This window comes from Malaya genurostris, chromosome 3, assembly GCF_030247185.1.
Source record: "Malaya genurostris strain Urasoe2022 chromosome 3, Malgen_1.1, whole genome shotgun sequence".
Classification (NCBI taxonomy): Eukaryota; Metazoa; Arthropoda; class Insecta; order Diptera; family Culicidae; genus Malaya; species Malaya genurostris.
In genome coordinates, this window is record NC_080572.1 from 11176679 (window position 1) to 11248767 (window position 72089).

The window sequence follows — 72089 nt, forward strand, 5'->3', positions numbered from 1 at the left end:
AAATTCAATTGAAAAAATGCAAAATTTTTTAAAACGAATATAAAACAAAAACTTGAAATAACTAAATTCAAGGAAATTTAATTCAACTGAAAGAATTGTGAATTTAAAGCGCTACAATCATTAACTTCATCAAAGGCTCGTTAATTTAAAACTAATTTTTCAAATTGAATTTACTGTGAAATTGTTTGTCAAGAAATTGACAGAAACGTTCAAGTCAAATATTTGTTATTTTTATCAAAATGTTGCTTGAAACAAACTAATCTGCTGAAAAAAAAATAATTATCATGTTTTGTAGTTTCTGGAATAAATAATTGCTATATCAAACGAGATTTTTATTTTCACTATTTCAACAAAAAAATTCGTTGTGTGAAACTCGAAATAAGTTATTTTTACAATTTTTTTCTCTGCGTGTATTTGGATCTGCTGATGTTGCTGCTCAGCTAGTGATCTCTTTCGCACCCATGCAATTTAATCACTCTAATGAGCAAGAGGTGAACAAAACATGCCAGCGATGAGAGATTTGTCCGTAAGTAGCAGCAGGTTGTTTACCAAAATTTCACGTATCGTACGAGCCTACTGATTTAATTTTTCGTTGTTCAAATAAATGGAGTTTTCATACAACTACTACAAAATGACAACATTTAAAAGTGTTTCGCCGTTTTGAAACTGCAATTTACGCTTGTGATTTATTGAATTAGCCGAATCAGTGATTATTTCACTAGCTGTAATTAAGTGAAAAATTCTATGTGATTTGGTAGCTTCTACGCTAGAAGTTGCTTTATGTCGTTTTCGTTTTTTAATTGCACTACACCAGTGCTACACTTTTTCTGCACCGATACCACTGGTGTAGCACTCATCAAAAGTTTGATGTAGCTCTGTGCAATGCAATCGTTTATTGTAGTCAATGGTTACTGTTTATGTTTTCGTCATTTTTGTTCGTTTATTCATGCCTCAGTGTAGCACTGCACGAAAACGCCATTAGAAAACTTTAAATTCAATCAACTGTGCTGGTGGTGTCAAATAGTGAATCAACTATTAATGCGAAATTTACCTAATAGAATAAATTATGTACATCAAGTACAAAAAGTATAGCAAAATTTTTGCTGGTGGTGGTTTGATGTCTTTGTGAGTTTTTCTATCGAATACATCCACGGACGGTGAATAACTTTGCGATTTCAATTTCAGCATTGGCTTTGTCGGCTACGAAGTTTTCCGTACATATTCCGCACTAAGTAACTTGGTTGACACCCGGGTGTTAGACATCGACCGGAAGCGTCCCGATTACATCTACATTAAGCATCACATCTACCGACAATCGCTCCAGGAACAACTGGAACAGCAACAACAGAACAGCAAGCTGGTAAATGTCGTTGTTCAACCGTTCGGAAAATGGTGGAAAGTTTTTAAACACTCGGTTGCCTGGAGGTTACTCCGAATCGCCCAGGAAGGCGATCAAAACGATCGTCTGAAGGCAGTCAAGCAGCTGGCTCTGATTGATCATTTGAAGGGTGAGTTTGTTGTTTTTACACATAGATAAGCAAGGCAAGGTTTGTGTGAATCTATCAGCAGTATTAAAGAGCTTGTTTCCATTTTCCACATGCTTGCAATCGGTGCTAAAGGGAATTCCATTAGAGGTACACATTACTATCGCACTTTCCATCGAATCGATTATCTTAAGTTTAGTATGCAAATTTCTCAAATGGTTTTGTTTTTCAGATTGGGACTATCAGCATTTGGCCCAGCTGTGCGATGCGCAGACGGCAGTTTCTCTAGCGCGGTCGAATTGCGATTCTCGTTGGTTTCTTCCACCCCGGCAGTACGGGGTAGAGAAGGAATTACGAGATGTTCTTTCTGACCTGAAAGCCTTGATCGAAAAGCTAATACCGGATCGATGTGCAGCATACGTTTTGGAGCATACTTTTACCGCAAATCAAATCAAGGAACCTATTGGAGATGATGGTATTGATTACCGTCTCAGTTTGTCCCGTTTAGAGCACGAACTACTAAAACAGGCGCTCAGTGCCTTAGTCCATTTGACTATGAGGGCAGAGAACTGTCGGAAGATTATAAGTGCCGGAGGTTTACTGGCACTGATAGAAGCGGAAAAACTGTTTAAAGATAATATCGACATAAAACTGATCATTTCGAGAATCGTAGCAAATTTATCCGTCTGTGGAGATTGTGTTTACGATTTTTTCGCGAGCGGTTGGATTAGCATTTTGTCCCGCTGGCAGAAGGATGTTGATATGCGTATGCAGGTTACTACCGATTTAACCCTGTCAAATTTGGATCGTGATGATCCGAACTGTTTCCACTATGAATCGAATGTATATCCTCTTTATCCAAAGGGGCGCAGGAAACGGAAGCCAGATGTGGATGTAGTTTTTATTCACGGTTTATTGGGTATAATCTCCTCAATTTATGATACAACAAAGCCTAACAAGTGTCCATTTTTAGGAGGTGTATTCGTAACATGGCGACAGAAGGATCTAAAACCGCAGGTGGCCAGTCTCCTAGGTAAGAAACATTCATCCATAAATCTAGTCTCGTCAAGTGCTAAATCCACTGATGGGGATCACCAAGGAAAGGGCAATTCGATGCAACTCAAAATTGCGTCATTCAGCGCGATTGCTCAGCCCAGCGGTGACGGTGTGTATGGTGGGCCACAAAAATCAGCTCGGCTTATACGACTGTTTAACTGGTCTGCGAAAAAGTCTTCCTTCGATGAAGATCAGCCTCGGGCGGATCACGCAGAAGGTAAGCCGGCTGATAATGTGCTTCTTGCCAGAAAAAAAAACTACCTTCCATCGGTAAGATGGAATATTATAATATGCGCGGACGGAACTTTTGCTTTTGTTTTACGCTATTCAAAAATTGTCACTAGATTTTGCGATATTCATTTGCGATAATTCTAGAAAACTTTTTCGTACTGGAATGGAATTCAATTAGAACATGACCTCATCCAATAATCGTAGTTTGTATCTTATCTAAGACATCTCTTTAAAATGTGTCAAAAAGTCGACAACAAATCTTACGCTACTGTGGGATATTTCACTTATTGGATTAATCTTTTTTTTTATTGCTCAACAATTAGTTTCACTTTCGCCATAACACCAGCCGACTTTTACCGCTTTGCTTCCTTTTCCACAGAAGGCATCGCTCCCTACAAGGACGAACTTTTGACGCTACAGCCGACGCCACCGAAGCGACATGCCTTGATCAGTGACACCGCCACCAAAGAGCTCATCCAGGCACTGCAAGAAGACGAACCACTCAGTTCGGAATGGTCGGTTGTTTTTCCGGATCTTCCACTGGTGGCAGACGAAAAGAATGCCAGTTTTATACCGCGGAACATCGAGAGTCGTTACAGTGTTTCCGGCGAGCAGTGGAACAAGGAACCGCTGGGTGATGAAGCCGATTGTCGTTCATTCTGTTGGCCAATGGAGTGGTTGCCGAAAGATTTTCCAAACATTCGCGTCATTGGGCTGAATTATGACTCATCGCTTTCACAATGGTCCGCAAGTGGATGTCCATGTGAAAAGTACGATGGAAAATTGGAAAAGCGTGCCACAGAATTCTTGCGTAAACTGTCTAAATCTAACATTGGTCAGGATCGTCCTGTGGTTTGGGTTGGTCATTCAATGGGCGGCTTGCTCATAAAGAGCATCATCGTACAAGCTGCTGAAAATGATGATCCGGCCGTTCGCCGAATCGCACACAACTCACGGGCCATCATGTTCCTAGGGACACCCCATCGTGGGAGCGCCGTAGCCAAATTGAAGCAACACACGTCGGCACTAGTCTGGCCATCGGTGGAAGTTCGCGAACTTGAACAAAACTCCAAGCAACTGCTTCACCTGAACAATTCATTTTTAAAAGCTATCGGTAGTTTTGGTAGAAAGCCGGAGATTGTTAGTGTTTGCGAAGGTCGTCCAACGATACTGACTTCGTTCAAACTTACGTTTCACATTGTACCGGAGACGTCTGCTCGGATCGATGAGGGTGACTTTTATTTGACCAAAGAGGATCACCTGAATCTTAGCAAACCGGTCTGCCGGCAGTCGTTCCTCTACCAGCGATTGATCAGTGCCATCTGGTGTGCTATGCAACCGGCCAAAGATGATGACCGGAATGACGAAACAGAGGAAGACAGTGAGACGCTGTCCAGTGGAAAAGCACTCGAAAGTGGTAAAAAATCCAATTCTGTGTTCAATGATGTGTACCGACCGTTGCGGCAGATGGACAAGTTGTTCAATATATTTTTATAACTCACACTATTCCACTATTAATTTCAATGCCGCTGCTTCATGACAAAAATGATGGTATTATATTTTATGTTATGTTATCCACCGAGGAAAATCATTCTGTTTTATATTTATTACTTTTCATATATGCGATATTTTTGCAAAAGAAAATAAATCAATCAGTGACGTTTACTTGTGCCGTTGTTTAGCTGAAACATCCTGAAATTCATCAATGGAAGTATTTTTTTTTCAAATTGGAATCAAATTCTGGTTTTGCATTAGCCAGTTCATAACTCATGCCTCCACGTGGTTTTATGATGACCGACATTCTTTCCGTAGACTATTGGTGTCAGATAGCGAACAGCAAATAATAAAAGATATAACAAAACCCGCAAACTTACCCAAATCTAAGGAAATTGTGCTACCATTTGAACTTCTCTGACCGTGATGAAATGTAACTTAGACAGTAACCCAATCGGGCAGAGCTCCGAACAAGTTCAGGTTTTGCACGGTCAGTGCCTGTTTTATTCTCCAGCTTCACCACCATGTCATTTCGCAAGAGAATAGTCCGCTCGCAATTCGCTAGCTTTTTTGTTTTTTTGTCAGATGAGTTGGCTAAGACCATTGTTTGTTACATCTCGCCAATCAGCTTGCTTAAAAATATCTAAGATTTTGATGGTGACAATTTTTGTCTTTTGGGTTCATGTTATTCAATAAACAAGCTACCATGAGCCAGATGCCACAAGCTCGAACGCAGTACTAAATATAGTCTGAAATCGTGTTCCGCAGAAAAATTCGTTTCGCACCGGATAAAATTTCGAAGTCTCACGCATTGATTCAAACGTGATTATAAATAGTACGAGAATACAAAAAAAAAAGAGAAAATATATTTGAAAACTAATATTTTGATCGTCCATGTTATTTAAACTTGACAAATAGAGAGCTTTTGAATGTAAATTCAAAGTAAACACAAACACGTTTACAACATTGAACAGAAAGAAAAAATCTATGATACCTCAAAAAAAAAAAAAAATTCGAGAATTCTCGGAAAGGTAAACAATCAAAACTGTTTATTATGTAAAAATGCCCAAAGAATTCAATGAAATGAATAATAATGGCCCCAAGAATAGAGATCCGTTTTACGGAAGATGGGCGATTTTCTATGTAGGGTAAAGTGTTATAATATGCCCCCCTTAAGAAAACATTGAGATATTTCCAAGTGTATTGATATATTTTCCTCGAGAATGTAAGTATTTCATTGCAATAAGGATTAGGAACATAATTTTCAATGACTACAATTGAAAAGATGAGAATTGATTGATATAAACACATTTTCCAAAACGGCCACATTCTTAGTTTTTTTCGCTCGCCTCAGACATAATGCCCCAGCAGCCGTAAAATATGTCTCACAACAAATCAGTGGCATGACACACAACAAAAGACATTTTATCCCACAACAATGATGCATTATGCTTCTTAAAATGTCCATAAAGTTACTGTTTTGAGATAATCAGTATGTCAAAGAAATGGCGGATAAAACATCTATTTAGTCGAAGCAAAACTTTACATCGAAAAGCTGCCAAATGATTTTTTTTGTTTTTTCATACTTTCCTGCAAACGACAACCACCAAACTTGCATAGCAGAAAGATCCTACGAAAAGATAGTGTTAGTGATAAAACTTTGCTTCAGAAAAGTCTTCAATGCTTAAGAAAGGAAAGGGGGCATTTTGGCTAGCAGGGGCGCTTTATAAGACTTTCCCCTACTATTCAAATAAAACTGTTCGACGACATCGTCTCACTGTTCAAAGTTTACATTGAACTGTAACTTTTCATTATATTTAAATATTGCTAAGCGAAACTTACATCGTTTTCTCTGGTTCAACCCAGGTTTTACTTTAACTGCTGTCAAATCGTTTGTTTGAAACTAGTTTCAACGTGATTGAACTGAAATTGGAGTCAGCTCCGAATCCGGTTCTTGTATCGGGTTTGCTTCCACTCCTTTTTGCCAAGTGCGAACCTAACTCTCGATAAATTTGCTGGTGTGATGAAACTAACCTGGGTCAGTTTTTTAGTTTTCTCAAGCAAAAACTGCAAAAGTTGATTTTTGGTTTAAAGTAGAAGTAGAAAACTAAATCTATACATTTGACAGTAGTTAGGGTCGAAACTGGGTTCGGTTTTATTTCAAGTTTTTATATCTATTGAATAATCTCTCTCCTCCCTTACACGGAGTCATTATGGTTTTCGAATAAAATCACAAGTTTTTCGGAAAACTACTTTAAAATAGTGTATTTCCAACAGCTTCACTTTGCACTCCAAACGCTAATATCTATTTATCACATTGTTTAGATGGTTTTGAATTATTCTGCTCTCTACAACTAATGACTATTTGCTTTGCGATTTGTATGTCAAATTACTATTTACCGGTTGAAATCGATTTTGAAAATTTTGGTTCGACTTTTCTTTGCAAAACTCACTTTCGGGATTAAGTAGAAAGACAGCTTTCACTTATCGACATACGTATGCTATTTGGCTCTCAATTCCCATATTCCTACTCGGTGGTCGGTGGTACTTCCAAGTTATAATTACAAACATCTGGTATAGCTATTAAAAATGAAAATCTAAAATATACAGAATATTCAACACAACAAATTACTTCTGAAGCGGTATTGAGTTGATAAATGGTTTAATAAACTTTTAATATGTAATTATTACTTAAAGCTTATCTCGAAATCCTACTAATATCTGTTTTCATATTACATATGACTAATTTCATCAAATGATCGACATTTCAAGCCTAACCTAATTTCATTTTAGATAACTTTTGAGTACTTGGTGCCTCATACAAAGAAAATAGCTATCGATTTTCAACTCTCTGAAATTTAAGAATGATGAATTCTACTCATACATTGTAAGTTTCATTTTATCAAAATATATCTATAGTCAAACGAAATATAATCCAACAATTAAGGAAAACTATTTTAAAACAAATAAATCCGTTCTTTTTTCTTGGGTTGCGGTGGTAACTCTTTCGGCCTACTGCGATGTTCTGTTGCGTTGGTGGTGATATCGTCCGTTGATTGTTCAGCTAACCTTGTTGATCATCTTGACCAACTCGGTGTAGAGAATGCAGTTGCGACTGCGGGGCTTACAAATTTCTCGATGGTCAAGGCGTACGCCACACACATCGCCAATTCCAGGATCTAGTGCAGATAGCGGTGAGTGCGTGTCGATGGTAGAAAAATCGAGAAACGAAAAAAAACAACATTTTTGTTATTGCGTTAATCTACTCACGAACCAACAATTATTTCGTTTACCGGCTGAATCGATACCGACGATGCGCAAGTACAGAACGGACATCAATGTTAAGGCCGTTTCAACGAAGCTAAATACATCGATTTTGAGATGACCTCCCCGATACAGGGCAACAAAGCGACGGTGAAGCTCCAAAATGCTGGCACAATCTTGCGAGATAGAAGTTTATTAATTTAACAATTTCACCAGAATGTGTTTACCAGACCGTACTTTTCTGAATCTCGGTGAGCTCGATCGATTGTCGTAGAAGAGGTAGGTTGAAGTCCGCCAGCGGAGATCCTCTGTGTGGCACGGAGTAGAAAAAGGTGGCACGTGACGAACGCCACAGAGGCTCAGCTGCTGGTCTGCCACTTTCCCACGAATCCACAATTATCTGTTTGATAAAAATACCTCCTTTCGAATGGCCGACCCAGACGATCGGATGACCTTTACCGACGCCCTTGGCTATGAGCATATCAGCCATCTCCCGGGAACGATCCACCAAGTTGGACCTGTTTCAAAGAGAAGAAATTGTGATTATTGAGTACAAAGTTTTCTTCTTCGACTCTGTGTCTACCGATGCCTTTTGGTGATCCACACTGGTCTCCACAGGTACGGATCGGTCGTATAGTTTAGAGCGATAACACGAACTCCAGGACAATCCAATGGCAACCAGTCACCTGGCCAGCAGGGTGACCACGATTCGTCCTTTTTCACTCGTGATTTTCTTTTACCATGGTATCGTTTCTCCGTGAAACCTTGAGAAATCCTATTGCTTTGCTCTTCTTCTATCCTTAGCCTAAATGTCGGGAAACTGTATTCCATCTCGTCGGCAAAATGAACTTTATTCGGTTCACCACACTCATAGGTGAAACGACGTTTTGCAAAACTATACGATGTAGTCTCGATTCCATCATTACATCGGCTGTCGTCGTCACTCCATTCTTCCTCAAACTTTGGCTTCTTCGATACGTGCGGTGGAGCAAACAGATTCGCTCGGGAATGCCTTTGCCGCTTCGGAGGTCTTATCGGAGGTTTCGGAGGTCGCTCAAAATGTTCCAGTTTACCCTCGCTGTTCCACAATCCTTGCTTCCAGGTATTCACCAAAGAACCGTGCAACCCGTGGATCAATACCACGTCTGCCCGAATCGGTTGACCAGTGGGAGGTTCTGCCAGCACAACCAACTCGACGCACTTGTCCGGAACTTCCTGAGAGGCTGCATCTGTATGCCGTCGACCGCGTCCAGTCGCTAGTGATTGCTTACCATCTGCTTCCAGCGCATTCCGTCCTGCAACGGATGTGTTCTTACGTAGCTTGATAACGCGCAATAAAGGGTCTATCCGATGGGCCACTACAAAAATTAAAAGGACCCATGTTAGATACGACAGCTGAGGAAAGAACTCATTGCCACTGTTCCAAATGGCATCCAGTAGATCGAAATCGCGTTCCACTAGCGTTTCAGAATACGTCCGAAACATTCCGTCTGTAGGAAAGTAATGTTCAAATGGGTAGACCAAGTTATACCAACCTCTCCGATTACGACATCGAACGGTTGCTAAATCGCAAACAGAAGCGCCTAACGTAATTGTTGCATAGGGACTGTAATAGGATTATTCCAGCTGACGTTTAAAGTGCATTTATTTTTATCACCAAATGATAGTAGGCCTACTTAGATTTTACTCTTCAAGTTAAATTGCCCAACCGCGTCACCGGCGGGCAAGTTTTAAAGGTCAATGATATTTTAGTAGGCTAGGTAGTTTGTTATTGATCGAAGCACGCTGTGTATTTAATCGCCACCACACCTCGAAAACAGTCGAAACGGTTGAAGCGATTAAAAATATTTTCATACCTGAGAATTTTTTTAAATTTTTACTATCAATATAAATGTAACGAGTTTTAAATTTATGTTGAAGGCTGTTGAGATTTCGATCGAAAAAATAAGCAGTTGGCTAGTGTGTATTATAATATTTTCTTTACAGATTTAGGACAAGATAAGTGCAGATTGAAATCAATTGTAGTGTAAGTAAATGAAATCGTACGTTGTGATCCAAGTTGATTTTTAACGAGTTCGCGAAAAAGTTTCAGAGGATTAATTTATATAGGATCGCAAAATATTTGTATATATTACAATTTTCTTCTTTGAACATAAATTGTGAAAATATTTACATATAATTTTGTGAAGATCTTTTTGTTTTGGATTTAAATGATCATTGAAAATAATTCAAAATAATAATACTGTTTTGTCACAGATAACATATATACAGGCACAAACAAAACTTTTCAAAATCTTGTGTAAATTTCAAATTTGCTATACGTTGGAAACACTACTGCCACCTACTCGACTATTCGCCGCGATTTTTCAAAACGTTCCACTACGTTCCGGAACGACAAAAAAATCCTCCTGTCTGTTATATGAATATTCCAACTACAACAATTTTAACACTTATCACACGATTTCCCTAAGTGTTAAAGGTGACTTTATTTCCATATTGCATAAATCACAATAGCAAAACAAAAATCTAGCGTGAAGTGAATGTTGTACCCAAAATTGTGGCTGATGCGAAAGCGGCACCCGAATCGTGGTGGCACCTCGTGCCGATCGTGGTGACATCTGCAAGTGTTCGCCACGCTGATTGAGCAAATGTAACACACAGTTAATAAGTGAGCCTGTATATCTGTTATCTGTGGTTATATTATCACAATAGATTTACACACTTAATGCTGAATCTCGGCACAAAAATATGCCAGTGATCAATCGCTACTGTAAGTTTGTTGAAACACTCCCATATTATTTTTAATATTATTCAACACTATTCACGCGTTCATGTCTGAAATTTGAACTCAATACATCTAAGTTTTAAATTATGATTTATTATGGTTCTGTATGAAATGTTCAAAACGACGAATGTAACATTGAGAGATTCTGTTTGTTTACTTTCTCTTTCGATTATTACGGTACTTTTAGCAATCCTTCACTCCAATTATTTACCTATAATAATAACTAAATCATATCATCATCATCATGAATCTGCACTTAAAAAATTACCGAAAAAAGCAGGAATGTTTCGCAATCATCGAAAGAGAAAGTAAACAAAGAGAATCTCTCATTGTTACATTCGTCGTTTTGAATATTTTATACAGATTTGGTCATTTTACAGGTTTTCGCATTTTTCGAAAAAAGCGGCAACGACACTGGTCTATCTGGAGACTCAATAGTCGCTCGAATTTTAATGGCGTTCGAGAAAAAGTTATTTGGAATACAGTGTGAAACAAATCTGTTTCATTGAAACGGCTTGAATTTCAATTTAATTTAAAAATGTGATTTTTCCATTCAAAACTAACTATTCAACGTCGCAAAAGGGTTAATTTGAAGCACCAAATTTCAAATATCGACAGTTCAATTGACTGCGCATGTTTAACCACCGGAAACCGTTTATTTTTTCATATACGAACATTTGAAAATTTTCGAATCATTAAATTAGTTTAATTTAAAACACATCAAACGATTGGTTAGGTCGTTATCAGGTAAGCAAAACTAAGACAAAGCACTAATTTATTGTTTAAGAAGGCTGATCAGCGCTCTTTATCATAGCGTATGTTCATTTCTCTTCCAAGCCTAGTAACTGTAGCTGCGAAAATATAGCAAAAATCATTACATAATAAATACAAATACGTTCCAAGTTAAGTTAGCCCCAGTTGACGGTTCTATGCATACGGCGCTGGTCTTACAAGCCAGTTGTATGATCGAGTCCTGACCAGGAAGCATTTTAATGGTGAAGCCAGAATGGATGCGACACGCGACGCGACGCGATACGGTGCGATCATTAAAGTTCTGTATTTCGTTGATTTGTTTCGGCAAGATATTAACATGTATTTCAGAGTAAACACGTGGCGTTGCGTAGTGACAAGCGATTATTGGTGCGACAAACAACAAAGCAGTGCGTGCACAGTTTTTCATGCGATGAACGAGCGAACAAAGGTTTCCTAAATTATTTTTGGTTATGGCGGAAGGAAATAATTTTCCTGATATCGAAGCTCTAATCAGCTCTAATGCGCAAAGGTTTCGAATACATTAGAAATTACTGCAAGTACATTCAATGAAACTGCATTAAATGAGTTTTGAGAATATTTCGAGTTATCTCGACAAAACTCTATACATTTTCTATAAATTTTTAGACTAAAATGCGCCAACAAACATATCCCCAAAAATTTTTCGGGAAATATAAAGTCTTCTTTACATTACAAAAACAACGACTACTTCTGGAAATAGAGCTTCGAAATTACTGGAGAAAAAACATCGCCGCGTGAGAAAGATTTGCTTTCTTCAAAAAAAAATCTACAACTTCGGATAGAGCAGCGGCAATTGACACTACAGCATATGCATAGATGGATGAAATAAGAATGGATTCGGTCAAGATGATTTCGTTTGATTTTGATCGGTATTTTCTTTTCAATAAATATGAATATAAAAAAAATATATTGTTTTGTTACTACTACCTTTTTGACAATCGCTACTATCTTTCATTAGAAAACTTTCGCGTTACGCATCACGTCGCGCGTCGCGCCCACTATGGCTTCACCCTAAGTGTATGTAGCATAGCCATTCAATGATTCTGTACGCTAAGAATCTGCTAAGCCTGTTGTTGCAATGCCATGACTTTGCTTTACGTGCCAAGTCGATTACATTTATCGATATAAGTTATCATCGGAAGTATACATATTAGTATACATGAAATAATTCTAAATATGCAGTTGGGAATAAGTAAGTAAGTTGATATCAGAAATACAAAATAGTTGTGGTGGATCTTGAATGATCACTGTTGAAAGTCTTAGCCTGTACTATAGTAGTCTGTCTTGTGTCGTGAATTTCTCTGTGTTTTCTGTTGTGCTGAAATTAAAAATGGATAAAACATTTAATTCAAAGTGAATTTGTTATAGTACTGTTGCCTGATTTTCACTTCAAGGAAATGGTATAAAAAGAAGACAAAACAAAACGATAAAACATCAACAATCGTTGAAAAAATGAAAGCAGTTGAAGAAATTCGAACATAAAAAGGAGTTTGAACATGTTTAAAAAGCATTCAATAGAAAATTCAAACAATGTCAACGGAAGTGTGATCGACACGAGAAAAAGCATTCCATCATCTGAGACATCTTAACAGTACGTAAAACCACAAATCATAACTAGCTGATGTGCGTAGCAACCTTATCTACGGCACTAACGAACCACACAAAGTGCAAGTTGATTCGATACTGATTTTTGTTTTGTGAAGGGCCTCAGTTTTAATGCTAGGTAGGACACACATTGGAATTCCTATGAAAACCGTGAACTTGTGTATACCAACCTGTCGTCTCTGTCAGAGGAAATCATGATAACAGCTAGGAAAACAAAAAAACATTGACATTGTTTGTCATTAATTAAAGTTTCTACCACCAATTATCCAAAATATAAAGTTTTATCTTTACGTATTTACGTTTAAAATCGGCTGAACTGTGTACGATCAAAACCTGCTTGCATGGTTTTAGTTTCCGTATTTTGAATTCACAAATATATAGGAAACGAAGAAGTAGTCTTACGTCAAAAATTGTTAGAAGTATATATAACTATTGTCGCTTCAAAATGTAACGCTTTTTCCCTTGGAGAAAGTCATTTTCAATATTCTCACAATGGCATCGCATCATTTCACAACACAGACTTCAATTAGTAATTCCAGCAGGAATGAATGCATTCCTCCACTTGTCGATTGAACCGTTTCACGACTTCCTAGCAATTAACCAAACCGTTTCCACTTTCTGACGTATTGAAACCGCTAGCAGTAGGCGATGCAATTGAACGTATGTATAATCAAGCGCTCGTAAGCTTGTACATATATAGGTAAGTAAGTAAGCCACAATCAATTTCACCTTGGACCGAGGACAGGCTCATCGAAACGGTGTTGGCGGCAAAGGCAAACAGCGTCGTCAGAAGGCCGCGGCTTTCGCGAATCTTCCGCAAGAGCTGCAGCATACGAAAACCCCGCAATCCGTTCCATCCCCGCGCTAGTCCGTGCGTCAGCGGCAGAAGCAACCGAATCAGGACGCTCAGTGCCACGCGGATGCGATTGTTCGGCGATCTGCGAATGAGAATGGGTTAAATGTTAACTAAATGTTTTTTTTTTCAATTAATGTTAGTTTAAGTATATTGATTTTAGAAAATTATATAAAAATCTCAGAATTGGATGATACATTGTAAAAGTAGTTTTCATCTGAAATAAATATGATGATGTGTAAGGTGGAATAAATGTTATATAAAAATAATGTGAGGAGTAGGTATACTACCATGTAATCACTAGTTTGGGTATCCGGCTACCGAAAATGTTTTAACATTTTATTGTGTTAAGTAGTCAGATATTTTTGGCTGAATACACTATACATTTTCAAAACTCTTCAAACTAAAGAAACTAAAGAACGTATATATTTATTTTTTTCGCATTTTGTTTTCACGATTAATAATAATTGTTAATTATAAAGCCGAAAAAGCCGTGCGAAATGCAATCAGGAAGTTCGGTGAGGATAACACCTTTGAGGATAAACCGAAAACGGGTCGAAAAAATGGTCCTGCTAACACTCAGTAGGATAAACGTATACTGAAGGCGTTCGAGCAAAAGAAGGAGGTTTCAGTACGGGATGTGGGGAAAAAAGTGGGAACTTCGAAGTCAAATGTTCTTCGTGCTAAAGAACGTTTGAATCTTCGAACCTATTAGAAGCAGAAACAACCAAAACGTAGTCCGAAACAAGAAGCATCGATCAGGCCGAGGGTTCGAAAGCTGTACAATACGATTCTTGCTGGAAATATGAACTGCATGGACGACGAAACCTACGTGAAACTCGATTACAAATCCTTGACGGGACCACAATATTATACGGTGCGAGAAGGGCAACTGTTAAACCAGCCCGAGACATCGATTAAAGTCGAAAAATTTGGTAAGAAAGTTATGGTCTGGCAAGCAATTTGTAGCTGCGGTAAGATTTCGAAACCCTTCATCACCACTGCTTCAATGAACAGCGAAATATACGTCAAGGAATGTTTACAAAAACGACTTCTACCCATGATTCGAAGCCACAAGAATCCTGTTGTCTTCTGGCCAGATCTTGCTTCTTGCCACAAGACATGAATCCACTAAATTGCCCACAACTTCGACCAATTGAGGAATTTAATGAGGAACGTTCGCAAGATGGTGCGCCAGCTAGTCAACAATGGCTAAGTAGCAAATGTTGAGAATATTATTATGTTGTTGTAGTCTAATATTATCAGTATATCGAATAAAATGTGAATATCTAACACTTGTGAATTATTTACAAAGAAATCAAAGTGCGTCCATACTTTCTGGGACAGTCTTTAAGTGGACTAAGAAGGGTGTCTTTCTCATATAGAAAAGCTATACAATCAATGTGAAAACCGACTTTTGAATATACCATTCGACTCAGATCGACGAACTGAGCAAATCTCTCTCTCTCTCTCTCTGTGTTGGTGTGTGAGAGAGAGAGAGAGAGTGTTTGTTCGTGTATGTGATAAATAATGTCACACAATTTTCACAAACTTATGTCGTTTTCGTTTTTAAATTGCACTACACTGATGTAGCGAAAGCTGCACTGAAACCGTTCGTTTTCACCAATTGCACTACACCAGTGCTACACTTTTTCTGTAGCTCTATGCAATGGAATCGTTTATTGTAGTCAATGGTTACTGTTTATGTTTTCGTCATTTTTGTTCTTTTATTCATGCCTCAGTGTAGCACTGCACCGGTGTAGTGCAAATTAAAAACGAAAACGACATTAGGTTCAAATGAAAGGTCTTACGGTCCAATAGATCGCTGTTGAATTTTATCCCGATCTGACATCCGGTCCCGGAATTACAAGGCAATATGTGCAAATCTATGAGAAAATGTGCATTCAATTGTTTACAAATCTAAAAGGTGATGGTAGTTTTTGCCAAAGAAAGTTTTTGATTTTATTCAAGTTTGAAAAAATATCTTGTCAGAAAAAAATCTTTCATTAAACAACCTTTATAGTTTATTTAATGAAAAAAGGTAAAAATTAATAAACAAATAAAAAAATTCGACCTTGGGCTTTTTTTTCTTTTTTTAGTTGGTAAAACGATGCCTTAGGATAAACTCCTAAGGCATCGTTTTTCCAACTAAAAAAAGAAAATCTTGGCAAAGTTTCAGAGTGGAAAGATTAATTCTTTCGGAGCAGTGAATTTTTTTCAATCACGACCCGCACGCGCGGTCCGTATCGAATCTTACGAATACTACAGTTTTTTGGCAAAACAATTAAAATTCTCATTCTCTCGGATTTAGCTGCATATTTTGCATGAAATTTTTGTTTCAATTCAGTAAGATAACCGGAAGGCAAATATGGTTCATTCTAAAAAGGCAATCGATATTTTAAAATTTCAGAAATGCAATGTTACAATGTACGTAAATGTAAGAATTACTTCTGTATAGTCGCTGAATATAGACACATTGTCATCAACAGTGAACTTAAAGTACTTCCTTGATGCACATCCAAATCGTTTTTTCTAATACTGGAGAAAGAATGAACGAATTTGGTATTTGCCTCCTGTTTAACACCCAAATTTCTCAAAGATGGCTACACCGACTTTTACAATCTTAGATTCAAATGAAAGGTCTTATGGTTATTAAACCTACTATTCAATTATCCTAATACGATGTTCGGTTCTGGAATTACAGGTCAGTGAGAGCTGAAAACAATCATTGTTGGAGTCATTTTTATAATTGACACGGTGAAACGAAACTAATTCCCTAAAATTAAACAGTAAGTTTTCTGGAACTGGTTAGTTGGAAGTTACGCAAAAAGGTTTCAAAGGAACATATAGATAGCAAAAGGTAATTTAATTCCTTTGTCGTCGATAAGGTTCAGCATTATACTAGCAGATGAAAAATAACATTAGTGCGTCATACTCACTCGACCATCACGTCGAATCCGTTTGTTTTGGCAGTCAGCTTCATCTCGCAGTCGGGATTCTTCATGATGAGCTGGTCTGTCAGGGAACAATCGCTTCTAGGTGTAGACGTCCCACTACCGGAACCGGAGCCTGTACCGGTAGTGACATGGTGATAAAGCAGCGGATCAGATTGCGGCCGGCTGCCAGTTGCGGTTACTCCAAACCGTATGACGTTTTCACTATTCGACTCATTCCGTAGAAATTCCTCAACACTACAGCAATGCAGCTCCGATATCATGGACGATGACAACGGGGCCGGTCTGCCGGTGGAAGTTTGTGGACCAACTTCGTTTGGTTTCAGTGCTTCCATCCCACAAATTTACCACCGGCACCGGAATCACAGAGCAAACGGTACGCGCATTCACAAGATTTGTGTTTATTTTAATTAGATTTTTTCCTTTATTTTTTTTCGAGTTCAATTTATGCACGCCTTCCCGATTTAGTTTTCATTCTACGCTGTGATCCTACAATAAACTAGTTTATTCAAACACTCACTGATAACCGCTCGGGATTCGAGACATCCAAGTGTAGCAATCTTTTCTAGGTATGTGTAACTGTATTTACTATTCAAACGTTTAATTGAAGATATAAACACAATCGTCGCTTATACTGAGTTTCAATTACTCGAATCACTGCAACTTTGGACACAATCTTAGGTAAGTAACTAATATGAATGATCACAGTAGAGTCGATCTGTAAATAAAAATAAAAATTGTTTCAATAAAGATAAATTATCAACAGGCAATTATTCTTTTTTTGGACTGGAACAAATATTGAAACTGTGACCTGTTTGATAAGAAAATGCTTAGAAAATGGTCGCAGAATCACAACTGAACTGTTCGTCGAATTCTACTACTCGGCACTGGCGATTGAATTGATCTTTCAAATTGTCACAATTGATAGAAAAGTTCAAACGTTCGTTCTGCAGTCTGATGCCGGTACCGGTAGAATGCATTAAATATATGCTACATCAGTGATTCACGTGTCCCTGCCGTAGGTTCTGAGGGACTCTTAACTGCTGCACCGAGTGACAGACAGTGACTCGGCGTTTATCACAGAAACTCTTCGGTGATGAAACTTTTCGAGCACTGTCTGTGAGACTCGATACGGTTTACTGCATGACGTGCTTTGTTTTAAATTTATTCTTGGAATTTTGTTACGGTATTAAAGTAGCCATTGCTATTGAAGAACTCATAGAATGCAAGTTTTGAGATGGGGATAGTATTATGAATTTCGAATTTTTGTTGAAGTGGTAGATATATTTACCATTTCCGGGAGACAAACACCAACAGTGTAAATACACTTAAGTGACTAGACAAACTAACGTCATATCGTAACGAATTTACATGCAGAATTGTCGTTTATAAGTTCATTTGAGAGAGTAAACAAGTCAGTTCTAACGACGCCTAACAAGTCAGGCCTAACGACGTTTTGTTTGGCAAAGTGTATTCTGAAGTTTACTTGTACCAGACCCTGTCAGTTTCCGCTCCTCTATAATTTTTACGTGAATGACATTGACAGCTGTCTAGTAGCCCCATGTTCACTAAGACAATTGGCAGATGATGGCGTGGTTTCAGTTACTAGACCCAAAGCTATTGATCTGCAAAAACCATTGCAAGATACCTCAGATAACTTCTCCGTTTGGGCTGTTCATCTGGGTATCGAATTCTCTGCGGAGAAAACAGAGCTGGGCGTCTTTTTAAGAAAGCATGATGCCGTGCAGCTTCAGCTTCATATGATGGGAACAGGTTTTGACTTTCAAATACCTCGGGGTGTGGTTTGTTTCCAAATGCACATGGGGAGGATACATTAGGTACCTGATAACAAAATGCCAACAAAGAGTAAATTTTCGTCGAACAATAACAGGATCTTGGTGGGGTGCTCATCCGGAAGATCTAATAAAATCGTATCAGACAACGATATTTTTAGTGATGGAATATGGCTGCGTCTGCTTTCGTTCCGCTGCAAACTCTCATATTATCAAACTTGAGCGAACTCAGTATCGTTGTTTGCGAATTGCTTTAGGCTGCATGCACTCGACACATACAATGAGTCTTGAAATACTGGCGGAAGTTCTTCCAATGAAAGATCGTTTTTGGAAGCTTTCATCGCTAATGCTAATTAGATGTGAGGTACTGAATCCTGAAGTTATTAATAACATCGAAAGGCTAGTTGAGCTTCAATCTCAAACAACACATGACAGTATATTTTAACCATATGTCACAGGAAATCAACCCTTCAAGATATATTGCTATCCGTGACAGCCTCCTAAATGTACCTGACTTAACGTTATCTTTCGACACATCCCAAAAATATTTTCAAGTAAGTTCAGGCATATTGACTCTGAGAAAATGTTATTCACGGTCGGATCACGAATTGAAGAGGCTACTGGGTTTGGTATATTCAACAATTATGTTTCGGCCTCATTTAGGCTCCAAGAACCTGCATCTGTTTATATAGCAGAGTTAGCAGCAGTTAATTATAGTTTGAATGTAATCGTCACATTATCTCCAAACCATTATTTTCGCTTCACAGATAGTCTGCACAGATAAAAATATTTTGTGAATTTACATCTATTTTCATGCACACATTTGGAGCAGGTAATTAAACATAAAATTACTTTACTATTCTGTACGTTTCAATAGAATTTAATCGCAAAATAAGCGTTAATTGAAAGATACAGTTATATTCATTAAAAATTCAATGCAATTCAATTTAGTTTTGCATCGATGAAGGTTTTCAATCAAAATTTCGATTCAACTCATGTCTATTCCATGTTACTATTGATTTACATCTCGTGTAAATTTCATTATTTCTTTCTGTGTGAGTGCAATTGAAGCCATTCGCTCTAACGCTTCTGGCAAAAATGAACCGTTTTTCTTGGGCAAAATAAAACAATACCTGAACGACATTTTGAATAATAATTATCAAATCACAATAGTTTGGGTCCCAGCTCATTGTTCCATTCCAGGCAATGCCATGCCGACAGTGTTTAGATTAACTAATGAATACCAACATACTTATATGATATTCGAAATGTATTAGGTTTAAAGTACTATATATTGTGGATGCCACGGCGAAGAAAACCTTATGTATATTGCCTATGAAATAATCGTAATTATGGAAAAAATCTACAATTCAGCAACGCCATCGCACAGCTTCACATTCAGCATATCATATCAATTGTATGGATGTGCAGTGCTGCTATTTTGGCGCGCACGAATTTGACATTTCTCTCCCCTATTTCTATGTACGAGATTCGATGCGGACTCGCCTGAGGGCGCCATGTTCGCAAAATAGGATGTTGCCAATGATTTGTTCGAGAAATGTGAGAGCTGGATATCTTGTTAATATGATGTCTTTGCTTGTACAAAGGTAAAGTACAGGGTTACCTCAAGGAACCTGACACATTTTGTTCTCCGGTTACACTAGTACCAAACAAGGGAAGGAGAAATCGAACAGTGAATCAAAAAGTAGAAGAATGAAGGTTTATTTTCGTCTTGTAGTTTTTCATCATGTCGCTCACCACGTTTTGATGTATAACTCGTTATTGAAAAGTCGTGCGTTACAACTATTCGTGAGTTTAAAAAAACATATTAAATTAAAGGCGAAAAAGTGAAGCAGTGGGAGTAAATTTTTATAAAAACTGGTTCTGGAATCTTTTCGTAAACGGAAAAAATTCTAAGAAGTGTATCACTGCTGAAGTATTTGAGCTTTTGGCTTGTCCTCATCTTGTTCGTTTTGCCGATGTGTCTGTTGATATGTTGTTCAACTTCTCTGGACTCCCCAACGCATTATGTGTAATCGACTGGGCTTCTCTACTGGATAATACTGCTGATTTGGATTCAGATTTAGGTAATTTTTAGTGTTGGAGAGACCTTATCTTAGTACATGTTACTGCACCCGCCCTCGTCCGAAGCAACCTTGGGCAATATAAACCTACGTGAGCTTAACCATGCAGCTGCATTTCGGCACTGTTCCAACCGACGGAACTCAATTACAAAATAGGATTTTTCCCTAGCTAGTAATAATCATCGATCATATAGTTGCTGTCTATCCGAAGAATTTTTGGTCTTTTGTCAATAGCAAACGAAAATAAGATGGGCTTCCTTTCGGCATGTTACTTGAGAATGAACCATCGAATACCTTAAGTGGCACCTGCAATTTGTTCCCACAACACTTTTCGAATGTACACTGAAGTCTTTTTTATGCGAGTTTACGTACCGCATAAAAAACCGCATAAAAACCGCATAACTCTGAAACTTCGCATAAAAAAAACCGCATAACTCTGAAACTTCGCATAAAAAACCGCATAACTCTGAAACTTTGCATAAAAAAAGCCGCATAACTCTGAAACTTCGCATAAAAAAACCGCATAACTCTGAAAGTTCGCATAAAAAACCGCAGAAGGGAAACCGCATAGCTCTGAAAATTCGCACAAAAAAACCGGATAACTCTGAAACTTCGCTTAAAAAACCTGTTTTAATCAACCTAGTGGTGTAATGATGCCTTTCTCATGTATAATATTGTGGTATTCTATTCAAAAAATTTTTCTTCGGTTTTTGAAAGAAACCAAGAGATTGTTTGTGCATTAACTAGTATAACATACAGAATAAAACAGTGCTTTGATTGCGTAGGTCATCCTTAAGAAAACGAAGTGGGTTCACTATTATATGCACTTCCGGCACCGGAACCCGAGAACCGGTATAATCAAAGTCGGTTCGTACGGCCACCAACTAACATGACATACAAACTCTACTAGTACGCACTCTAAATTACGATTTAAATGTTTGTTGTATCCGAAAATATACAGTAATTTTTGGTAGGACCATAAGACCTTGCAATTGATCCTAAGATTGGGAATTACGATTTAGAGTCCAGTTTATAACATTTTTTACGGTTTTTGTTCCGCCAGTTTAAGTGACGGTGTACAATATTGAACACACTTTACCCTATAAGTGTGTAACCGGAAGTCGGATCCGGATAAAATTCAGGAATTCTGTATGGGACCGGAAGATCCTTCATTTGAATCTAAGTTTGTGGAAATCGGTCAAACCATCGCTGAGAAAAGTGAGTGAGATATATTTTGGTATATATGACCACTATTTCCGGTACTTCCGGAACCGGCTACCGGAAACCAGGATAGCCGGAATCGGTTTATTTAGTTGCCTACTGATAATGACTATCGATTGGTGTAGTTTTGAGACCAGTTTACAAAATTTTTTACGTTTTTTGTTTCGCCGGTTTAAGTGACGGTGTACAATATTGAACACACTTTACCCTATAAGTGTGTAACCGGAAGTCGGATCCGGATAAAATTCAGGAATTCTGTATGGGACCGGAAGATCCTTCATTTGAATCTAAGTTTGTGGAAATCGGTCAAACCATCGCTGAGAAAAGTGAGTGAGATATATTTTGGTATATATGACCACTATTTCCGGTACTTCCGGAACCGGCTACCGGAAACCAGGATAGCCGGAATCGGTTTATTTAGTTGCCTACTGATAATGACTATCGATTGGTGTAGTTTTGAGACCAGTTTACAAAATTTTTTACGGTTTTTGTTCCGCCAGTTTAAGTGACGGTGTACAATATTGAACACACTTTACCCTATAAGTGTGTAACCGGAAGTCGGATCCGGATAAAATTCAGGAATTCTGTATGGGACCGGAAGATCCTTCATTTGAATCTAAGTTTGTGGAAATCGGTCAAACCATCGCTGAGAAAAGTGAGTGAGATATATTTTGGTATATATGACCACTATTTCCGGTACTTCCGGAACCGGCTACCGGAAACCAGGATAGCCGGAATCGGTTTATTTAGTTGCCTACTGATAATGACTATCGATTGGTGTAGTTTTGAGACCAGTTTACAAAATTTTTTACGTTTTTTGTTTCGCCGGTTTAAGTGACGGTGTACAATATTGAACACACTTTACTCTATAAGTCCGGAACCGGAAGTCGGATCCGGATGAAATTCAGGAATTCCGTATGGGACCACGAGACCTTTCATTTGAATCCTAGTTTGTCAAAATCGGTTCAGCCATCTCCGAGAAAACCTAGTGAGTTTATTTGACACATACACACACAGACATTGCTCAGCTCGACAGTGCTTTCATCATTCATTCATCAATGCGAGGAACGAGCAAAAAAAGCGTTCAGCGCAGCTATAGCACTCATACCAACAGACTGAGTTACCGGCTTCGATGCTGAAAATATACACGAGCAAACAGAGTGGAGAACGAACCATTCCATACATACTTGCCGACGAGCGTGCTCTATTACGTTTAATAGTATTGAACCTTCCTGAAAAACAGTATTAAGTATTCTCTTTTCTCTCAAATATAGGCAACTCGTTCAAACAATTCCTCGGTAGTTTAAGTGATTCAAGCACACTATCGTTGGTGAACCATTCATCATCAAAGAATACTATTGAATTTGAATGTAAAAATAATTTAAATCATTAATGTATTCTAGCATAAAAAAAATAAATTTAGAAGGTTTCACGCTGCTGTAGATTTTCCACATCATTTTTTACTACCAGTAGCTATGATTAATGTTCATGTTTATGAGATCTTAACTGCAAGCAATGGCCAAACAGAGTGAAGAAGAAGAAGTAAGCTTCATCTGTGCTTAACGATTTCACTGCTCACTCGTTGGGCTAGTAACCACATGAAGAGATTCATGTATGTACAGCCGACGATGAAGAACCAACAATACTCTCTCGTTGCTTCGCTCACTAATGTAAAAGAGAATGAGCAACAAGTAATACTTCTATACGCTTACCTTCCAAGTACAGAAGAGCTTTGATTCACTAATACATACCAATGTGAACCAACTCCGTCTGCTTAGAAGTGTCTGACGAATGGTTCAGTTGCTGGTGCATTCATGAACCATGAAGCGAATGAATGAAGCTTACTTTTATTCAGTTCATTCATTTTCCAAGCACTACAGCTCGATAAACTGAGTCGAATGGTATATGACATTTGGCCCTCCGGGCCAATTTTCACTGGTCGGTTTTTTTTAGTGATTGCATAACCTTTCTATATGAGAAAGGCAAAAATTTAGCAGATGATTCTAAATCTCGACGTTCTATGCAATTCAAAGTCTTTTGACATCAACAATAATTTTGGATTTCGAAAATTAACGAAAATAGAGATCACCCTAAAATATTGGCACCCTAGTGAACATGTTTGGCGTTCTGTCTTTTCAATACAAACATATCATTTATTCAACATGGATTGTTTGAGATTCGGAGTAGTCCTTTACCTTAAAACGTACAAAATGTATAACTTTAGCGGCCATTTTGAAGAGCGACTACAAATTACGAACACATAATTACTTTACTATTTACATGTGATGAGTTCAGTTTACTTTTATTGGATCAAGTATTGGAAGTTGTTTCAAAAAATTCTCCCCACTTCCACTTCGCATTAATCAAGAGAGCTTGTATTCGGCATCCTTTTTATCCACTATTTCAGGATTTTATTCACATTCCTCACTTTTTTATAGGTATTTCTTCTAGTTTCATCATTGCGCTAGGTATTTTAGATTCATATCTTCGGAGACAAAAAACACCGTAGCACCAATTATCGTTTCAACTATCGTGACATAAAGCTAAATCAGACTAAAATAGTTATTTACAGTTGTGGTGAAACGATAACGCGATAATGGGTTTTGGGAGACATGAAATATTTTGGACTGACTCTTTAGTGGCGAAACTTCCAAGTCGCTTTACACAGGTGCACAAATTCGATAAAATGATGTCTTTTTATGCGGATTTAGACATTTTTGCCTATTTGAAGCTATCATTCACTATGAATTTATCTTTCCGAATTTTATTCAAGATTTGAGCTTGAAATTTGTAGTTAACCGGTCTTTGAAAATTTTTAGGATGGTTTAAATACTGATTGGCCGCATTGTTTTCCTATGGAGACTACGAAGAATTTTCTATTGTGGCGTGCAACATATTTTCACTCGACTCCACTTGACTCACACGCTATTCATAAGATATTAATATTACACTTCAAAGAGGAGCACACAGTGACAAATCGCTTGCCAAATCTAGAATGTTATAGTCGTTATATGACCTTCGAGCTCGCATCTTCGTTCGTCATTCGGTTCTATTTCATAATTCGATGAAGAAAATTATTGATATACAAGTGAACAAAAAAATATGGTTTAATGAACATTCAATTCGCCTCTGAGAGCAACGCAATTCAATTCAGCTGTCAACAACAACATACACTATGTCGTACATGAGAAAATGAAAAGTGCAACATTACTGTGAACACGGAGGACCCTGCAACAGAAGTTCGCATGCATAATCTCCCTCCAGAGGCTGGAAAGAATCTTATTGGAGAAGGTTTGTCTCAATATGGACAGATGAAATCTAAACGTTGGAGGATCACTCTCATCTGTAATGCTCAGTTTTTCTATGTGTTTTCAGTGCAATATTGAAAGTTCCATGCAAATATATTAATGAATGATACTGACTAAATTATCTCTCTATGTTATTGATTTAAACCCCCTAAACACTCAGATAACCAAATCATTCCGATTCGAGCTAACGACCGATTATTTTGGATTGTCGGTGAAATCTATATTTAGTGTAACATTCAGCCATTATCGTTCAAGCTTAGCGAAACCTCAGATTTACATCCGCTCGGAACAAAGCTAAATATAATGACGTTGTGTTTCTCACCTGAAACAGCTGAAATGACCGGCAATCAATTCGAATGAAACGGAGATCATTTGTATGATTATGAATGTTTACAGTCGATATTTCTCGTAAGTACGGTCGTTCAGCTTACTTCCTCTATCTAATTTTACAAGCACCCTGTAAACATGTCAAGTCTAATGGATTTGTCGCAGACAGACTACGACTGGTGCTGTGTGTTCTGGCAAGTCTGTGTTTGCTTTGATTGCTCGACGAAGCTTTCAACTAAGCTGTCAATTGTATGTTCAACAAAAAAAAACGCTTGCTGCGACCCGTAATACTGTTCACAGTAAGTTAGCGAGATTCGTAACGAACATAACCAAAGAAAATCTGATTCTTTTAAGTGTTTAAATCTTCTGGAGTCATTGCATTCCATAAAATGCAAAACAATCACTAGTTTTATTTAACTAGTTAAGAAAATGGAAGGAAATTGAAGGAAATCGAAAAAGGAAACAATGTTGTTTAGTGCGCAATTCAATTGTTCATGTTGGAAGTCAGATCAATTAAGGTATGCTAGCGTGTCTAAGTCGAAGAAACAGCCTAAGAACAAATGGTCATTCTGAAGAATGCGTAAACTCAACTAAGTTGCATTTTCTCTCCCGTCATATGAAGCACGCTGGATCGTTCAGAAAGTTTATCCATATCGTAGACATAATGAAACAGAAAGTCATTTAACAATTTAACGAGACCGCTCCATGTCTGCCCAGTCTGGAAGTCTGTAATCATCATTTCCTATGCGACATCTTATCGTGTTAAGCCAGCTGTTTCTACAAAACAAAAACATTCAAAATGAATGTCTATATGAACAAGTTTTTGTTGCTTCCAAATACAGCAAATTTCATAGAAAGGCTTTGTCTGCGATAGGTTGCAATGCAGGTTTCGTCGGCGTGCAAGATTATATTTTAATTACCTTGTTTGTGTGGGAAGCTAATGACAATGCCTTTTCATAAGCTAATTAGTGCACAATTTACGACACAGGCGTGCTAATTCCTTTTATGGAATACCTCGTCAGCCGAAGCACAGTTTTATCGATAACAAAATCGGAAAAGGTCATCGATCAATAAACTGTACTGAATTATTTCAGAAAGTGCATTTCTTTCAACAACCGCGAGCAAAAAAGGAGGCCACTACCGCTGCTCAAGCGTCATTCCGGTTTCTCGAAGGCACCTACAACACGTAAGGCTTAAAATGAAAACAATGCTTAGGAGGTGCCCGAAGTAAAACACTACATAAACATTCGTATAGTCGATTACGAGTACGAAACCGACCCGAGCAAGTCATTTTATTGTATTGCAAAACTCTGCCAATTTTAACCTTCAATTGAACTGGGGATGGCGAAAAATTGATTGTGAAAAATGATCGAAGAAGCTCATGAGTTTCTAACCACACCAGAAATTCCATCAACTGTCATAACGAACGCGAAAACTTGTGAGTAGATTGGACTCATTTTCAAAGATAAGACGTTTAGCCGTGGTACTTCGAGGAAAATAGAAAATTGTGCTCCACATCAAACACATTCCTCGGCAGTTCAAGTACCTTCAGCTTGTTTAACTCAATTCAACCCAAGTGGCACGTCACGTTTGTCTGCGGTCAGTTCAATAAAACACTTGCAGATCACATTCAAGATTTACCTAGCAACAACAAAAAAATCAACACGTTTTGCTTACAGCTCTCAATTCTCCCAACCACCCTCAGTTTTGCCGGTCACTTCAACAATAACAATAACAACAAACGGCCAACTGCGATGACTTTTTCTGTAGGACGGTGGATGGAACAGTGTTTTGATTTTTCGTTTCTTCTTTAGTCTTTTTTATTCACTACCACCGCCGACAAACGAAGTCGAACTGGTCGCGATCGTTCACCAAGCGCCCACTTTTTGAATGGACGAGTGCGCTTGCTTGAGCGCTGATCGACGCCGTACCGCCACCGCGACGAGAATCTCAATAACGACTAACCGACCCACCGATTGTCGACTTGCTCGGGCTATCAGCGTGGAATAGACACACGAGCTCTTGTTCTACCGTTCAGCCAGCTCAGGGTGGACGAACAAGCTTTGTAATCGCATTTGTTCGAACGATGAGGGAACATTTAAACAAGAATCACCCTAAACTGTAATGTTGGTACAGCTGTTTCTTATCTGTTTTTTTCTTCTTCTGTATATCATCAACACTCAGTCACTGATAAATGGATTCTTTCAAAAATAAATTGTGATAAGGAAACTACAATACGGTTTCTATCATAATGTCGCTGAGCAATTAGGGGCCAACGCGCCTTCTTAGATTATAACCAGCTGCCTGAATATCTAAAATTGACATTTACCATATATCAGATTAAAAAAATACAGACGATATGGTAACTGTGCGTAACCGGTTATGATAATCAACACACTTCGTATGTTGGTACGGAAGTAAGTCAACCTCCAGAGTCCAGATAGATTTGCAGTAAGCTCCATTTCCATCATATGTTTGATTTAAACATATTTATTTATTTATTAGTTCATTTCCTGAGCTGAGCAAAAACTTGATCGATTTGATTGAGGGGAAATGATTGACAATGACAATGGTTAATTGCATCTGCAGGTTACAAAAGGATGTCCCCCTATAGGGATCTAATTGTCATTCGCATTCCTTCAATCAGGTCGATGACTTTCCTCGGAAACAGAGATATAATGTTTGAAAATTCATGCATCATTTATAAATCAGTTGGAACTTGCTGCTATGAGGCTAGGCACTAACATAGTTGAAAAGATAATTAGCTGTTCATAAAGCCTGTTTCCTCCATGTCAAGTCATTTTTTTCCTTCAACAACTGAAGGTCAATTTGAAAAAAAAATTCGAATACGCATATCTTGTTAGAGTAAAATATGTGTCTTTGTTAAAGAAAGAGAGTCACCAGACAAATTAAACTTGAAAAAAATTAGAGGGTTGTATTCAAGACACAACCGAGCACAATAACATTAAAAATGGAACGTTTTTAGGGTCTTCATAATTAATACAAAAATAAAGATGATGATGATTAAAATACACAAAACTAAAAACTTATTTAATTGACTAATTACAAACTTGCTCTTAAACTTAGATTGTTAGCGAATGATAAAATTGACAATTAGATTCTTTCTTGATAATTGACTCTATTCAATTTTGATCTCTTTCCACATATTTTTACATTGTTAAGTTTTTGAATAACGTTCTTTAACTAGAAGTCAATTATGATTCAAAGTTACTTGAAAGCTCAATTTTAGATACAAACAACCTAAAACTTTAAACCTGATCAAACGAAACTATTTTATTTTATGATAATAATTTCCGAGAAACGTACAAACTTATTAATTTTATAAACAGTTAATCGACCCAGGAGAAAATTTTATTTATTTTAACTAAAAATGTTGTACCGGTAAACTCAGTAATAGTGTAATTTTATTAATCCTTCTTCAAAATCGACGATAATCTTCGGAAAGTGTCGATAAATAATATGGCTACAATACGAGGAAGAAAACATGTGAAACAGTCCGCATAAAATATTTAGTTACTTACATTGATTTTCGCTTTGGCATATTAGGAATATACGGAATGGATATGCAACAAAATTCCGAAATATTGTTCATATTGTAACTTGGTGTTATTAACACATGAACGAACATTATCATAGTTACAACCCGTGTGGCCATCAGACGCTTATTGTTTTGAAGCAAATAATAATTAAACTGAAACTGGCGGTTAACCAAATTCTACGAGGGTTCCTATTCAAACGATACATGTAAAATCGGAGGTAAACTTACTTTGAGTTTATCTTTGATACTATATGATATTGCATCTAATTGTACTGTATATATAAGCCTGTGGAACTCATTTATACTACTAAACCAATTAGGCCGCTTTTAGATAAGTTTCAGAATTTAATTTTAAATCTTTTTAAGCGTTTAATTCCTGGTGGGACAACTTGTTCAGTCACATATAATGAAAAAGAAGTATCTATGATTATCATCATCACACAACTTTATACTGAATCCATTTGCGCGCCACCGTTTTGTTCGTATGGGAATGGAGATTTAAGTATGCAAACCGATCCGTTGCCAAATTAAAACATTTTTAAGCTTACCATATTGAAGCTTTGGAATCATTTAAATAAGGAAAATCCATTAACAAATTATCGAGGAACAAGCGCTGCAAATTAGATCCAAAAAATCTATCGCCGGTAATTCTAAATTGGCCTGATAGTTACCAGAGAACCAAAATAAAATATTCAATTCAAACCAATTTTTCAATGGTATGCAATTGAAATATTCAAATGAAGTTATCTCATAAGTTTAAGTTGAATGTTTCCGAATCGATTGGTTGTTGAATTATATAAATCCATCAACAAATGACTGAGTTATAATCGTTCAAAATTATGACAGAAAAATGTTACGCGATTAGTTTTGCCTGTTTTAATTGACACCCAGCTTCGGGAAACCAAGTGTAAGGCATTTTTAATGGCAAAATCGACAAAAAATTTGCTAAATACATGGGATATTTAAAAAGAATCGGTAACCACGCTGATTCGGTTCTTCAATAGCTAGATGATATATAAGATACTCAAGCGAACACGGTGTTGCGCAGACAACAGGAAATTTCACCAATACATTATGCAAAAGCGACAATCCAGCAAGTGAACGCATATACAATTCGCGACTACGAAGTTGAGTTTGACAGCTTATGTGTGTGAAGTGGAAGTAAACAAGCAAAAGAAAAAAGTGATAAATTTTCAAACGTACCGTTTTCTTCGATTTTAGTTTTACTGTTTGAATTGGTAAGTACCAGTGTTTCTTAAAATCTTCGAAGATACTAATTCAGTTAATGAGTATAAAAAAATCGCTTTGTGTGATGTCTATTTTCCCATGTAAAAAACAAGTGATCGGTATGCGAAAAAAAGTAAACATCATTTCAGAACAATATTCATGAATGAAAATCTACTGCTTTTTTTGAAAATTCTTTGAATTGTATTGAAACTGCATGTTTTCTATTTGTGTTGTAGGTTTTTCGTCGAAGTGTTCACTTTAAATGTGAAAATAATGCATTTTTCGATTCATCTTCAGGAGCCTTCAAAAGGTGTTACGTGCACTGTGTTGATGAATTTGTCGGAAGTTTTTAGCTACGCTGCCGGAGGAATCCGTTCGGATAGTTGGAGTAGATGAGATCTACAATGATGGATTTGGCTTATTTTCGACTTGTCTACAGTCATCCTCCAAGTGTCGAGCTGCATACAATAAAAGTTTGCACTAGCAGTTGACGCTCTGCTTGATTATTTGCATGTACTTGGAAAATGCAAACATGTGATAGCTGTTTTGAATCATTGATGGAGGTTTGTTTTTTTTTTAATCCGTGTTTCAGATCACAAAATTATTATTTTTATTTGTTACAGAAACTCGACTCAATAGAACGGTTAACATCCAACGAGATTAAAACGAGCGGCGGTCGGATATTCCGAACCGATAACATCATGTTTGAAGGGCATTTGACATTTGTTCATTAAATTCATTTTATTGTCAGATGAATAAATTTAATAAATACATAAATATATAAGTTTGCAAATTGACGACACGCATTGAACGACAATCGATAAAATTACTGCTCAACTCCTTAGTAGGGACAGGAAGCAGCGGGTACAGAAGAAGTCCTCAGAATTACTCACATAGTTGGGAGGTTCAAACCTGAGAACAGAATACGATTTACAATTGTGTGAATTTGAGCTAGAACAATATTCAATACTTACTGGGGGGAACACAATTTATTACCAGAGAAATGTAAATTGCACCCAAGTAATTTTCGTTGACTCGATTCTGAATCATTGAATCCATATTACGTATTATTTATTTTACTTGTTTGGGGGGATTGAATCGATATACTAAATCTGGAAAATAACACTGTTCTCATCAGAATTACAAACACTGTCATGAAATGTTTTTGCAAGCCCATTCGAGCAACTTTTCAGATCCATGACCTACAATATTCAAAGAAAAAAATTCTTAAATAAATCTCAATTACCTTCCTCTGTATTGTAATGCACTGGATTGCCGCATTAAAATAACTAAGAATAGTTGTTTGATCATAAAATTTCAAATATTGTCTTACCTATGCGGATTACTAGTGCAGGAAGAGGAGTTTTTTCCCGCTTTTTACTCACGAAATACCAGCAATGATGGGCCGCAAAATAAATTTTAAAAACTAAATAGAAGTCGTTTAATCTTTTTAGTACTTCAACGTTGAAAAAATCAAATGAGCAAACAGAGAAATAATTAATTTTAGTCGAGTGAAAAAGTACCCTGCTTTGTTTACATTCACTTCACACACAGATAAAACTTTCATAGATAGCAGCACAGTTCCTTCTAGGTCGCGAATCCAGTCATCACCAAACTGGACGAGCTACTTGTTTCATTCACAGTCAAACCAAAGATGAATAATAAAGACCGCTTGGTGGAATGCGAGAATAATTCCATTGTTATCATTTCGATTAAAGTGTGCCATGAGTAGGGCAGAATCAAATGTCAACATTGTCACTCATTTCGATACTATAATATAAAAAGACAATTGTTAAAAATAACCAACAATTTAAGCAAAACGAATTGTAAAACGAAAAAAACGGAAAAGCACGAAAAATGGGCATCCAAAGCCAGGTCATCATGCTCTTTCTTCCATATACTCAACCGTAGATTTTGATTTTTTAACATTTATGCAATCTACTCTGACTTTTTCGTAGTACATAATGGAACGTCGGAAATCTACTGTGTTAGTACTTGAAATTCCGAGCTTTCCGAGCTACCTTTACTTCCAACGCGAAAAGTATACAATGTAACTCCCATTTCACTGCTATAATTTATATCTGCTGTAAACTGTTCTCTCGCTATTAATTTAAATACACGAGAGAACATGGTGTTAGGTGATTACATCAAAACAAACAAAATATTAAGTGTACCATAAAATCTCAATATATACAAATGAAGACAAACACGAGAAATGGTCCTAAGTGCAAATGACAGTTTCTCTTTGTTTACTTTCTTTTTTCGAGTATCACGGTCCAATCAGCAATCTTTCCGTCTAACACTTCACATAGGATAATAGCAAAAACCATCAACTTTCGATATACACTGTAGAATTTGTTGGAAATTACTGGAATTCGCCATAATATATGAAAGAGAAATTGAACCAAGAGAAACTGTCATTTGCACTTGGGACCTTTTCTAATGTTCATCGAGAAATGAGCTAACGAATCGAAAGGTTCTCACGGTTTTAAAATTTGTGTTATAAATGTGATGATGGGAACCAGTGCAACCAGTTTATCACCATTGTTGCCAGTTTCATGGGGGACCGTAGATGTGCGCCAAAAAAGATCGCGATTGTCATGTCTGGAAATTCGTTTGTGGTCAAACATCAACTAGGCAAAGAAATATTGTGCAAAATATATTTATAGATTTTTCGTCATACTACGCATAACGATGCGGTGTTTTTCATGCATGACGCAAAGCCTCCTATGCCGAACAAGAAGTTGACGTCATTTTGTACAACTGGGATTGGTGGATGAAAACATAGGTCGATTCTAACCATATTTTCAATAGTATGCTATTGAAATACTGAAACGACGTTGCCATATATGTTTAAGTTAAAAGTTTCCGAATCGATTGGTTGTTAAATTATATCAATCCATCTACAAATGACGGAGTTATTAACGTTCAAAATTATGACGAAAAAAGGTTACGCGGCTATTTTTAAAACTTTTAATTGACACTCGGCCCCGTATAGCGAAGAGTAAAGCATTTTTAATGCCAAAAAATCTGATGATTCGTAGCTAGCCGGAATGCAACTATAACAGTGAACTTCCTTCTAATTTGAGAAGTCATGCTCGGTTAATCCTCTCATGTTCCAATGCATGCAAATTAAGAAAATTTTTGTGAAGGTTGGACTTTTTTGTATTATCTATTAACAAAATAACAATCCCGGGACGGGAATTGGCTTTCCCTGATCGGTTCCTTATCATGAAGGACATTCAACACTAGGTAGAAACCAGGTCAAACAACGAAACAGAGCTGATCGGATTGTATAATGTTTCTTGTCGATCATTACTTGCGGAATTATCTGTTCTTTATAATGACAGATTTTCCGTTTCGTTTCATTTACTCCCGCGCTTTGTGAAACTTAAATTTATTCAACAAAATAAAGGGTGTTAATATAAAAAAAAAAAACTGGTCAACTCAACTTGACGCAGTTTTCACCGTGCATTAATGAAACCTGTATCTCGGTTCTATTTCAATATACCTATATTTTGACATTTTCTCATGAGCATAAAGAAATGGTATTTTGCTCGCGCATCACAAAAGCATGATCAACTCCCCCACCAAGTCGGTGAAATTGTGGAATGAGGCCAAATAAACTGTTGATAATGTAAAAAGAACCAAGAACTTTTGTCGACAGCCACGAAGACTGGATCGGAGTGAAATCGAAAGCGAGTTGAAAGTACAACCAAGCGTCGAGCTAAAAATGCATCGTGAGGATGATCGTGGAAGCTGTACGTAAAGATACTGACAATGTTTGATTGCGAGGTACGGGATGATGAACCCTACGTCAAGACAGACTTGAGACAGCTTACCGGACAGGAACAATGTTCGCCAACTGGATGAGGAAAGATAGCATATATTTTCAAAAACATTACGATGTCGAAGCTCGCAAAGAAACTTCCCGTTTGGCCGGTCATCTGTTACTGTGGTTTGAATAGCAACATTATCGTCGTGATTGTGAATCCATCGTTAAAATTAATCCATCGTTAAAAGGTACCCACGAGGCACACTTGTTGGTGAGATGCATTTCAAGACAACCAGGCGAATTTTCAGAAGAATTTAGTGATAGGCTTCATTCGGTTCGGTTCGGTGGTCGTCTTTCCTCGGTCGTAAGGCCTGGATGGTGCCGGAGATGGGGAGATAAGTCGTGCTTCATTAGGCCATGTTGGCGATGGGGACGGAATTCATTTACTCATGCAAGCGAGTTCCGTTTCAGTTCGGGCTGTGCACCACACATACTGTACACAGTAACTTTCGGTTGTGCACAGAGACAGTTAATGATGACTCGCGGCGACTGTCATTGAAAGGTAATACTGTTGGGAGCCGTGATTCCAAACTTTCAAAGATGTGCGGAAATGGCTCGATGAATATAAATATAAAAAGTTCTTATAGAAAGATGTACAAAATGTGCTGAAATCGTGAGCCAATACTTTAAGTAAAAAAAATAAGGGTGGATAACGTCAGAGATATTACCGAATTAACGTGAATACAAATAATTTACTCTAATTTAATTCAGATGTAATGAATTATGAAATATCTGACACCACTTGCATATCCGCATTCAAACCAATACACACAATACATTTTTCTCGAGCGCAAAGCAGCTGAATGTTTATTTTATTTGCGATCGTTTGTTGCGAAGTTCGCGTTGTAAATTGTTCACAAAACTAATTATTTTCACTTTCAATTTGTATATTTTGCATATTTCAACAATTGAATAGTATAGCTTATAGCCTTAAGAAGTGGTGATTTGCGGAATTTTCTCCATTGTATTCCATTTTTCGGTGTATTTGGCTCCAATGCAAACGACCACTCAGTAAACTCATTTGCTACCCAGTTCACTGCATTATAAAGAAGGGAACATGTTACGAGCTGAAGGAATTTTCGACTCGTGTAGAGTGAGTTCTTAACGAGGAGAAGTGTATTGTTGTTGTGTTTTTTTGCTTTTGGCCTGTGGAACGGAGCCACATATTCGCCATTGACTAGAAGAAATGTGTGCAATTTAGTCGACATCAAATAAAGGCAAACTAATTCGCATTGCATTGTTCTCTATGCAAATCAATGATTTAATTTCAACCATGCATATTAAAGAAAATCAGCGCATAAGAAAACTGAAAGTTCGTTATTTATAATAGGTGTTTTAGTTACTGTTGTTTTACATACTAATGTTTAATCATAATATTAATTTTAATTAACAATAAAACATACACCTACTTATAACTATTCCTAGGTTAGGGATACGTACAAATATTGAATTATTTGTATTACAGAGATTAAGCACCTCTCTTCAAATTTTGTGCAGTATTGTTCGAATTTTTTTCATATATCCAGGGAGGCCATCTCATGAAGATTTAGAATAACCTTTAAGATCTTACTTTGAATGCGCTGAAGCCTAAGTTTGTGCGTTCGTGCACAGCCCCGCCAAACAGGGACTGCGTATTCAATTGCTGGGTAGATGATTTGTTTATATCAGGTGTACAACTTTGCTTCCGCCGTTTTTTGTTCCAAATTAAAAGCTAAAAGTGCTTACAGATGTATTATTCAAAATATTGTCCGTCGCTAGCGACAACTTTCTCCCATCTTTCCGGCAATTTTCGGATCCCGGCTCGAAAAAAGGAGTCCTCTTTTGACGCTATTCATGAAGCAATCCATTTTTCCAACTCTTCGATTGAAAATGTTGATTTGCCAGGACGTGTGCCATCGAACGGAATAGGTGGAAGTCAGAAGGGGCGACATCTGGGGAATACGGCGGGTGGAACAAGACTTCTCATTTCAGCGTTTCCAGGTACTTTTTGACCACTTTTACGACGTTAGGCCGAGCATTGTCGTGTTGGAGGATGACTTTGTCATGTCGCTCTTAATATTGTGGCCGCTTTTCTTTTAGCGAGACGATTGAAATGGCTTGCTGACTCACTTCCAACGATTCGGTAAGCTCTTCTTGGGTTTGGCACGTATCTTCATCAAGCAATGCTTCTAGTTGTTCTTCTTTGAAGGTTTTTTTCTCTTCCACCATCATGTTTGTCTTCGACATCGAAATCACCATTTTTAAAACGATGGAACCACTCCCGACTCGATCTTTTACTCAGAGCAGCATCACCGTAAGTTTTTGAGAGTATTCGATGCGCTTCAGCTGCATTTTTTTCGAATTGTAACAGAAAAGTAAAACTTTCCGCAAATGGCGAGAATTGGGCACATAAACAGACATTTTCGAGCGTGAATAATACGAAAACAAGAACAACTGTTACTGAAACGGCGATGACAGTTCGTTAGGCACTGTACACACTCACTTTAAAGGCATTATCATCTATGTATTTTGACCAGCCTCAACCGGTACAGCCACCTATCGGAAAACGGCGGAAGCAAAGTTGTACACCTGATAGACAGCCATCTGATTCTTCAGGCACAGTTTAGATGTTCTACAAATCAGCGGATACAGAGACCTAATGAGTATGCTGCATTTTTGAACGATTTTGTCAACATGTGACCTGAAGATGTCTGTCAAAGGTGAGTCCTAGATAGATAACTTCGTCTGATCATTGGATGACTTCATCACCGAATCGTATTTGGCATTCGTCTGATGGACCCCCGGTTTCAAAACTGGGATAACTTTAGCTAACTTCCACTTTGAAGGGAAGTAACCAAGCTCCCAGCACCTGTTAAAAATTTTAGCTAAGAAGACAAATGAGCGAATACTGAAATGTTTCAGCTCAATGTTGAATGTGTTGTCGAAACCGGGGGCCTTCATGTTTTTGGATTTTTTCACAATAGCCATCAGCTCATTCGCAGTGACTCTACTTTCCTCAGGAATCAAGCTGTCTACACTATCAGCAACAGTCCTAAATTGTTAGAACACACAAACTGCTGGCCTAACGCATTTGCCTTCTCTACTGGTGTGATTAAAGGTATTTCTTCAGCTGCGTCCTGGGGTGACATCAGAGGAGGAATAGGCTTCGGTTTTTTCTTAAGCATCTTTGTTAAGGACCAGAAGGGCTTTGAAGGTGGGATAATTACTCGAAGCTTTTGCTGGAAGTTCCTGTTTCGAAGTTCAATTATCCTTTCCTGGATTATCCTAGTTAAGTTGTTATAAGAGGTCTTCTTATCTAGGATGCCAGTTCGTTGATACTGCCTCCGGTAGATATTTCGAAGTCGGATGAGTTTCTTGATGACACTGTCAAATTTAAAGAGAGGAACTCGGCATATGTTGTACTGGAACCGTCCTATCACGATCGACTGTGATTGAATGCTAGAAGGAAAATAGGGCCGCATCGATTTCCATCGGGGAATCAAGTGGCAAATCGATATTAATAAGTTGGTCGGCGATTTGTTGAAATTAGACCCAGTCGGTGCGATAATAGTTCCTCCGAGGTTGGATAGGCACTGTTTCTGGTGAAGATCCCAACGTCGATGTTACTGGAAAGTGGTCGGAAGAGAGCTCGTTGAAGACAACCGGATAGCTGTCTATGGTGATGTTATATCCAAAACGGAATCAACTCCCGATTTGGAAAGTCGCGTTGGTTGATCCGGAGCGAGAATGTTGTACTGTCCAGCTTCGTAATCTTCGGCAAGTACGAATCCGTTTCAATTCTGTCTTTTGTTGCGTTCAGATCCCCAGCAATGATGAATTTGTTCTGTCATCGAGTGAGCATAGCCAGATCTCGCTTCAATGACGCACACGTACCATCTCGAAGATTGGTTTGTTTGGGGCAGTACGCTGCAATGATGATGATGGGTCCAATCGTCGTTGTAATATCAATTCCGATGGCTTCTATAAGTTGCAATTTAAAGGCAGGCAGGATCGTTTAATGGCAATGGCAACTCCCCCTCCTCTGGTAAGTGTCCTGTCGACCAGAGTCATCCTTTGCTTGTGGTTGATTATTTCCCCATCCAGGAGGGATTTTGGAGGGAGAATCTTTTTGTGATCCAACGGCTGAATCTTTTGGATTGCTGTGAGGAAGTGGCGGCAAATTTGGAGTATCCTTCTTCGGTGGGATCCGTGGGAAATTAATTTCATCCTTCTGTGGAGCACACCTTGAGTCGAAAATGCCTTGTTCGATATCTCTTCGCTCTTTTGCTCTAGCGATACATAGTTAAAGCGTAAAACTTTTCCAGGTTGACGCGGTTGTTGCAAATGGTGCGCTTCGATCGGGCCAACATCGTGCTGATAGGACCGATGCGGGTCGACAACATCCACCGGGCAGCAACTAAATGCTGATGTAATTGTCCTTCTTTGAAGCGAAACTTACATTGCGAACGGTGCACAACATAAATACCGCAGTAATGTTTTCCCACGCCAGAGCAAGCACTTCGAATTGCGGAAAAAGCCAATATGCAAAGGGCCGATTTGTAATACCAAAGGAAGGAAATATTGTTGTAATTCTTTGCGTAAAATAGTGGAGGCTCTGGAAAGAACCGATAATTAATAGTCATTTCGAAGTTACACAATATTGATGTCACTACCCCCGAACGTACAACGCAAAAACAGTAGAATATTGCTTCTCTATTTGAAACCGAACCCTGGAACTGAATGCTCGATTCTATATCTCGAACTAAACTCATAACCTGTAATTACAACATATGAAATAGTAGCGCTTGTAACGCTTTGTAACATTTATAACTTACAAAAGAGAACGCATGTAACGCTACGTAACACCTTTAAATGGATTGATTCACATACTGCTCAGTCAACTGCGTCTCAAAAACCTCAAAACCGTCGTCGCGGTAAGAGAGAGGGAAACGAGCAGTAAGAGTTTTCCTACTTTAATTTGAAATTATTTGTGGTTATGTCATACAACTGAAACTTTGATCATAACTTCTCCGAAGGCATGTAGCAAAAGTTAGTGTTGATATGTTAGATGAAACAAACTTGTGTATACGGAAAATAAAATCTGATTTCAAACCCTGCTGCATAAAGGTCATCAAATGGTGAGTCACCCACCCATAAGACCTTATCTCGCGGCTATAATCCTACCGTAGGCAAAACTAATTATCTGTCTCAGGTGTCAGTTATGAGAGAAGGCTGACAACAAATAAAAAATGGAGGGCGTTGGTGCACTTCTTACGAACCGCTCGGAATTACTCGTTAAGAATAATCAAGCAAGAAATGCTGCTTAGAGCAACCGAGATTCGAGAAAATACTTTAGGACAATTAATGAATGAATTATTTGATAGCTTGTAAAAGTCTGTTTACTGCTAGGTTTAACAATTCAGAATGAAAGATAGAACCAAAATTCCGTTAATTTGTTAACGTTTGTTAACGAAAAGAGTACATCAGTATATCCGTAGATCTGACTTCACTTCAAAGCGTAAATACCATGCTTTCTAAGCGTATTTTCTGTAAGAATCTTAATTCTCGAATCACGATTCATCTAATTTTCAACTGATGCGGAGCCAATTTTTGATCTCCTTACACGGAACGACCGAAATTAGCTCTGCGCCTAATTCGTATTACTGTTTTTGAATTAGTTGATTTTAACAACAAAATTTCCAAAATAACTATAAAATTAGTTAAAATTGAGAATTTACTTTGCTGAAAAAACTCTTAGTTTTAGAGAATGTGTTTAGTTGGTGAATATCCTGGACTCAAACCAGCAATATTTCAATCCAACACGAAATTCTCATTGACAACTAATTTTGTTATTAAAATCAGAAAATTTGTTTCTATTTATCTATCACCATCATTACTGAAGGACAGCACAAAAAACCAAAACTGAAATGGGTATTATTAACAAGTTTATTAGCCAAAAACTCATGAGAAGTGTCAAAGCAAAACAATCCATTAAAAAGCTAAAAAGGATAGTCTTATTGAAACTGCTTGAACATTGTTTTGATGTTTTTCGCATGTGTTCGATATATCTTTATTTAAATTTCTAAACCGATATGTAAAAATGTCGTAAACTGTTAGTGGAAATCGTATTTATTCAGAATTTGTGCGCACTTGAAGCGATTGTGCGTAATAATGTTTTTACGCGGAACAGTGAAGTGAATTTCGAATGTTTCACTCTAATTGAGATGAAGTTTTTTTGTATCTTCAAACCTTCCGAGCTGCGCCGTCCGGTGTACTATTTGTATTCGGTTTTTGTTTTCCGAGTGCTCAAAGTTTTCAGTGAGAATGAAGAAACAGTGATTTAGAAGAAAAAAAATTCAAAAAGATGTTTACGTTTCGTTTATGTCTTTTTCTCCAACACAACATCGTATTTATACCTGCCAATATAGAAAAGACAACCGCGTCTGAATTTTTTTCGGCAGTAGTGTGCCATCTAGTGGCTAGTAGTCATTAAGGTGTTACCGTTTCGGTGACAGGGCGCCATATGGCTGCAGATTGCAGAAGCCAATTCAACCATTCATATTGGTTGAAAACAACATTATATTTCTTTAATTCAACTAAAAAATTAGTTGACTGGATATGAAGTGTGCCTTAGCTAAGAAATGACAGTACGTTTAATTTGTGAATTCAACTAAAAAAAATAGTCATTTCAACAAATATTTTATTATTATTAAGGGAATGAGAATAAAAAATCTAAATCAGCAAAAGTAAGATTTTTTTAGTTGTCTCAAAAAATAACTAACTAAAATCAGCAAATCAACTAAATTTTTCGCGAAAATGCTGATTTCGGTCGTTCCGTGTACGAATGAGACCGGTTTTCGCTTTCATATGCCTCAGTGACAGATAAAAATACCAATAAGCGAAAACAGAACTAAACGCAGTTGTAAGTACACTAAGGTCTCTTTTTACACGGGGGTTACGTACCGTGTTAAAAAAATCCGTGTAAAACAAAAGCGTATGAATTGCGGAAACCGTGCAAAAAAAAATCCGCGTGAGAAATTCGTCGTAATTATTCCAAAAACCGTAGATCTGATTATTTATTTGTTTTGTTTCGGATAAAATGTAACTTTTGATAATTTGAAGGTGAAAAAAGCCATTGTTTTAACCCCCTTATTTATGCAAGATGCCCAACAACTGTTAAAATGTAAATGTTATTTCACAATAAAAACGGAAATCTAAAAACCAGCCTGGGGTTACGAGAAGGGTATTTGGATGACAAATTAAAATTAGAACACTTAGGAAACGCGTTGTACGATAAGCAAATTAGTCTAAATGGCTCATGCCTTCTGTATAATGCATTCAGTTTTCAAAAGAACGATAATACGTAGAACATTCGACTAAAGAAGTGCAAGTAATAACACTTTCACTACAAATAAAGCCTGAGAATAAGTTCTTTTCAATTCCAAAGGTGCGATGTGTAATAAACACTAACGATCTTAACAGTCATTTTCAACAGAACTGAGTGGGAAGACATGGGTATTGGCAGTGCCGCCGAGAGAAAATTCGGGCCCGGGGGGACTGCAATATTACGGGTCCCTAAACATAAAAATTAAGAAATATTCTGAGTATAAGAATGTCAATGTATCAAGAGATTATTAAATACATTATTTTAACAAAATAATTCGTAAGCTAAGATTGTTTCGATTTTTGATATTTTTTTCGTTATGAAGAATGAAAAAAACAATTTTGAATTCCCGGGCCCCCTGAACCACACCACCATAACTGAGCGGAACGACACGGGATTCAGGATCTGAAGACAGATTAATCATTTTATGGAACGACAGTCAATACTCCCGTGAATTGTTGAATGAATGATTTTAGTTTACTTTCAAACTTCAAATTACCTCTCATAATAGTTTTCTTACAGACAACCTGTTTCCTTTTTTAAATTTGTTCTCAAAAAACAAATGACATTGCTTTTTTAACTCTCGTCAGAGTGCCGTGTTAATAAAAGCCGCGGTAATTCCGGAATCCGTGTTTTTTACCATGTATAAAAAACACCGTTCGAAAAAACACCGTGTAAAAAGAGACCTTAGTGTACTGTGTCACGCACCGGTGCGCACTATTTTTTTCGCTTCTGATTTATTTTACTTTGCGTCAACTCTGTGCTGTCATAGGCGATGAAATTACACGCAGTAGGCTCGTGCTAACTTTTCGCGCTTGTTAGTGAACTTGATAAAGAAAAAACCTGTACAGTCCAGTATTGGTACGTTCATGCGTTGTATATGTGGAAAAAAAAACCGACACGCGTCGTTCAATCGAGTTAATCTGCTTAGAAGTAGAAAGCTGATATAATTGATGGTTACTTGATATGTAACATGAGTATGTACCTACAGTCAGTGCGAAGGTAGCGAAATTTTTATGATACTGGATAACTCATGAAGCTGTGAATTTATTATAGCGAATGACACAGGACAACCCTAACAAATTAAGTCAAATTTGCCAAACGAATAGTGCTCGAGTGAATCGAACAAGAGAAACCAGAACAGAGATACTTATTAAAAATAGCGAAAACACTATCTCGCGCACCGCCTGCTGTCTGTGCTATGATCCCTTCAAAAGTTGAATGCTTTATTGTAGTGGACTTTTTTTAGACACATCTTCTTGAATAATTTGAAATCTAAAATCAACTCTTCACATCACCATTACCTTATCGAAAAACTAGTCACAGCTTCTAGCGTCAAACTACTGCACTTCAATCTACGCATTTTCACTCGCGAGACACACGTTTTCTCGCGCCTAAATGACGACCCACGTGCTCGGAAACTGCGACACCGATCAAATTGCAAAACAGTCTGCTAATGTAGTTTCGTTTTTCTATATTATTGGGTGATTCAGTCCACAACTTTTCGGAGGGCGCGCTACAGCAAAGGCCACCATGCGTCCACGCGATTAGAATCAAAACATTCAACTGGCGAAGGCATCACCTATCCATTCTTTATGTGTGTATTGTTGCTAACAACGATCATAACAACCACATGCGCGCAGAACGCGGCATTACTAAATGCAAGCACATCTGCTACACATCTAGCGAGCGGTAGGGTACGACACCCCACGTTGGAGATAAATCTTGTGTAGTCGTCATATTTGTTTGTGAGTATTTTCTCATGGGTTCGAATCGGAAATAGATCCATTTTTATTATATCAGAAATTTAGCTACTGAAGCAATAATAGGACCATCTACCCTGGTTGCTTTGTGTCCCCGTAACTGTTTTCATCGGAACGATGTTGCTGACAAAGAAAACATATTTCGGCGGGTTGTATTCGTAGATTGGTAAAAAGTTTTCATGCCAGTATTGATGACAAGCCCAGTGGTAAAACGATGTGTTCTGTATTTGTTCTACGGAGCTCTGTAACGATTGTATGTCATAATGTAAGACGGCTATAGCAGTGACGGTATTGGTGATTGAATTTAGAGACAAACAAAAACAACCAACAGTACCAAAACATTGCACATGTTATGTTTCTTTCGGTTTGTGAACCAAAGTCAAGGTGATAAACAACTTTAGTTCGACTTGGAACAGCATTAAAAGTGACAGATATTGTGCCCTTTCGATAGAATTTAACATAAGTCGTGATCGAAGCAGAATGATTAGTCCAGTAAATAACAAAATAAATATAATTATCCTACTATAAAAGGGGGCATTGGGTGGATTATTAACAAAAGTTTACGTGTGTTCAATACCATAAGCAAATCTAACCAACCGACAATTTTAATCATAGTATCTTGCTCATATAAAATACCGAAATAAACTCTCAAACATTTGATTAAAATTAAGTTTGCTTATGAAATTTTGTTTTCAAGTCGGACATGACATTGCATTAATTACATTAAAATTAATTTATATTTTTTGGTATGTTGTCGGTACTTTATGAAAAAGTATGTAAATGAAAAACTCTTTCAACCACTAAAAATCGAAAAACATGCTTTATAAAAGGCCACAGCACAATATTTAAACTTATTCATTTAAAAAATTTAAATCGAAAATGTATTAAATACAATTTTTTTATAATTGCTATGCACAAAGGAATACATGTATAAATACTTTCTACCGACTTCAGCATAAAATTTATATCTTACATGCCATGGATTTTTATCATGGATGTAACATTTTGCTCACAATACAACATTTAACCTTCAGTTAAAAATGTTAGAAATGAATTGTAATAAATTTCAGTAGAAAAAAAGTAAATCCGAAAGCTAAAAGCGAGTGATGTGTGATGTGAAGTGAAGCCACCATCAGTTCAAGGACTTGCCAGTGGATGCGGGTAGACTTACAGTAGCCCCGATATGACTCATCCATTCACCTTCTTACTATAGCTGTTACCAAAAAGCGAACAAAAAGGGTTTAGCGGATACGTAAGTAGAGTCACTTACTCGTATTCCGCGGGAATAAAAGATGCTCTTCCAACCATAATATCCAGTGCATGGATGAAGCATATCGCTATACATGCTTGAACCCGCCTGATGGTTTGTTTGAGAAGGGCGCGTCAGACTCATGTCAAACCTTCAGAAGGAAACAAGTTTCCTTCAAGTGACTTGGGCTGGCTATCCACAATCCCTCGGCCAGTCATCAATTCGTCCGATGCCCTGATGCTCCCTCCTCTTTACGCTCCCGTGCAAAATGTTTTATATTGATAAATACAATGAAACATAGTGTAATGAAATTAATATAACATAAAATGATACAATAGATTACAAAATAATATAATATAACATTATATAATATAATATATTACGAAACATGATATAAAATAACAGTTAATGTAGAGTATCAGTTATGCTCTTCTATCTTCGCAATACTGCAGGAAGTAAAATATTTCTCTTCTAATAATAATAATAATAATATCTACATCTATAAAAATAATATATGTTATTATTATTGATGACAAATTAATAATAATAACAATAAATAGAATTATGAAAATAACAATAAAAAACAATATAATATAGTACAATGAATTATATAATAAATAATAGAATAAATAAAATGATATGTTGCGATATGCTATGATATTATATTACTTGAATTTATATGTCATTTCTCATCCTCTCATTCTGCCATCAACGCATTCCATAGACCAATTGTCACCACAGACACACGTGTAGGCATGAAACAGGAACCAGTGAGAACCAAGCTCACCTTGTGACGACCTTGATATTTAGTTGAAAGTTACTTTAAAAATGATAACTTATAAGGAAAACAAATTTATATTTTGCGCAGAGGTACGTAGTACTACTCATAATAAACCCTATAATATAATATAATATAATACAACATAATGCAATACAATATAACATAATATAATAGAATACAATATAATATAAATAATATAATAAAATATATTATAATATAATACAATATAATGTGATATAATGCAATGCAGTATAATACCATACAACATAGTATATAATAACATAAAATAGTGTAAGACGATAATATATGAAATAATATGCTACGATACAATATAACAGTTAATGTCGCAGTGTAAGCTACGCTCTTCTAATAATAATAATAATAATAATAATAATAATAATAATAATAATAATAATAATAATTAATATAATAATAATAATACATGATGTAATAAACAACAGAATTATATGTTGTAATATACTATGATAAACACTGCATTTTAGGATGGGCTTCAACCTACAAGCCATTTCGCACCCTCTCATTCTGCTACTAACGCAGAAGGCGATAGACCCCAGTCGACGCCGTTCTATTGACCAAATGTCATCATAGACGCTCGGGGAGGCATGAGATAGGGACTTGTGAGGACTTAGTTATCTCACCATTTGACGACCAATCCGAAAGCTAAAAGCGAGAGTCAAAAATGTAGTGCTCTTCCGATAGTTTATTCTAATATGATTTATTTTTAATCATTCTCGAAAACTTTCCATTTTATCCAGTAATCCGTTACTAAAGTGCGGAATCAAATTGCATCATTTTCAAATGACTGTAACTTGTAATCCATAAGGTATTTTCAATTAAAATTTTGAGGATGAAGTCAGACGAATTGAAATTCCGGATCTCTGGTAAGAAGCTGAAAATTATACAATCTAACGCCTTTTTTATCTTTCTCATATAGAAAGGTTAACTTCAAAAACCGACTAGTAAAAATTAGCCCGGAGGGCCAAGTGTCATATACCATTCGACTCAGTTCATCGAACTGAGTAATGTCTGTATGTTAGTGTGTGAGTGTGTATGCCTTGGTGCGTTATTGTGTCAAATAATCGCACAAGGTTTTCTGGATGAACCGACTTTCACAAACTTAGGCTCAAATTTAAGGTCCTGTTGTCCCATTTGTAATTCCTGAATTTCATCCCAATCCGACTTTCGGTTCCTAAGTTATAGGGTAAAGTGTGTTAAATATTGTACACCGTCACTTAAACTTGCGAAACAAAACACGTAAAAAAAAATCCAAACTGGTCTCAAAACTACACAAATCGATAGCCATTATCAGAAGGCAACTAAACAAACCGATTCCGACTATCCTGGTTCCCGGTCTGCGGTTCCGAAAGCACCGGAAATAGTGGTCAAATATTCCAAAATGGATCTCACTCGCTTTCCTCAGCGATAATTTGACCGATTTCCACAAACTTAGATTCAAAGGAAAGCTCTTATAGTGCCATACGGAATTTCTGAAATTCATCTGGATCTGACTTCCGGTTCCGGAGTTGTAGGGTAAAGTGTGTTAAATATTGTACACCGTCACTTAAGCTTGCGAAACAAAAACCGTAAAAAAATGTTGTAAACTGGACTCAAAACCGTTATTCCCAATCTTAGGGTCAAATGAGAGGTCTTACGGTTCTATCAAAAATCACTGCATATTTTCGGATACAACAAAAATTTAAATCGTCGTTTAGAGTACGATGGAAAAATTTCATAAAATCTTCAAAATTTGAATAAAAACTTGTAGAAAAACGTCATGCTAGTTGGTGGTGAACCCACTTCGTTTTCGATGACCTACGCGAGCAAAGCACTGTTTCATTCTGTATGTTATACTAGTGAATGCACAAACAATCCCTTGGTTTCTTTAAAAAATCGATTAGAAAATTTTTGAATAGAATGCCACAATATTATGTATGAGAAAGGCACCACTAGGTAGATTAAAACAGGTTTTTACAAAGTTCAAAAGCATCGGCACGGTGGAAAAATTACATGCACGGTGTGCCTTAGCTAAGAAATGACAGCACGTTTAATTGGTGAATTCAACTAAAAAATAGTCATTTCAACCAATATTTTATTTTTATTAAGGGAATGAGAATTAGAAAATCTAAATTAGCAAAAGTAAGATTTTTTTTAGTTCTCTCGAAAAATAACTAACTGAAATCAGAAAATAGGCTTGCTTGTCGTGACGTTTCATACATGAAACTTATTTATCATTTAATAAAGAAAATTGGAGTTTCAATTTAATAAAGGCCCCTTTTAAGACTGAGACTGAGAAGTTCTGATCCCAGCTGCGTCCATGAGTTCAACCAATAGCTAAATTAGAATAAAAATTATGTAATGATACAAACAAACTCGAAACAGTTTAAGAAATTATCAACAAAATGTCGGAAAATAACAGCTTATTTTATAATTTATAGAAGTTAATCGTTTGGTTCAAATAATATTTCCGAGTAGATTTCATAATTAATGACGAGTTACCTAAGATAAGATGATATTTAAGTAATAAGAGGAATATGTTTTAATAAATTCAAATCATTGTGACTATGTTAGAATTAAATTAGGATAAGAATTTTATGTAAAAGTGATGCTACGGCGAAGAAAAACTTATGTAAACTGCCTTAAGAAATAAACGTATTTATGAAAAAAAAATCAGAAAATCAGCTATGTTTTTCGTCAAAATGCTGATTTCGGTCTTTCCGTGAACAGGTTTTTATAAAATTCAAAAGCATCGGTACTTTATAAATGTTGACAAAACCGCATTGTCTCATTATGGATTTGACAAACATTTTGCTTATGTGTAAATCAGAGTACTCCATTTGTGACAACCGGTATGATCAATTGGCACATATACATAAAGGACACAGATAAAAATATTTTGTGAATTTACATCTATTCTCATGCACATATTTGGAGCAGGTAATTAAATATAAAGTTACTTTACAATTCTGTAGGTTTCAATATAATTTAATCGCAAACTAAGCGTTAATTGAAAGATACGGTTATATTCATTGAAATTTCAATGCAATCCGATTTAGTTTTGCATCTGTGAAAGTTTTCAATCCAATTTCGATTCAACCCATGACTATTCCATGTTACTATTGATTTACATGGCGTGTAAATTTCATTATTTCTTTCTGTGGAATGCCCACAAAAGTGTCTACTTACACTTCTAAGGTCACACATCCGTCCTACACTTTTCTGGCGGGATTCAGCCTCATGCCATTAGTCGAAAAATGTTTTGGAGTGGTACAAGGCTAATGAAGTAAACTTCACATCGAAGGACTTCAATCCCTAGAACGATCAATTGAAAAGTACTGGGCCATCATGAAGCAGACGTTTTGGAAACATCCCAAATAGGTAAAGGAATATATGAAGATAAAATGGAACTTCACCCCCACGCTATTTCAAACGTTGTGCAAATTCTTAAGAGTAGTGTTATGAGGAATGTTCCTGCAATTGGATATGGTATTGAAATTGAATGAGAAGAACTAATAAATTTTAACAATATTTCTGATTCGATTCCCTGGGAATTTGAAGATTTGGAGAATGGGTGAATGTTGGAGAATATTTTCTTATGATGCAATTTGATTCTGTATACCCTTTATGATCAGTACTGCCAACATTTTAATTTTTCCGTGTCCAATCGTCAATTTGAATCGAAGATTTATACATGTCGCAGTAAATGCAAATTTAAAATGTCTTAAAATAATAACAACAGATGGAATTGAAATTTTTTTTTCTATGAATGAATAAAATCTAAAACAGAGTACTGAATTGATTGAAATCGACGGGTAGGTATCATTGAGCGCGAATAAATTCCAAGAACTTTATTTCCGAAAGTGTTTGACTTTGAACTTTTAAATTGTGTTCTATGATTAAAGCAATAAAATATACAAATTTTGTTTTCAAAATTCAAATTGTAAATTCTTCACGGAACGACCGCTCTGCGCCTAATTTGTATTACTGTTTTTGAATTGGTTGATTTCAACAACAAAATTTCCTGGAATCCTGGACACAAACCAGCAATATTTCAATCCAATACAAAATTCTCATTGACAACTAATTTTGTGATTACAATCAGAAAATTTCCCTCTATTTATTTATCACCATCATTGCTGAATGACAGCACAAAGAAAACAAAAATGAAATTGATTTTATTAACAAGTTTTTTAGCCAAAACCTCATGAGAAGTGCCAAAGCAAAACAATCCATTAAAAAGCTAAAAAGGATAGTCTTGTTGAAACTGTTTGCAAATTGTTTTAATGTTTTTCGCATGTGTTACGATACATCCATATTTAAATTTCAAAACCCATATGTAAAAATGTAGTAAATAGAATTCTCTAATTGTATATGTCAAACGAAGTTTTTTGTATCTTCCCACCTTTCGGGCTACGGCGTCCGGTGTACTACTAGTATTCAGTTTTTGTTTTCCGAGTGCTCAAAGTTTTCAGTGAGAGAGTCGAATGAAGAAAACAGTGATTTAGAAGTAAAATTTTCAAAAAGAAGTTCATGTTTCGTTTATGTCTTTTCCTCCAATACAACATCGTATTTATACTTGCCAATATAGAAAAGACAATCGCGACTGAAAAAGTCTTTTCGGTAGTAGTGTGCCATCTAGTGGCTAGTAGTCATTACGGTGTTAACGTTTTTTCGGTGACAGGGCACCATATAGCTGCAAATTGCAGAAGCCAATTCAACCATTTTTGTTGGTTGGAAACAACGTTTCATTTCTCTAATTCAATTAAAAAATTAGTTGAATGGAAATGAAGTGTTCCTTAGCTAAGAAATGACAGCACGTTTAATTGCTGAATTCAACTAAAACAATAGCCATTTCAACGAATATTTTAATATTATTAAGGGAATGAGAATTAAAAAATCTAAATCAGCAATAGTGATTTTTTTTTGGTTGTCTAAAAAAATAACTAATTAAAATCAGAAAATCAACTAATTTTTTCGCAAAAATACTGATTTCGGTCTTTCCGTGTTGATTCATGTGTCTTAAAGGAACATTGTATATCGTTTACTCCTATGACTTCGTAACAATCGTCGTACACCGGGGAAATTTCAATCGGCTATTGATTAGATACTAAGCATAGTTGACTGAAACTATACCTTTGCAAGGGAAATGTTCCTTGTTTGTATGCATGGAAAAGAAATTGTTAGTTGTTATATTGTCAATTGTCAAAATTCTTTGCCCTGTGCACAAGAAAAAAAAAAAACAGAGCGTCAAATCAGTACAGAAACCCCTTTTTATGTTCCGCAATACCATACTAATTATTACATTTATTGCACAAATTTATCTTTATATGTATTGATATTTTTGCTTGGATCTAGTAAAATGTAGAAAATTTATATTCACTTGTCAAGACGCGACACAAAAGTTTTCTTTCGCCTCATAGATTCACGTAGGTCCGAAATTTCAACTAAACTGTTAATATTTTTTGTGCCACACTCTATGTTCGTAGCTGTAAAGCAATATCAGAGAAAGCAAAGCAATATACGCCTTTGTTTAGGCAAGACGCTACTCACCAGAGTAAAGCCCTGTCCGCATTAGACCGATCCGACCGATCCGAGCTCTCCGGCGTTTACTTTCTCTCTGCTTCGGCTATGGCTGAGCTGCACATGCAGTCATAGCCGAAGCAGCGAAAAAGTAAACGCCGGAGAGCTCGGATCGGTCGGATCGGCCTGATGCGGATAGCCGTTAATGCTAATGCCTGCTACGATCATTTTGCTCTCGCTATAGTGGTTTTCAGATGGACATAGAATGCGACGGAATCGTCACAGAATAGCGAAATAATGAGCGTCAGAGCCATGGATGCCAGGTTTGCAGATTGGTATGTAAATTTGCAATTTCGTTTGTTAGCAGAGTCTGCAATCAAGCAGACTTTTTGCAGATTTTCCAAATTTTTATAAACATACGTCCAATTTAATGACTTTTGCTATTACTGTAGGGTATTTGTTTGGTTTTTCTCGTCATAAGTTTTAATTTTGAGCTTGCATAGGAGCATTTCTAGTACGCGGACGCACACAATTTTACCTGGCATCTGTGCCAGAATATTGGACAGTTGTTTCAACCTCTTCGCTGTCTGTTGTATTGAAATTAACTAGCATTAGAGCCACAAGAAAAATTAATCGACTGGTGGATTGAGGTCGATTGTAGTTTCAACTGGTAATAATCCTTAGCGACCAGTGTTATTTCATTGTTCATTGAAAGCATCAACAAATATATATCTGTCAAAGGCGACCAACTTTTTGGAGTGGACGATTTACAATTGTTTTGTAATAGTTTATTTTTATAGTTAAAATCGACAATGTTTCGAATAAAGCACGAGGTTTTGAAGATCAAGGCATCATACAAATATGAATGAAAAGGAAACATATCAAGCACAAAATAATCATTATGTCAAATAAATAACATACGCTTAAAAAATCCGTGCCAGTTCCAGCCGATGGCAGATCACATACGCATTATCAAAATGAATTCATTATGATTGAAGTTTACTTAATAATTATTCTGCTAATAGAAATTTGTCATTGTAACGGTCAATTAGAAAAATATTTTTGCTGGCTCGTGGTCTCGAAGGGGTTGAATCGATGCGAATGACAGTTTCGCTATCTTTGCGACATTTTGTCGCTATCTTATTGAACAATCCAATCAGCGTAGTCACCACGAGATAGAGTTATGGTGATTGTTTTGACATATCCCATGTATTTAGAGAAATTTTTGAAGAATTTTTCAATTTACTTGAGTTTGAAAGAATGCAGATGGAAAAACCTTACAAATATGGGTAAGAAAAACGATTATTCACGTGTTGTCATCAAACATATGATTTCAAATTGTCCTATACTCTTGACAATCTCGGATGAAATTTGAAATTTTCAATTCACATACAGATTTGATTTAGATGATAAAACATGAGTAAATAGACTAGCCATAAAACTTTTGATCATAATTAATCAATTAATGTCAAAATCCAACCCAAAAACCAAAGAATATCTCAGATATGAAAACAGTACCCAACCTCACTTCTTCGAATTTGGTATTTCATGTTACGATTTCTCTGTAAATATCAATCAAACATACCACGGAAAGTTACTGAATCATTAAAGATCGATTATTTTACCAAATTATCACACGTTTTTGTATGTTAGTATTCGATTCACAAGAAAAAATAAATAAAAACCCTGCATTTTGTTCGAATCTTCAAGCAAAATCTGAAAATTATCACCATCGCTTCGTTCAAAGCTCGCCACTCAGGCAGCGTAGCGATCGCAAATGAGTTGGTTGGATTCTTCAATTGCATCGCAATCTTTTCTAACCGACAGTGAAAATTACAATAACTACGCCGTAGAGTAGAATCAGTCATGTCATGTGTTAGGAAGCGAGGAAAGTTTTTACTACAGTTTGTCGTCCTCGTCGATTTGAATCATATTAAACGAAAATTGTTCTGAGTATTAACTAGATATATGTTCGGAAGATGCTTATGGGATTTTCACTGGAACTAAAATCTAATCCAGTTCCGAACCTAACTTCTGTCAAATTCATGAATTAGACAATAATTCAGATTGAGTTAGTTTTGGCTCCAAGCGAAAGCTATATTAGTGTCAGCAGAACTTATAAATTGGTTACAATGTCTGTTTAAATAAGAGGTCGAATTCCGTTAGAGCAATGTTTCAAAGCGTAATAATTCTAGTTATTTTCTTATTTAATATTAGCAGTGCCAAAAAAACTCAATGTGGAATGGTCTATGATTTTATATGTACCATTCAAATAGGACCCCCGATAAACTCGGTGCAAAGTTAGTTACAAATATGCATGATATCAAACCATTCCGCATGCAATCGGATCAAAAAATATTCTGAGCTTGTAATCTTGTTTATTTTTTTCTGTGCTGTAGTGTAACCATTGTATTTTGCGACGCTTTTCTATGTTTATCGACGATGGGTTCTATAGTTGGCGATTACTGAACTGTGCCAGTTGAATCGCTTAAAATTTATATGATTTCATAATAAAAGTGCTCATATATATATATATATATATATATATATATATATATATATATATATATATATATATATATATATATATATATATATATATATATATATATATATATATATATATATATATATATACATATAATTTTTTTTTTAATCATCCGATACCTTACATTCATTTTTTTATCTACTTTCCAAGTATTTCATTGGTACACGGGTAAAAATACATTGCCGGTACTATGATTAAAAATCATAAAATCATGAATAAAAAGTCATGATTTCATGTGCAAAATGATTGATATCATGAACAATAACACATCTTTCATGAATATTTTCATGATATCAATCATTTTGCTTAGGAAATTTTATGAGAAGGCATGGTTCATGATTTCATGATTAAAAAATCATAGCAGTAATTGTCTTTTTATTAATCAAACGAAAAAAAATTTGAAGAATTCATCGAATGGATTGAGGTACAGGTGAAAGGAAAACAAACAAAAAATAAAATTATCTAACAATCTGTTAGATCCATTTGGTTTACAGATTACGGTAGTTGTTTCACAGTTCAGCAATTACCGAACGATCGGTAATCAATTCAGTTACCGAACTGATTACCGAACGTTCAGCTGTCGAAAATTCGGTAAAAAAATTACCGAATACTGTGAAATTTTGTAAGTGTGCATTGTGTGAACTGCATTGATCTCTGCATGCTGATCAATACCGACCCTGGCCACGTCCGAATGCAGATCTACTTAGGAAGGAAGGATTGTTAGTTCAATGCATATTGCTATCTAAAGCTTGCTTAATTTAGAATTGGAACAAACTTTTGCTCATATTGTGGCGCTCCTGGTGGACGGATTTGGAAGTTCTTGGCACCCACGTGTCGGGAATTTTGTCAGCTTCACGTATGATTTTTGACATTCCGCAAATCGACTGTACTTTGTAAACACTCAACATGGAAGCCGAAAGAAGGGAAAAAATTGTGCACAGTTATTTGGAAAATCCATTGTGGTCTGCATCTAGGCTAGCTAAACAGCTGAAATTGCCCAGAAATACCGTATGGCGCGTTATCAAACGGTATAAGGAAACATTGACGACGATTCGGAAGCCTCAAGCCAATTGTCGGAGAGAAACTGTCGAACGGAAACTGCGTGGTAAGATTATGAAGACGATTAAGAGGAATCCTAATCTGTCGGACCGTGATTTGGCCAGAAAATTCGGTACTGCCCATAGAACCGTGAAGAGAACTCGACTCCGGGAAGGAATCAAGTCGTATTGAGCTAGTGAAAAGCCAAATCGGACCATAAAACAGAATAGTGTGGTTCAAAATTCGTGCTCGGAAACTATATGACCAGGTGCTGACCAAGTTCGACGGGTGTCTTCTGATGGACGATGAAACCTATGTCAAGGCTGACTTCGGGCAAATCCCTGGTCAAAAATTTTACTTGGCAACGGCTCGGGGGGATGTTACAGTCAAATTTAAATTTGTTTTTACCGACAAATTCGCAAGAATATTTATGATTTGGCAGGGCATTTGCAGCTGTGACAAAAAACGAAAGTTTTCGTTACAAATAAGACAATGACATCGAAACTATACCAAAAAGAGTGTCTCCAAAAACGAATTTTGCCGTTCATTCGATCCCACGACCACACCGTAATGTTTTGGCCAGATTTGGCAAGCTGTCATTACAGCAAAGTCGTTCAAGAATGGTATGCAGAGTAAGGGGTCCAGTTTGTTCCGAAAAACCTTAACCCACCCAACTGCCCCCAGTTCCGCCCTATTGAGAAATACTGAGCAATCATGAAGAGGAGACTCAAGGCAAAGGGAAAGGTTGTCAAAGACATCAATCAGATGACGACCTGGTGGAATAAGATAGCTAAAACGATGAACGAAGAAGGTGTGCGCCGCCTAATGAGCCGTGTTACAGGAAAAATTCGAGAATTCCTTCGAAACCGTGACGAATAATTTTATCCGTATTTTTTCTTAAAAGTATGAAGAAAACGCAACATTTGTATAAAAAAGATCTTGAATTCAATAATAAATAACTGAAATACAGGCAATTGTCTTTGTTCCAATTCTATCTGAAGCAAGCTTTAAAACCGTGGAATCCTCTGCATTTCCACATGCATCACAGGAAGAGGTTGTTTGTTGGTAAATTTTCGAATAATATTTTCATGTGTTTATTGCTCTGGGTAGCCGGCTACCGAGAATACGTTGCAATTTTATCGCATTTTGTATTAATATGCGCTTCCTACTGAAATACGAAATTTCTTTCAAAACTCGCAAAACTCCGAACAGCCGGCTGCCGGGATGTTTGATATCAATTCATACATTTAATTCATTGTGTTCTGTTTTCTTTAATCGGCATAATACTGGCAAAATATCACACGATTATCATCAATTTAACAACAACGCCTTACAAGATCCGAAGTAAATCGATATCTAACCCTAACCAAAATAATCAAATACTAAATGGATTCTCCTCGTAGTTTAAACTATATTAACATACGCCCTAGTTAAGCACTATCGCAATACATATCTGAACGGTAATAAACTTTACGAGCGCATCTTAAATTTTTGCGTTTAAAATAAAGATTTCTGTGTGTTTCAAGCAGAATTGTTTGGTTGTTCATCATATTTGCAAAAAAGTGTAGTAATATTAAGAATGGTGTACAACTTTGTTAGAAAATACCAATTGATTTTAATATCGTATCTCGGTCGTGTCGGCTTATCCGATCATGCTACTCAGAAAAACATATTTAGAGAATAGTTGAAGTAATTGAATCACATCAATTGTCTACGTTATGACCAGGATAATGATGAAGAAGCTCTGTTAAACCATCTGGTTATGAAAAAATGTCTTTCTCATTAACATTGTATAAACAATCAACAAAACTCCCATTTTGGAACACATATCTTCCGATCTTTCCGGAATAGGAAAAGAAACAATCAAGATTCACAAACTTTACTGGTTTAGAGACAATCTTTAGAAATTTGGAGCCTCTTTGGCGTTGGTTTTGAAAAGTTTTACACTCACCATTATGTAATTTCGTTACCGAAATTATTAATTCGATTAAATTAAATGGCAGTGATTGAACTTTCAAGATCTTTCATTTGAGCCCAAGTTTGTCAGAATCCGTCAAGCCATCTCTTAGAAATCGATGCGTATCAAGTTTTCAATATCTACTTCCGGTGCAACCGGAAACGAAAAACCGGAGACCGGTACAGGAAATGTGTGTTTTAGAGAAAACAACTAACAAGGTTTGTAAACAAGCAGGAAATTTATTAACTAGTATCAAGAAAATCGCTCCGTTTTACATTGTTTCTTTAAAAAACACTCCCCAAGAATTGAAATTTTGCACACTCATATTTCTATACTTCTGGAACCGGGAGTTGGATCCGGATGAAAAAATAACAGTCTATGATACCATAAGATCTTTCGTTTGAGTCTAATATAATTTGTGAAAATCGATTCAGCTATCTCTGAGAAAATCAAGACCACATTTTCCCGGTTGCGACGACTTCCGTCGATCTTCCGCCCTAGCTTCGATTAAAAATCCATTTTTCACAGTAATTACATTACCTTTCTTCACGAGAAAAGCAAAATTATTATTACAACAATACTAGAAATTTTAAAGATGTGTCTCTATATGAGCTGCTATATGTATAATCACCCAACGCTATTTGGACAGCTACCGAAATCCAGCCAGGTTCCTGTCAACTGTCAGAGTTCCTTCCAAGTTCGGAAGCGACAATGGCCAACTTTGATTAGATATATTCATTTTTTTTTCGTATTTCTCTTTAGAATGCATTGTTGATCTGATCTTCGTTATGAAACATTGATTTTGCATGAAAATTTTATAAAAACATCGAATCACGGTCGCTATCTGATCAAAAACTCCAGTACACGTGATTAGAAAATTGTAATTTGTTTAATCTGTATTAAGTACAGCTTGCTTAGTTATAAAATCCAAAAGCATTAGTATAGTAGTATTTAGACTTTGCGATTGACACTGCGACAAAAAGAGCTTTGCCTCTCTCCACCTCATAGTTGTCGCGCCTGATTCTCAGTCAAATTAACAAATGTGGAACATCCAATCCAGCAAGATGACCAATTCGCTTCAGAAACGGATTCACCTCACATGCATAGGAATAACCCAAAGAGAAATTTCTCCTATTCCAATCGATCCAACGGATTTTATCTCCAATATCTTCACAGAACATGTAACCGTCATCAATCTGTTCCATCGAGTCGATATAGATGTTGTTAACACCTATCAGTGCAACACCAGCTTTGTTACTTTCGTCGAGTAAGATTTTATAGAATATCTTTGGAGCGGGCAGGCGCTGCGTGCCGTCAGGGTCAAAATCCAAATAAATTGGCTGCTGATCACCATTGACATCGGTTAGAGTATGTACTCCGTATGTTCCACTGTAAACCGTAACCTGAAGATTTCGGGCTGTGACAAAATTTCGAACGCTTTCCTCGATTCGCAGCCAATTACCTTCGTTGAAGTTTTGCCACTGGGGAGCCGCATTCAAAAACCAAAAAGTACCGTTTTGCTGTGGTCCCAAGATGAAGTCCACACGTGCTGCGATATGACCTCTGGCCATGAAAAGTCCTGTGGCGTAATCTACTACTACACTATCAGCGAGCGATTCTGATTTCAAAATTACTCCAATCGTTTTCCGTTGTTTGTCTATTGCATATAGACCATTAACATCAATTCCAGGATAGAAATATCCTTGATACCATTCGGGTCTAGGATTACCGGATTGGTAGCCGGCGATGGCCCGAGTAAATTCGTGTTTAACCCAGTGGTTTTCAAATGTGTTCTCATTATGACAGATGTCCATGAGCTTTGGAAAACGAACTCCCATATCAAAGCCTACTTCGACTATAAAAGCCCCGTCTTCACAAGATATGTTCGTTCGTCTTGCGGAACTGTACCAGACCCGAGCACAAGAAAATTCATCAAAAGAAAACATTGTACTATTGAAATTGAACGTCCTGTCGATAACACATACTACGATGATTGAGCTACTACTAGGAGAGATGCTAAATCCACCGTTCGTATCACAGGCTAACTCAACGGTTTCGCCGGCATTCAATCGAAGTAAGCGGTTGTCTGATGTCGGATTTCGAAATTGCTCCGTTTCTGGGACTAGAATTAGTGGCTGCGGTTTTGGTAACTGGTCGTTTATATTGACGGCGCAAGTTGCTGGAATATAGCAAAAAAAAGTTCAATTGAACTCTGCAAATTTTTCTGTGTAACATACCCGCACTTTTAGGTTCTGTATGTGGTTGTGAAATTCCACGAATATCTATTATAAGCTCCCTCAAAAATACTAGAATCAAGTACAATGTTTTACTCATGGTAAGACCCGTTTTTCGACTGAGGCTTGATTTTATTCTGTACCGGACAGACTTCTTTCATATGTACTATAATTCAGAATGATTTGATACCGAATGCAGTATTCGGTTATAACGTCTATCAAAAGTTCAATAAATAATTTATTACCTCTGATAATTTCTGACGTTGGAATATCTGATGGAAAGTAGTTGATTTCAGAAAACAGTTCAAAGCATGGTCACGTTGAACATGAACTGGTTTTAGTAAAATTGTAAAATATTTCGCCCTTTGTATTATCACAAAAACCGATACCTGCAAACATCTGAATTAATATTTACTACTAATTCAGATGACGCAGCGTTCAGTGCTATCATAAAATGAGCAATTCTAGAAACTCCACTACAAGGAAATTAGTATTGGGGTATTGATCTAGTTCAAATACCTCATTTGGTACCCAAAACCGGATAAAAACATTGAGTGCAATAACCGGACACAGATTTTGCAATGCAAAAATAATTTAAAACATATAACATATGTTTGTTACCGGCCGCCAGATTCATGCTTCGTTCCACAGCGACAGTCGATTTTCAAGTTTTATTTGCGAAACAGAATAATCGTGTATACTTTCTCCATACAGCATCAATGGCTACCTCAAACATTTTCAAAGATACCAAACAAATCGGTCTAACCGTTTTTGAGATGTATGGTTTTGAAAATTTCCTCTTGAAAATCTATCTGAGTTCTTTTCCGGATTTTTTTACTTCTACGTCCGGTATAGTCAGAATGATCTTGCGCTATCATCAACTAACAAACCGATCGACTATAGAATTGCTTATTCCTAGCGATCATCTACCGATCGTAATATCAATCACCAGCGGCTCAAAACCATCGGAGACAATCGATGTTTCGTATGACCTCTCACGAAATATTGATTGGAATAGCTATGCGACCTCGATATCTGAGAAACTTGAAAGAACTCAACAACTTCCTCCGGAGGAAGAGTACACGTTTTTGGCTGGCTTGATTCTCGACACCGCGACTCAAGCTCAGACGAAACGTGTACCCGGCGCAAAAACTAACATCCGTCCTCCCAACCCGTGGTGGGACAAAGAGTGCACAAATTTAAACGCGGAGAGAGCCTCCGCGTATAAAATATTCAGAAAAAATGGAACACCTGATAATTACCGGAATTACGCGGCGTTAGATGTTAAAACTAAGAACTTGATTAGAGCCAAGAAACGCGGTTACTGGCGTCGGTTTATAGACGGCTTAACGAAAGAAACATCTATGAGCGCTCTTTGGAACACAGCGCGACGAATGCGCAATCATAACACCACGAATGAAAGCGAGGAATATTCCAACCGCTGGATATTCGATTTCGCTAAAAAAGTATGCCCAGACTCCGTTCCGGAACAGAAGATTCCCCGCGCCGCGACACCAAATACAAACGAAACACCGTTTTCGATGGTAGAGCTTTCACTTGCACTCTTGTCATGTAACAATGAAGCCCCGGGATTAGACAGAATAAAATTCAACTTGTTGAAAAATCTGCCTGACCCCGCCAAAAGGCGCTTGTTGAGTGTATTCAATAAGTTCCTTGAGGACAACATTGTTCCACATGACTGGAGACAAGTGAAAGTGATCGCCATTCAAAAACCAGGAAAACCAGCCTCCGATCCAGTTCATATCGGCCGATTGCTATGCTTTCCTGTATCCGGAAATTGTTCGAAAAAATGATTCTGTTTCGTCTAGACAATTGGGTCGAAACTAATGGTTTGCTTTCAGATACACAATTTGGTTTCCGCAGGGGCAAAGGAACGAACGATTGTCTTGCGTTGCTCTCAACAGAAATTCAAATGGCATTTGCTCGTAAAGAACAAATGGCGTCAGTTTTCCTAGACATTAAGGGGGCTTTTGACTCAGTTTCTATAAATCTTCTATCTGAGAAGCTGCATCAGCATGGTCTTTCGCCAGTTTTGAACAACTTTTTACATAATCTATTGTCTGAGAAACACATGTACTTCGCGCATGAATTGTCGACAATACGATTCAGTTACATGGGTCTTCCTCAGGACTCATGCTTAAGCCCCATTTTATACAATTTTTACGTAAACGACATCGATAAATGTATCAACACATCTTGCACGCTGAGACAACTTGCCGACGATAGCGTTGTGTCTATTATAGGACCCAAAGCTGCCGATCTCCAAGGACCATTGCAAGATACCCTCGACAACTTGTCGACATGGGCTCTTCAAATGGGTATCGAGTTCTCTACGGAGAAAACTGAGCTGGTTGTATTTTCAAGGAAGCGAGAACCAGCACAATTACAGCTTCAACTAGGGGGTGAAACCATAGCTCAGGTCTTCACATTTAAATATGTCGGGGTCTGGTTCGACTCCAAAGGCACCTGGAGATGTCACATTAGGTATCTGAAACAAAAATGTCAGCAGAGAATCAATTTTCTTCGCACAATAACCGGAACTTTGTGGGGGGCCCACCCAGGAGACCTGATCAGGCTTTACCAAACAACGATATTGTCCGTAATGGAATATGGATGCTTCTGCTTCTGCAAAGATTCAAAGATGAGTTTTTGATGAATTTTTTCAAGTATTTTTGATAATTTTTCTCATGAATTTTTTTTATAAATTTTTCCATGAATTCTAGATGAATTTTTTCATGAATTTTCTCATGAATTTTCGATGAAATTTTTCCTGAATTATTTCATGTATTTTTGATATATATTTGCATGATTTTTTCATAGATCATCGATAAATTTTTCATGAATTGTTGATGATTTTTTTCATGAATTTTTGATGATTATTTTAAGAATTTGTTCATGAATTTGCTGATGAAATATATTTTTTATGGATATTTGATGAAATATTTCATGAATATAATTTTGGTTTTTAATTGAAATTCAAGGTTCGATTTTCAATTTTTAATTGAAATTCAATTTTCAATTGAAATTGAAATTCAATATTCGATTTTTAATTTTGAAATTCAATTTTTGATTTTCTATGTTCAATTGAAATTCAATTTTTGATTTGTAATTTTCAATTGAAATTCAATTTTCGGATTTCAATTGAAATTCAATTTTTGATTTTCAATTTTCAATTGAAATTCAATTTTCAATTTTCAATTCAATATTCGATTTTCAATTTTGAAATTCAATTTTCGATTATCAGTTTTGAAATTCTGTTTTCGATTTTCTATTTTCAATTGAAATTCAATTTTTGATTTGTAATTTTCAATTCAAATTCAATTTCCGGTTTTCAATTGAAATTAAATTTTCGGTTTTTAACTGAAATTCAATTTTCGATTTTAAATTTTCAAATAGAAATTCAATTTTCAATTTTCAATTCAATATTCGATTTTCAATTTTGAAATTCAAACTTACTTTACTAAGGAGCGCCTTTTCAAAATTTTCCCTGTACAAGAATGGGCAGAACTTTATCGCGAATATCTTTTGATGTACTTAATCCAACAACATAATTTTTTCTACAAGCTATCGGAAATATGATCAGAGATTTGTGATTAAATTTTCAACAGCGTGAGAAAATCAATAATAACTGAAAAACAAAGTTTTTGAAAACTTTTGGAAACAATGGAGACAATTCATCACGCTCGAAAATCGTTCATTTCTTCTAGTTCGTTAGGCGAAAACCGGATGTCGTGGTGAGATTCTTTCACCAAAGCTCGGTAACGACAAACATGGTATAAAGCGTGAAACACTAAGGTCGTGGTCTCATTCGGATGCAAATCGCTACTCAGCTGCTGATTGGACTGAATTTTGGATTGATTTCTGTAAATAAATTCCAAAACTGAATTCCGAATCTATTCTGGTCCACCTGAATGCTGAATTTAATTTTGAGGTTTCGAATTAATCTTAGAAATTTAATTTCATAATTCTGTTCCAGAACTTAGGTCCAGTATTCAGATCTTGCATGCTGAAACTAAATTCTGGAATTGGATCCTGGAACTAGATTTCGGAACTAAATTCAGTTTCGGAATTTACTTCTAGATAAATTGCAACTGAATTTTCAGCCTATTTAGTTCTTGAACTCCCGGCCCGGTTCCTGAACTCTATAAATTAGTTCTTCTTAGAACTATTAATATATTCTCATAGAACTATTCGAAGTTTTCCTACTATGTAAATCTACAAATTGCATGCTCGCGTTACCAACTGGTGTAAAGGTTTAAAATGTAACAATTGACATGATCCATTTATTCTAGCCAGCACAGTTAGTTTTTAATATCAGTGAAACAATTATTAAAGAACTCTTTTTTGGGATTTTTTTCAATCGAAATGATTATAATTCCTTACCGTGTGTACTTCCGCAGGCGAACATTTTAATACCCTCTTTTACTCTATCTTACTAATTTGTGTGCTTAAATAAGTGTGACAGTATATAAACTTATGAGAACGATTTTAGATATTCAGAAGTGTGTGCGAAGAGTGTTAATTTTGTTCGTATTCACGTCATCCAGTTATGTCTTTGACATTATCCACCCACTTTTTTTTTATTTGTAATTTCCAATTGAAATTCAATTTTCGGTTTTCAATTGAAATTCAATTTTCGATTTTCAATTTTCAATTGAAATTCAATTTTCGATTATCAATTTTGATATTCTGTTTTCGAATTGAAATTAAATTTTTGATTTGTAATTTTCAATTGAAATTCAATTTTAGGTTTTCAATTGAAATGTATTTTTGAGAATTTTTTTCATGAATATTTTCATTCATATATGATGAATTTTTCCATGAATTTATTCATAGATTTTTTCATGAATTTTTTTATGAATTTTCCATGAATTTTTGATGAATTTTTTCATGAATGTTTTGAAATTCAATTTTCGATTGTCTATTTTTAATTGAAATTCAATTTTCAATTTTCAATTCAATATTCGATTTTCAATTTTGAAATTCAATTTTCGATTATCAATTTTGAAATTCTGTTTTCGATTTTTCTATTTTCCATTGAAATTCAATTTTTTGTCGTGAATACGACTTATTTTACTAAGGGGCGCTTCTTCAAATTTTACCCTGTACAAGAATTGATTGGAAACACAATATAGAAAGCAACTTAATAAAATAGCATATAGTGCCGTACATGTACTCTATGTATATTCTGTCTCTTGTGTGATGTTTCATCAAAAGCAACGTTGGGTATACATATTTCACCTAAATTGCAAGACAGTTTCACGCCCTACACAATGGGGGGCCGTTTTCAATCCGTTTTTCATTGGAATTGGAACAATGAGCTGAATGAAACAAATCAAAAATATTGAAGAAACAATTTCACTGTTGTTAAATTTTGCTATAACATGACTGAAGGATTGTTTGGAGACTATCTAACTTCACAAACAGTTTTATTTTCGGATATGAACATATGTTTTCTGCAAAAAAAATACCAATTGTAGATCGTCTGCAGGATAAACAATTGGCAAACATGCTACCAGTGGTTGGAAATTCTCATATGGCCGATAGCGTTATCATAACTGCCAGACAAAACATCAGGTAGCGAACTCGTGTGACTTGTGATTGGCCATATCAAGTTTTAGTCGGCATAACACAAAGAATCGATCACAATGAAACCGAATGGTTGTAGTTACCTCTATTGAGATGATGTACGTATGGGACTTTGCGTGGGCATTCGTTATTATCAGTTATCTCGAGGGCTTGGCACATTCCGTCGAATTCTACCAAGACATCGTCCAAACATGATTGATAGCAAAAGAAGCTTTCAACGAGACACGTTAGAGCTCATATAAAAGTTGGATGGCTACAGTTTAATGCAGTGCTGCTTTGAGATTGGTAAAGATGAAAGTTTGCCTGTGGCTAATATCGACACTCATCTTGGGTTCATTGATCGAAGCTAGGGAGATTCTCAAGGAAACTCCTCTGAAACAAACCGAGTGGAATAAATTTGGTGAGATTATCATTACTCAGTGATTCATGATTGCAAAATACCAATGTCAGTTAATATTTCTGCAGCTTCAGCATGTTCGGTAAATATTAATACACAGCTGCCAATACCTCAACCTCTGATTATGGTACCCGGAACCGATCAATTCCGCTATCCAGCCTCAGACGACCGATTACTTCAACTACAGGCAGGTGAAACACTTGAACTCGCTTGTGGGAATGGATTCAATATCAATCCAAACAAAAATTCTATTATCGTTTCATGTGTTTCGGACACTACCTTTAATTTCGATAGCACTATGTACGAATTTAGAGAGTTTTCGTGCACCCGGAATGTCGCTAGTACGGCACGAAGAACAAACCAAGCGTGCGAAGGAAGTGCCGTAATTATTGAGATCGGATTCGAGGTAGATACTCGATTTCCGAAGATTCTGGATGTTTGTCACAACGAGGCAACATTCGAGAACCATTGGGTCAAGCACGAGTTCCATCGAAGTCACAACGGATTCCAAACGGGAGTACCGCGACCATCCTGGATACAGGGAAGTTTCTACCCTGGAATACCCGTCAACACGCTGTACACCATCAATCGCCAACGCGAAACTATAGCCACGATTTTGAATTCACAATCATTTGCTGACCAGTTGGTTCAGGATGTCAGTACCGGAGTCTATATGGCTCGCGGTCACATCGCTTCTCGTACTGACTATATCTACGGAACGCAGCAGAATGCGACCTTCTGGTTTTTGAATGCTGCTCCGCAGTGGCAAAACTTCAACGATGGAAACTGGCTCCGGATCGAAAACAGTGCTCGTAGCTTTGTAGCAAGTCGAAACATCCGAGTCACGGTTTACGGTGGTACGTACGGAGTTCACACTCAAACTGATCCGAACGGTGATCAGCAGCCCATTTTTCTGAACTTCGATTCGGATGGAACACGGCGGCTACCATCACCTCTTCTGTTCTACAAAATCTTGCATGACGAAACCAACAAAGCGGGAATAGTGCTAGTCGGAGTTAATGATATTCATCTGGAGTCGGTGCAGCATGTCGAGGATAATTATGTCCTGTGCGAAGACATCGGCGACAAGATCAACTGGATCAACTGGGATCGGAAAAATCTGGCCTTGGGATACTCGTACGCATGTGAGGTCAATGCGTTCCTCAAGCAAATCGGACATCTAGCGGAACTAGATATTCCTAATTTGTTGATTTAAAGTTAAATTTAAAAATAACTGATAATTTTAAGAGAATACTACGAGAGAAAAGGATTATTAAATTCATATTTAAATCGATCCAATCAGTCAAACTTTTGAAAACTCAATTTTTCCCCAATGATATTAAAAAACCCGGTGAGAATGATGTAGTTTTCGCTTGAGAAAACTGAAACTGACCCAGGGTAGTTTCATCAAACAAACACTTTTCATGAAACTGTGCTGGGTTTGCACTTTTTTTTTTTTATTCAACAATATAATATAATTTTTTTAGGCACACTGCTTAGGCTCTAAGATGCCGGCTTTTTCTAATTTTAGTTAACGACTAACATAAAACTGTAATATTGGTGTTGAAATTGTCTATTCTCGAGAATCCAGCCTACAGCTGGCAATCCGCAGTGGTTGATGAACTGAATATAGCATGTGTCTTCCAGATGACGTTGGTAAATATTTATGCTGGCCGCATCCTTTGGTCCGTATGGGTCCGCGGAAAACACCCCCAGGCGAAGACCCGGCGGGTGGCCCGCATGCTGGTCATCGATGGGAGCGGTCTTCCATTGGGGTTGATTGTTATGTTACGGAAGAGAATAAAAGAGACATAGACTAGTAAATATTGTAGAAAAACTGGGTAAAAAGGGGATATGGGAACGGAATGCCTAGAAAACGACAGAGATCTAATTAGTTGACAACAAGATGGTGAAGAGACGGGGAAAGGGAGAACAGAAAGTTAGTGACAACAAAAAGATCTAGTTAGTTCCAATGAAGATGGTGGACAGGACGAGGGGTCGATAGAATCGGGCGGATGTTAGTGTCGAACCTGCAGTTGGAGATTATTCTTAGCCATAGTTAAAATATCGTCGAGGAATGGGAGGAACTTTCTCTGCAAGATATAATAGATTACACTTGTATACGAATGTGTTTAAGGAATTGGTATATGAGAAGCATGTATGAACTATCCCGACTCGCCAACACATCCCGAACCGGAACCTCAGGCGGTCTACCTCGGGCCCTAAGGGATTCCAGTAGCTTCGACCTGGCGTCACGATACTCTACGCACGACCACACGACATGCTCGATGTCCTGGTAACCGTCGCCACAGGTGCAGAGATTGCTCTCCACGAGCCCAATACGCCGGAGATGTGCGTTGAATGTATAATGATTTGACATGAGCCGCGACATAACACGAATGAAATCGCGACTCACGTTCATCCCCTTGAACCAAGGTTTCGTCGATACCTTAGGGATAATGGCGTGTAGCCATCGTCCCAGTTCGTCATTCGTCCATGAAGTTTGCCAACTTTCGAGAGTTTTCTGACGAGAAATGCTGAAAAATTCATTGAAGCAGATTGGTCTTTCATAAATATCACCTTCTAATGCGCCCACTTTAGCCAATGAGTCTGCCTTTTCATTGCCCGGAATGGAACAATGCGAAGGGACCCAGACTAACGATATTGAATAAGACCGTCCAGATAAAGTTCTCAAATGTTCCCGTATTTTCCCCAGGAAATATGGCGGATACTTTCCTGGCTTCATTGCCCGGAGAGCTGGTTAGACTGTCCGTGACAATGAAGTAATGGTCTTTGGGCAAGGTTTCAATGATCTCGAGGGTGTACTGAATGGCAGCTAATTCTGTGACGTAAACTGAAGCCGGATCACTGAGTTTGTACGAAGCGGTGATGTTCTGATTGAAGATACCGAAGCCTGTGGACTCGTTGATGTTTGATCCGTCAGTGTAAAACACTTTTTCACAGTTGACTGTTCTTAGTTTATTATAAAAAATATTAGGGGCCACTTGAGGGCGTATGTGATCCGGAATTCCACGAATCTCTTCTCTCATGGATGTGTCGAAAAACACAGTAGAATCAGAAGTATCCAGGAAATGAGCACGGTTGGAAACAAACGAAGAAGGATTAATATTCTGAGCCATGTAGTCAAAATACAAGGACATAAAACGGGTTTGAGAATTGAGCTCGACAAGCCTTTCGAAGTTTTCAATCACCATCGGATTCAAGATTTCGCATCGGATTAGCAAACGATATGAGAGTTCCCAGAATCGATTTTTCAACGGTAAGACGCCCGCGAGCACTTCGAGACTCATTGTATGAGTCGATTGCATGCAACCTAGGGCAATACGCAAACAACGATACTGAATTCTTTCCAGTTTAATGAAATGGGTGTTCGCGGCGGATCGGAAGCAGAAGCATCCATATTCCATTACGGACAATATCGTTGTTTGGTAAAGCCTGATCAAGTCTCCTGGGTGGGCACCCCACCAAGTTCCGGTTATTGTGCGAAGAAAATTGATTTTCTGCTGGCATTTTTGTTTCAGATACCTAATGTGACATCCCCAGGTGCCTTTGGAGTCGAACCAGACCCCGAGATATTTGAATGTGAAGACCTGAGCTATGTTTTCACCCCCTAGTTGAAGCTGTAGTTGTGCTGGTTCTCGCTTCCTTGAAAATAGAACCAACTCAGTTTTCTCCGTAGAGAACTCGATACCCATTTGAAGAGCCCATATGGATAAGTTGGCAAGAGTATCTTGTAACGGCCCTTGCAGATCGCCAGCTTTGGGTCCTATAATAGACACAACGCTGTCGTCGGCAAGTTGTCTTAGCGTGCAAGATGTATTGATACATTTATCGATGTCGTTTACGTAAAAATTGTATAAAAGGGGGCTTAAGCATGAGCCCTGAGGAAGACCCATGTAACTGAATCGTATTGTCGACAAATCACCATGCGCGAAATACATGTATTTCTCGGACAATAGATTGTACAAAAAGTTATTCAAAATTGGTGAAAGACCATGCTGATGCAACTTCTCAGATAGGATATTTATGGAAACTGAGTCAAAAGCCCCCTTGATGTCTAGGAAAACTGATGCCATTTGTTCCTTACGAGCAAATGCCATTTGAATTTCTGTTGAGAGCAACGCAAGACAATCGTTCGTTCCTTTTCCTCTGCGGAAACCAAATTGTGTATCTGAAAGTAAGCCATTAGTCTCGACCCAATTGTCTAGACGAAACAGAATCATTTTTTCGAACAATTTCCGGATACAGGAAAGCATAGCAATCGGCCGATACGAATTGTGATCGGAGGCTGGTTTCCCTGGTTTTTGAATGGCAATAACTCTTACTTGTCTCCAGTCATGTGGGACAATATTATCCTCAAGAAGCCTATTGAATAAATTCAATAAGCGCCTTTTGGCAGAGTCTGGTAAATTTTTCAACAAGTTGAATTTGATTTTGTCTAACCCCGGAGATTTATTGTTACACGATAAAAGCGCAAGTGAGAACTCTACCATCGAAAACGGTATTTCGTTTGCATTTGACGTCGCGGCGCGGGAGATCCTCTGGTCCGGAGCAGAGTCTGGGCATACTTTTTTAGCGAAATCGAATATCCAGCGGTTAGAATATTCCTCGCTTTCGTTTGTGGTGTTTTTGTTGCGCATTCGTCGGGCTGTGTTCCAAAGAGCGCTCATAGATGTTTCTTTTGTTAATCCGTCAACAAACCGGCGCCAGTAACCGCGTTTTTTTGCTTTAATTAAGTTCTTCATTTGCGTATCCAACGTTGCGTAATTACGATAATTATCAGGTGTTCCATTGGCTCTAAACTGTTTGAACGCGGAGGCTCTATCAGCGTTCAGTGATGAGCACTCTTTGTCCCACCCAGATTGGGAGGACGGATGTTAGTTTTCGCGCCAGGTACACGTTTCGTCTGAGCTTGAATCGCAGTATCGAGAATCAAGCCAGCCATAAACGTGTACTCTTCCTCCAGAGGAAGTTCTTGTGTTGTTTTGAGTTTCTCAGATATCGAATTTGCGTAGTCTTTCCAATCAATATTTCGTGTGAGGTCATACGAAACATTGATTGTCTCCGATGGTCTTAATCCGCAGGTGATTGAGATTACGATAGGTAGATGATCGCTACCGTGGGGATCAGGGATCACCTTCCACTTGCAATCTAACCGTAGCGATGTCGAGCAGAGGGATAAATCCAGCGCACTTGGTCTTGCTGGTGGTGCAGGAATCCGTGTCATTTCTCCCGTATTCAAGAGTGTCATATTGAAGTTGTCGCAAATATCATGGATCATAGTTGATCTGTTATCATCGTGAAGACAGCCCCATCCCGTACCGTGTGAGTTAAAGTCTCCTAAAACCAACGTCGGTGCAGGAAGGAGCTCTACGATATCACTGAGCCGCCGATGCCCAACCGAGGCTCTTGGGGGAATGTAGATGGAAGCAATGCAAAGGTCCTTGCCTTTTACTGTTATTTGACATGCGACAACTTCAATGCCTGGTATCGATGGGAGGTTAATTCGATAGAAAGAATAGCACTTTTTGATCCCCAAAAGTACTCCTCCATAGGGATCATCTCGATCCAGACGAATAATGTTAAAATCGTGGAAGTTTAGGGGTACATCAGAAGTTAGCCAAGTTTCGCATAATGCAAATGCGTCACATTTCAGATTATTCACTAGAATTTTGAAAGGATCTATTTTCGGGGCGATACTTCTACAATTCCACTGTAAGACAGTGATTGAATCCTTAACCTCAAAGGGTGACTTAGCCATCGAAGGATACGATCGCTGAAAGAAGGGGCCAATTTGCAGTCATCTGCTTCAAATATGTTTTCACTGTAGGCATGAATGCAATTAAAATGCTTTTAAGAGGGTCAGATATGTTGAAATTTTTGAAAATCCAGTCCACAATATCTGAGAACTTGATAAGTCCAGCACTGAGTTGGTTCTCAGATAGATTTACGGGGACGCTTGGGGGGTTTGATGTCCCAGGAAGTGGTGGGAATTCTTTCGTAGAATTTAGATTTCCTAGACCAGGAGCATTTTGCTTCGGTTTTGCTTTAGCACCACTTCCTCTAGCTGTAACTTTTAGAGGCCCTTCTGAGGATATATTCGAACCCTTACTAGGAAGCTTGTGGGAGGATATATTTCTTCTCTTTCTATAGCTTTGAGGGACTGCCGAAGATGTACCTTCCAAAGGGTCGTCATAATCACTCTCGTCATTTGACAAGCAGGCATATGGGTTCGTTATTTGTTTGGGGGGAGTGGCACTCTTCAGCATACCGGCGAAAGAGCGTTTAGAATGTTCTTTCAGAGAACGCTTCATTCTGTCACCGCGAAGTCTATACGCGGGACATGCCGAGAGGTCATGCGGACCCTCCTTACAATAGAGGCACTTTTCAGTATCCTTACCGCAAGAGCCATCCGCATGTCCTCCCCCACAGTTGGCGCACCGGGGCTTATTGCAGCAATGAGAAGCTGTATGCCCCAATTGTTTACAGTTGGTACAGTTCATTACTCGCGGTACAAAGAGACGAACGGGCAGACGAACCCGGTCCAAGAGGACGTAGTTGGGTAAAGCCGAGCCAGCAAAGGTAACTCGATAAGAATCTGATTGGGGATAAGATTTTGTTCCATCCCCGGCGATCGATACTGAATGCAAGCGTTTGCAATCCAGTATCTTGACATTCTTAAGTAAGGGGTCTTTAAAACAACCTGCTCCGTACTTAAGAATGTCCTCACAAGTCAGAGTCGAATCGGTTACCACGCCGTCTATTTCGACTTCACGAGCTGGTACGTACACGCGGTAGTCCCGCGTAAAGTGCTCATTTCGAACAATCTCGTTTGCCTGCTGAGAGCTGGTTAGTAAGACCCTGAGCTTGTCTGGTCGTACTTTATCTATTCTTTTTATAGTAGAATATCGCGAGGACAGGTCACGAGATATTTTCAAAGTATTCAATTTTTTGTCGTTTGATTTGGTCCGGAAATAGGTCCGACCGGGAGTGCAAGCCCATCCGGATAGCTCTTAATGCGAATCTTACTGCTGTCAGCAGAAGTCTCCATCTGATCATCGGGAAGGGGAGGATCAGGTTCAGAGTTGCTCATGTCCTCACGGATAGTTGTGAGGATAAAATGATGAGGAACCGATAATAGAAAGGCGGGAGAATAAACAATGAGAAGACAGTACTTATCTTAAAATCCGGCTGATCGTCCACCAAGTACTCGCTTTTGCAGATCGGTGTATCACCGCAGATGGTGTGTAAAAATCCTCCACGAGGAAAAAAAAACACAATTGTCTATAATGTTCAACGTATAACGGCATTTTTCACCAGAACACAATATACAGTGATATCACAATAGCACCCGGCACTGGCCAACTGTGCCTATTGATACTAACACTCGCTAGCACACAGAGAGAGCAAAATGACCTTGAGAATGGATTAAAACGCTCGACTGGACAAATGTTAAGAGAAACGTAAATACGCATCCGATCACATCGACTGTTGATTTGGAACTGGGCACTTAGCACTTAGTTGGCTCGAAGGGATTACAAAAATGCTCTTCGATCGTCTGAGCGAAGTGGCTGAAAAAGCCTTTGCACAAATGTCTCTAGTCTCAACGAGGCTAGCAGATTAAATAAGTTATATTCTAAATCACACATTAAAGGTTTCTTAAGAACCTCAGATGGTGAGTACTTGTCTGATGAAGGTGATGTACTTCACTATCTTTT

At 37.3% G+C, this 72089-nt stretch overlaps 4 protein-coding genes across 8 annotated transcripts; 2 read left to right on the top strand and 2 right to left on the bottom strand.

Moving 5' to 3' along the window:
* Window positions 1–539: 539 nt before the first annotated feature.
* Window positions 540–4436, top strand: LOC131439584 (protein SERAC1). Of its 4 annotated transcripts, XM_058610778.1 has the most exons (7): window positions 540–724; window positions 956–1125; window positions 1186–1508; window positions 1578–1634; window positions 1717–2403; window positions 2458–2757; window positions 3151–4436. In XM_058610778.1, the coding sequence occupies exons 2-7, from the start codon at window positions 1067–1069 to the stop codon at window positions 4266–4268; spliced, it is 2544 nt and encodes an 847-aa protein (XP_058466761.1). In that variant the 5' UTR covers window positions 540–724; window positions 956–1066; the 3' UTR covers window positions 4269–4436. The 4 variants fall into 4 exon arrangements, with proteins under 4 accessions (XP_058466761.1, XP_058466764.1, XP_058466762.1 ...); XM_058610781.1 differs by having other exon boundaries at window positions 540–1125; window positions 2458–2517; XM_058610779.1 differs by having other exon boundaries at window positions 540–1125; window positions 1620–1634.
* Window positions 4437–6515: 2079 nt separating this feature from the next.
* On the bottom strand, window positions 6516–42772 carry LOC131439585 (uncharacterized). 2 transcript variants are annotated; one of them, XM_058610783.1, is made up of 8 exons: window positions 26929–27216; window positions 17168–17236; window positions 16504–17007; window positions 13441–13649; window positions 8113–8887; window positions 7767–8047; window positions 7559–7705; window positions 6516–7444 (listed from the first exon to the last, which is right to left on the bottom strand). In XM_058610783.1, exons 3-8 carry the CDS (start codon window positions 16851–16853, stop codon window positions 7326–7328), a joined length of 1881 nt encoding a protein of 626 aa, XP_058466766.1. In that variant the 5' UTR covers window positions 16854–17007; window positions 17168–17236; window positions 26929–27216; the 3' UTR covers window positions 6516–7325. The 2 variants fall into 2 exon arrangements, with proteins under 2 accessions (XP_058466766.1, XP_058466765.1); XM_058610782.1 differs by lacking the exon at window positions 26929–27216 and adding an exon at window positions 42540–42772 and having other exon boundaries at window positions 16504–17236.
* Window positions 42773–56379: 13607 nt separating this feature from the next.
* On the bottom strand, window positions 56380–58468 carry LOC131437039 (uncharacterized). Its single transcript, XM_058606084.1, has 2 exons — window positions 58347–58468; window positions 56380–58288 (listed from the first exon to the last, which is right to left on the bottom strand). The coding sequence occupies exons 1-2, from the start codon at window positions 58441–58443 to the stop codon at window positions 57138–57140; spliced, it is 1248 nt and encodes a 415-aa protein (XP_058462067.1). The 5' UTR covers window positions 58444–58468; the 3' UTR covers window positions 56380–57137.
* Window positions 58469–64233: 5765 nt separating this feature from the next.
* On the top strand, window positions 64234–65615 carry LOC131436683 (uncharacterized). The gene is made up of 2 exons (XM_058605543.1): window positions 64234–64353; window positions 64419–65615. Exons 1-2 carry the CDS (start codon window positions 64245–64247, stop codon window positions 65564–65566), a joined length of 1257 nt encoding a protein of 418 aa, XP_058461526.1. The 5' UTR covers window positions 64234–64244; the 3' UTR covers window positions 65567–65615.
* The last annotated feature ends 6474 nt before the right edge of the window (window positions 65616–72089 follow it).

Coding starts and splice junctions, on each gene's coding strand:
- LOC131437039 (XM_058606084.1), bottom strand. CDS start 58,443: ATGAGTAAAACATTGTACTTGATTCTAGTATTTTTGAGGGAGCTTATA. Junction 58,289..58,346: donor TACAGAACCTAAAAGTGCGG/GTATGTTACACA, acceptor GCTATATTCCAG/CAACTTGCGCCGTCAATATA.
- LOC131439585 (XM_058610782.1), bottom strand. CDS start 16,853: ATGGAAGCACTGAAACCAAACGAAGTTGGTCCACAAACTTCCACCGGC. Junction 7,706..7,766: donor GCTCACCGAGATTCAGAAAA/GTACGGTCTGGT, acceptor CTATCTCGCAAG/ATTGTGCCAGCATTTTGGAG. Junction 7,445..7,558: donor CGTCGGTATCGATTCAGCCG/GTAAACGAAATA, acceptor TATCTGCACTAG/ATCCTGGAATTGGCGATGTG.
- LOC131439584 (XM_058610778.1), top strand. CDS start 1,067: ATGTACATCAAGTACAAAAAGTATAGCAAAATTTTTGCTGGTGGTGGT. Junction 1,635..1,716: donor TAAAGGGAATTCCATTAGAG/GTACACATTACT, acceptor TTTGTTTTTCAG/ATTGGGACTATCAGCATTTG. Junction 2,758..3,150: donor TCGGGCGGATCACGCAGAAG/GTAAGCCGGCTG, acceptor CCTTTTCCACAG/AAGGCATCGCTCCCTACAAG.
- LOC131436683 (XM_058605543.1), top strand. CDS start 64,245: ATGAAAGTTTGCCTGTGGCTAATATCGACACTCATCTTGGGTTCATTG. Junction 64,354..64,418: donor AACCGAGTGGAATAAATTTG/GTGAGATTATCA, acceptor ATATTTCTGCAG/CTTCAGCATGTTCGGTAAAT.